This window comes from Aegilops tauschii, chromosome 3 (assembly GCF_002575655.3).
Source record: "Aegilops tauschii subsp. strangulata cultivar AL8/78 chromosome 3, Aet v6.0, whole genome shotgun sequence".
NCBI classification, from domain to species: domain Eukaryota; kingdom Viridiplantae; phylum Streptophyta; class Magnoliopsida; order Poales; family Poaceae; genus Aegilops; species Aegilops tauschii.
The window spans coordinates 435,593,526-435,665,614 of NC_053037.3; the positions used below are offsets into that span (position 1 = coordinate 435,593,526).

A 72,089-nucleotide genomic window follows, 5' to 3' on the forward strand; every position below is an offset into this window, starting at 1 on the left:
GAGGTATAATTAATTAACCGAAGCTACCCACCTGTGTCCCGCTGAGCCGAACTGAAGCTTCAGTGACTTAACTGCAGGTGCAGTTGCGTAACTGACATGTGGCCTATTGGGCCCACGTGTCAGTCAACCAACTGCACCAGCAGTTAAGTAGAAGCAGCGTTCTTCTCCAGCGCAGCTCTCCGACTCCACGTCGCCGCTAAGAAGCTAACCGGCCGTCAATGGTCAACCCGCCTAGCTTGGCTTCAACCGGAGGGTAGCAGAGGTGGCCTTACTTGGACCCGAGCGGCGGTGACCTACCGTGTTCTACTCTTCCTCGTTTTCTGTGTGGCGCGGCCTCGTTGGCAGCGGGGCGGGGCCTCGGCGGAGCCGGCGATGTCCTCTGTCTCGTTGCCGGCGGGCGGCGCCTTAGCGGAGCGGTGGAAATCCTCCCCCATGTTGCCGACAGGGTGGGGCCTCGGCTGAGCCGGCGATGTCCTCTGCCTCGTTGTTGGTGCCGCGGGGCCTCGGCGGAGCCAGCGGTGTCCTCTGCCTCGTTGTTGGTGCCGCGGGGCCTCGGCGGAGCAGGGCCTCATCGACGCCAGCGGAGCGGGGACTCGTCGGAGCCGGCATTGTCCTCTGCCTCGTCCTCCGTCTCGCCAAACAGCGCCTCGCCCGCTTCATCGCCCTCTTTGCTAGCCTCTTTGTAGGCGGCCGCAGCCTCCGCCACCCGCATGCGGTACCGCCAGCGCTCGAGGCGGCCCTTGCGGGCGGAGCGGTACGAGTCGAGCAGCGCCTCCTGCTCCGCCCGCTCCGCGGCGATCTGCTCCTCTGCCTGCAGGTGCTCCTGGAAGAGATGGTGGTTGTAGGCGGCGTCGGCCTGCGCCTCCCGGAACTGCTCCTCACGCATCTGCCTCACCCTGTCCATATATTGGGCACGGGCCTCGCCGATGGTCATGGTGCAATGCACCGGCGAGGATGGCACGGAGGAGGGGGTTGGCGCCGGATCGTCGACTACCATGTTCTCCATTGGGACGTCGTCGTCCTCCAACTGCCTGCCGGCCAGCCGGTCGGCAGCAATGGCTGCCATCTCCTTGTGGTCCATCGTCCGCCCGTCCCGAAGAGCGCTGGAGCGCGAGGAAGCCATGGTGGGCAGTAGTGGTGTGGACAGGAGAAAGGGAACAGATGCGGATGACTGCGGCTATGGCCGGCGCAGCAGTTTATATAGCAATGGTGGGCGGGCGGAGGGACGGCCGTGTGGCGTCGGAGTAGCCGCCTTGGCAACCGCGTATCATTAATGTGGGCAGTAGATGGACGGACGGACGACACTTGTGTCATTTGAAGGCGGAGCAATCGCCTGCACCGGGAAGCGGGGCGGGCGGCGCTGACTGTTTCGGGCGGAAAGCGCGCGCGGGCGAGGAGATGACTTTACTTGGAGAGGATGACAATGGGGACCCACCAGGTCCATAGCCTCACGTACGCAAGTGCCTCCTTATTATATATATATAACTATAATTTATTTTGCTTCCTCCTGGTTTCCTGACATCACGGTCCCACACCATTGTCAACCTATATAGTAGTCAATAAACGAGAGAATTGCACAAGGAGCGGCCGACAGCTGGGACCAAGCAGCTCGAGCAGTATTTGTGTTTTTGAGGTGTGAGCACTGCAGAGTTTTTCGATGTTTAGCCCAGATATTAATTTTTCTCCTCTGAACAACAAAGAAAACATCGCTGCAGGTATTAACTGGGCAGGCTGTGGCCCGTCTAGCCCAGGCCAGATATCCAGCCCAGATATTAATTTTTTTCAAGCTGAAAATGGCTAGCCCAGCTATACTTTTTTTAGGAATAACCAGGCAAGGTCAAGTTGTTATTCTCCGCCCCGCTGGGCTGCAAATCTTTCCTAGGAGGGATGCATTAGGCTTAACAAGAAAATGGGCTTTAAGAAATAATAAATGGGATGTAATTATAAAAATTGGGCAGTAACTATAAAAAAATGCACCAAACACGTGATTACTTTATAAAATATTATTTTTGGATATTGAAATTTTTAATTTCATTAATTGTTGCGAGCGCAATGTTTTGTTGGATTTTTACGTAATATAAATTTATATTGAAATTGTATTTAATCTGACTAGAAATTTCGGGATAAAAATATTTCGGATCCCATCAAAATGTGGGAAATTTTATTGAATTCTATTTTGAACGGTTAGTTGAAATGGGCTGTAGTAAATTCCATTAGAATTCAAAAATGGGCTACACATTCTTACAAATCTCAAATGGGTTATAAGTTCTCTGCCACACACTTCTGGCCTTACTAAGTTGACGCGTCCCCTAAAAAAACAGAGTTTGACGCGTATGCAAGGCTTTGTCAACTTATAGTCAACACACGGTTCTAGCAGCAGTGGCCGTTGGATGTCCATCCAACGGATGTCGTGCTTCTTCTTCAATCTCGGATATTCTAGCTTCACCCGCCCAAAAAATGATTCCTCCCCCTGACATCTGGGGCGCACCATTTCGGAAGCTGACCTGTGGGCCTGCTAAGTTGACGTACCAAGGGCTTTGTCAACTTAGTCAATATAAACGATTCTAGCTGCAGTGACCGTACGATGTCCATCCAACGGCCGTCGTGCTTCTTCAACCTCTGGTCTTCTTGCTCCAGCCGCCCAAAGCAGCGCTGGTCGTGCCGCCTGCTCCTGCCTCCCGTGGTCGGCTGTGCTGCCGCGGAGGCTTCACCGCCCCCTACTACTCCCACCGCTGGCCAGGCCATCCCTCCACTCACCCACACCCCCTGTTATTCTGCGGCGACGGCAGCCTCACACCGCAGCCGAACCAGTGAACCCTCGTACTCCTCTCCGCGCGGGCTTCCACTGCTGCGTCTTCCCCGGCTCCGCGTCGTCCCCTTCCTAGGCCTCGCCGTCGTCCAGACCAGCGCCCTGGTGCTCTCGGCGCGGCGTGGTCAACGTGGTCAACGACCGACTTCCATCGGAAGAGTACTGTACGTGGAGAGGCTGACAGCTGGGTCCAGGCGGACGCAAGGAAGTGCCTCCTTATTACGCGTAAAATAATTATTCCTCCACCTGACAACAGGGACCCACCGGACGGGCCACCTTATTTTGCGAAAAAAACGTTTCCCCCCTGACTGCTGGGACCCACCGGACGGGCCAGCGTATTTCGCGAAAAAATGTTCCCCCCGCTATTAGGTCGGACCCACCGGAAGTGCCTCCTTATTACGCACAAAAAAATGAATACTCCCCGGCTAGCTGGGACCCACCATGGTGGGGGCTGACTTGTGGGCCTACTAAGTTGACTGGGACGGGGGGCCTTTGTCAACTTTAGTCAATATGAACGATTCTAGCTCCAGTGACCGTACGATGTCCATCCAACGGCCGTAGTGCTTCTTCAATCTCTGGTCTTCTTGCTCCAGCCGCCCAAAGCAGCGCCGGTCGTGCCGCATGCTCCTGCCTCCCGTGGCCGGCTGTGCTGCTGCGGAGGCCTCACCACCCCCTACTATTCCCACCGCTGGCCAGGCCCTGCGGCGACGGCAGCCTCACACCGCAGCCGAACCAGTGAACCCTCATACTCCTCTCAGCGCGGGCTTCCACTGCCGCGTCTTCCCCGGCTCCCTGTCGTCCCCTTCCTAGGCCTCGCCGTCGTCCACCACCCTGGTGCTCTCGGCGCGGCGTGGTCAACGTGGTCAAGGAACGACTTCCATCGGACGTGGACTGTACGTGGAGAGGCTGATAGCTGGGTCCACGGCCGCAGCAAGGAAGTGCCTCCTTATTACGCGGAAAATAATGATTCCTCCACCTGACAGCTGGGACCCACCGGACAGGCCACTGTATTTCGTGAAAAAAAACGTTTCCCCCCTAACTGCTGGGACCCACCAGCTACATCTTCGCACGCAAAAAGTGCGTCCGGGCAAAAAAAATGATTCGCCCCCCTGACTGCTGGGACCCACCAGCTACATCTTCGCAGGCAAGGAAGTGCCTGACAGTCGGGACCCACCTGGTCGAAGCGTACGTAGCGTTGTCATTCTGGTCGCGAACGTGTACGTACATATATACTGGTGGATGTAGAGGCGCGCACGTGTCATAGTAGAGGCGCGCACGTAGCATGTACACGTACGTACAGCGGCCAGGGTGCAAGAAAGAAAATACGGCCACGTATGTGTACATACGGGCGGGGTCTCGAACGCCTACTCATGCATACGTACGGCCAGGGCTCGCGTACATGCCTGTGTCGGAACGGAGAAACAACATCGTCGTCGTGTTCATGGGGAGGCAACGAAATGCGTCGTGTTCATGGGGAGGCAACGGAACGCGTGGGAGCCAACCGGTTGGGTCAGAACGGAATGCGTGGTCGTGTTCATCGGGAGGGCTTGGACGGAACATGCGATGGAAACGAGGCCTGGCGTACCGCACAACGGAGGAAACGGACCTCCTACGTTCGGAACGGGGTCCTGTTGATCGGGAGGGGTCGGGCGTACCGCAAAACGGAGGAAACGGACCTCCTACGGTAGAAACGGGGGTCCTGTTGATCGGGAGGGGTGTGGCGTACCGCAAAACGGACGAAACAGACCTCCTACGGTCGAAACGGGGGTCTTGTTGATCAGGAGGGGTGTGGCGTACCGCAAAACAGACGAAACAGACCTCCTACGGTCGAAACGGGGGTCCTGTTGATCGGGAGGGGTGTGGCGTACCGCAAAACGGACGAAACGGACCTCCTACGGTCGAAACGGGGGTCCTGTTGATCGGGAGGGGTGTGGCGTACCACAAAATGGGACTCCACGGGATACTGTTCATCTCCACCGTCGACCTCCTCCAGCCTCCACGGGCTCCTGTTCATCCAGCCTCCACCGCGCGCTACTCCATCGGCTACTGTTCAACCACCCCTCCACGGGCACCCCTCCACCGTCTACTGTTCATCCAGCCCTCCACACCACGGGTCCTGTTCAACCACCCCTCCACGGGCACCCCTCCACCGTCTACTGTTCATCCAGCCCTCCACCACACCACGGGGTCCTGTTCATCCAGAGGCAACGCCACCGATCACTGTTCATCCAAACACCCCGCAACGCTCACTGTTCATCCCAGAGGCAGCATCGATCGGCTTCAGTTAGCAGCAGTTGCGAAGGAATCGCTCGATCGGGTTCAGTTAACAACCATCGATCGATCGCTCGGGTTCAGTGACGCGTAGCCTGCAGTGCAATCGCTCGGGGTCAGTTAGAGCCCAACGCCTCGCTCGGGTTCAGTTAGAGCCAACGCCTCGCACACACGCGCGTACGTGTACGAGAGAAACGCGCATCGCTCGGCCCCCGACCTCCCACCGTAACCGGGAACTCCCCGAAATTTTCCTCCCCCTCGCTTCTACCACGGTTTTTTCCGTCATGTACGGCCCAAAGAATGTCATGCAGCTGCGTCTCCGGCCCGCCCAGGACGAAAAGCCCATTTTCTGTCATGATTTTTTGTCATAGAAGTAGGAGCCCACCACATCTATGATGATACCGGGTTTTGTCACAATTATCGTCATAAAAGTGTCGTATGATAGAAAAATTTTTCGTTCGGCCCAAAATGTCACAGATGTGTCTTTTTTGTAGTGAACCCTGCAACCAATAACAAAGAGTCTCTTGTGTCCCCAACATACCCAATACAATGGTAAGTTGTATAGGTGCACTAGTTCGGCGAAGAGATGGTGATACAAGTGCAATATGGATGGTAGATATAGGTTTTTGTAATCTGAAAATATAAAAACAGCAAGGTAACTAATGATAAAAGTGAGCGTAAACGGTATTGCAATGCTAGGAAACAAGGCCTAGGGTTCATACTTTCACTAGTGCAAGTTCTCTCAACAATAATAACATAATTGGATCATATAACTATCCCTCAACATGCAACAAAGAGTCACTCCAAAGTAACTAATAGCGGAGAACAAACGAAGAGATTATGGTAGGGTACGAAACCACCTCAAAGTTATTCTTTCCAATCAATCCGTTGGGCTATTCCTATAAGTGTCACAAACAGCCCTAGAGTTCATACTAGAATAACACCTTAAGACACAAATCAACCAAAACCCTAATGTCACCTAGATACTCCAATGTCCCTCAAGTATCCGTGGGTATGATTATAAGATATGCATCACACGATCTCAGATTCATCTTATTCAATCCAACACAAAGTACTTCAAAGAGTGCCCCAAAGTTTCTACCGGAGAATCGAGACGAAAACGTGTGCCAACCCCTATGCATGGGTTCATGGGCGAAACCCGCAAGTTGATCACCAAAACATACATCAAGTGAATCACGTGATATCCCATTGTCACCACAGATACGCACGGCAAGACATACATCAAGTATTCTCAAATCATTAAAGACTCAATCCGATAAGATTACTTCAAAGGGAAAACTCAATCCATTACAAGAGAGTAGAGGGGGAGAAGAAACATAAGATCCAACTATAATAGCAAAGCTCGCGATACATCAAGATCGTGCCAAATCAAGAACACGAGAGAGAGAGAGAGATCAAACACATAGCTACTGGTACATACCCTCAGCCCCGAGGGTGAACTACTCCCTCCTCGTTATGGAGAGCACCGGGATGATGAAGATGGCCACCGGTGAGGGATCCCCCCTCCGGCAGGGTGCCGGAACAGGGTCCCGATTGGTCTTTGGTGGCTACAGAGGCTTGCGGCGGCGGAACTCCCGATCTATTATGCTCTCAGAAGGTTTTAGGGTATATGGGTATATATAGGCGAAAGAAGTCGGTAAGGGGAGCCACGAGGGGCCCACAAGGGTGGAGGGTGCGCCCAGGGGGGTGGGCGCGCCCCTGCCTCGTGCCTTCCTCGTTGATCCCCTGACGTGCACTCCAAGTCTCCCGGATTGTTTTCTTTCCAAAAATAATTTTCCCGAAGGTTTCATTCCGTTTGGACTTCGTTTGATATTCCTTTTCTTCGAAACACTGAAACAAGGGAAAAAACAGAAACTGGCACTGGGCTCTGGTTCAATAGGTTAGTCCCAAAAGTAATATAAAAGTGCATAATAAAGCCCATAAACATCCAAGACGGATAATATAATAGCATGAATACTTCATAAATTATAGATACGTTGGAGACGTATCAGGAGGCGAATATCCCGGTTTCATCTCTTGGTTCAAAAAAAGGTAATTTCCATTAGACCATTTCATTTCTTTGGCTAATTTGCGACTAATGCAACAATCCTTTCGTATTAAACATGTAGGCTAATTCAGAGATTATGGATGCCGAATTGAGACAGGTAGCTAAAGGTTTTGACTATAAGGTCCGATCATTTGACAAATACGACATCAACGAGTATCGCTTTCGTACCTGCCAAAGAGCTATCTATGGCCGACCGAAAGTCTACAAATTGTTGTGTCTCTGCTATCGGCGAAGGAGATATCGAGTATTATGGAAGAGTTGAAGCAATTTATGAACTTCAATTCTATGGTGAAAACCCACCAAACGTCGTAGTCTTTAGATGTTATTGGTTCCAGCCGAGGGAGACCAGAAGGACTCATGAACATATAGGGCTAGTCGAAATCAAACAAAGCACCCATTTGGATGTTCCCGATGTCTATATTACGGCTCAACAGGCAACCCAAGTTTTCTATCTACCGTGGGCCTGTCAAAGTGATCCAAATCTTAGTGGTTGGGATGTCGTTTATGAAGTGCCGCCACGTGTTAGACCACCTCCCCCCAATGAAGAGGATTATGAACCTCACATTAACCAAGACACATATGACGAAGGAGAATTCTTCCAAGAAACACGTCTTTCCAAAAAGCGTTTCAAGAACCGCTCTACTCCACCCCAGAACATTGAAGTAGACAACGATAGTGAATCCGACTTCACCCTTGAGCCGGAACAAGAAGAGCCGGAACAAGAAGAAGTTACTGCTGCAGATGACCTGTCAATGCTTGAACGATTACGTAAAGGAGGCCTTCCACATGTTGATGCATTTATTGATGATGATGATGAGCACGTCAGTGATAGTGATGATGATGATGCATTTAATGATCCCGGAGCATATATAGATGATTCAGAGTAATATTAGTAATGTGAGGTATTCAATTTTTCCTACACCTCTGTGATAACGGTATTTTTCTTCTTATTTAGCCCGTTTAGTCCATTTTTGACATAATTTAGCCTATTTAGTCCACAAATGACATAATAAGATGAAGAAAATCAAGGAAGAGGAAGGAAAGAAGGAATAGGAAGAAAAGAAGAAGAAGTTCTTCTTCTTCTTGTTCTTGTTCTTCTTTTCCTCCTCTTACTTGTTTTTATTCGTAAATGGCATAATAACCTTGCTAATCTCATAAATGTCATATACTTAGCTTGTTGTCCTCTAAAATGACACAATGGGCTTAGTTAGGTCAAAAATGGCATAATTAGCTAGGTGAGCTAAAAAATGACCAAGTTTAGCTAGGTTAGCTCCAATATTCTTCTTCTTTTCATCCTCTTCCTTTTCTTCTAGCTAGTCTTCTTCTTCTTCTTCTTCTTCTAACTTTCATCTTTCCCAATTTGCAGATTTGCTTTACATGAGGAAGCTTGGATTCATGGAGTGTACTATTCTTCTGGTGCTTCCTTGTTGTTTATGAAAACTTGTTTGGATATGTATGTCTATATGGATATGTTGTTGGAAACTTGTTTCTGGTTATGTATATATGGATATGTTGGACTTTGTTGAACTATGTTGTTGGATATATATGTTGGATTTGATGAAATATGTTGTTGGACATGCTGTTATATGCTGTTGGATATGTTGGATATGTATGCATGTATATCTGTGTTTGAAACCATGTCTAATTAAATGGATTTAAATAAAAATAGGGGATATACAGTCTCTTTGCCGTCTGCTAGCGGACGGCGAAGAGCTTTGCCGTCCGCTAGCAGATGGCAAAGAGGACACGTGGCAGTTACCTGTACAAACTGGGAACACTGGCTGCCTATTTGGTCATTTTGCCGTCTGCTAGCAGACGGCAAAGAGGGCCATCTATGCCGTCTGCTTGCAAACGGCATAGCTTGCCACGTGGCAGCTTCCTAGTGCTGGACTAGCTAAGCTCTTTGCTCTTTGCCGTCCGCTGGCGGACGACAAAGAGCGCTGTTAACCCCCTAACGGCTCTCACCCCACCCCACTGCCGTCCGTTCTCTTTGCCGTCCGCTGGCCTCGGACGGCGGACGACACAATCCTTTGCCGTCCGTTTCTGAGAAGCAGACGGCAAAGAAGGCCTTTGCTGGCACGTGTTCAGACGGATGCTTTGCCGTCCGCTGGCTGACGGCAAAGGAGTTTGCCATCCGGGATCTATGCCTTTGCCGTCTGCCATGGCGGACAACAAAGAAGCTGATTCCAGTAGTGTATTATATTAATTATCGGGGCAACCCTGCAAAACGGATAGGGCCTTCGGTACGACAACTGATTTTTGATGCAAGACTCGTGCCGGTCAAGATGTAATTTGGACACATCCCCCATTCCAAACGAAGCAAGCACCTCTTGATGGGTGACTTCCCAAGCACAAACTAATATCATTTTTATCCCAACACCAATACATGGTTGTAAGCATTAAGACCTCATCCCTGCACCTTCTTTTTATTATAAGTGTTTGAATCACTAGTTGCTTGTTGATCCGATCAAAAGCTGGATTTGACACTTTGGCAAAAGCTTGCTAGAGACCATCGCTTCAAGGGAGTCTTCCTCTCGTGGGTTCGACACCCAGGGTCACCTATGGGGAAATAGGTGCGGGATACCCTTTCTTGTTCCAATACCAGATCAATAAAAATGAGATGTCTGTTTCACCTCTAGCCTACCCCAACTTCTTTGGGACTAAAGGCTTTGGGTCAAGAACACTGTTGCATGCTCATTCAAGAACACTGCTGCGAGCTCAACAACGTGTGAGATCTCAAGAAGATAACCATCGTTCAGACATGCAGTTTTAGGTAGGAGATTGGGCATTTCTGAAGCTCCAACCATATCTTCAACAATCGGTTGTTTGCCATTCCAGTCACAAGTTGGAAGTCAAGTATTTTGGACCCTCCCGGATCACAACTTGTGTGGGTGAGGTGGCCTATGGCTTGGTGTTACCAGCATCAAGCAAAATCCATCCCGCGGTACACGTTTCTTTACTCAAATCTGCAGATCCACCGACCCTGATTCAGACACCTCGGGTTATTTTCTCCTCCTTAGTGACAAGACGTCCAAGCCAGCTTAAGTGCTCCAGTCCCGCTCGGTTCAAGTAGGAGGCAACACACACATGGCTTTGAAGATTGCATGGAGTGGATTACCTTTGTTAATGACTAACCGGGAATGATACAATGCTATGGCTGCAATGACGAGAGGGTGATGATGAACAGTCGAGGGCGAGCTGTTCTTTAAGAGGAGGGGTATACAACGACCTGGGCCTGACCCATGGGTTAGTTTTGGCTATCTCACTCGAGCCCATGTGGCTTGTAATAGTCAGCTACTTATGCGCGTGCAGTGTGTGTGTGGGGTATGAAATGATCATCGTGAACATTATTCATGTCCCTCTCCCTGCCTTCTTTTTCTTCCCCGCGCCAATCCTAGTTGAAGTAGGTGTTACTATCCCGTAGCATGCACCTATGCATTGGAAGAGGCATAAGACCATCTTTTCCGATTTTTGGGGCCACTTTATTCAATAATAATTATGTCCTTTCTAAGGATAGGGATAAGAAAATGAGGGGGCGGCACTATACCGAAAAAGACTTTCGCCCCCTTTATATATAAAGCAACGACTAACCACAACCCAGGTACAAACGCATGCCATCACAACACACGCATACACCCAAGGCAGGATACATAGGCGCTGAACGCAGCAACACCACCCCCAGTACCACAAGAGCAACATGAGTCCTCAACCGTGAACACGCCACCATGAAGAGATGAAGCCGCATACGACAAACCGTGTGCTCCAAGACGACACCTTCAGAAAGGTTACGACACCAGAGCGCCGCCACCGCTCGACCCGAGAATCAGAGTTTCCCCTGGAGCAACACGACGGGCAATGAGAGCTGCAATGGCGAAGGTCGTTCCCTTCTTAAAGGCAGGTCCGTCCAAATATAGATTAGGTTTTCATCCCAACCAACACTCACCGCCACCGACAATACCACCCACATGGCTGTGGCCACCGGCCAGCACCGAGCCACGGACTCTGCCCATGAGCACCGCGGAACCACCACCAGGGCCGCCACCCTGACATTCAAGACCTTGACACCATGACACTATTAGCTTAAACGCTCTTATATTAGTTTACAGAGGGAGTAGATTACAACTGAGGATTATCGCTGTGCTAAACGGTCGGACCAGAATGTTTTTATATGAAAAAATAAAATTAAAAAAGAACAAACCGCGTGGATGAATTACGAATCTACCACAACACAGAAAAAGGAAAGAAAAGGCGAGTGTGTTGGGCGCTTCATTTCCCTCCTTCCGCGGTTCCGCCCGTCTTGCTTCCCGCTCTACCCTCTCTTTTTCCAAGAAAAGCCCACGCCATTTACAAGAGCGGAAGAGAGAGCGAGGGAGGGACAGATAGCGGGGCGGCGGCGGCGGCGATGGGGATCCAGGGTTTGCTGCCGCAGCTCAAGTCGATAATGGCGCCCATCAGGGTGGAGGACCTGAGGGGGCAGACGGTCGCCGTCGACACCTACTCCTGGCTCCACAAGGGCGCCCTCTCCTGCGGCGACCGCCTCTGCAAGGGCATCCCCACCACCAGGTTCCTCTCCCCCCTCGCCCCGCCCCTTTCTTGGACCGGCGAAAAACTAGTTTTGACCACGATAGGGTCTCCTGATCCGTTCCCCACATTGCCGAATCCTAATCGACGGATCGAGGAAGTTTATTCCTTTGCAATGCATTTCGCCCCCAATCCCTCAACGGATTGGCAGCCTCTCGAATAGTGACCGTCCCGCCATGATTTCTTGATTGGGTTGGTGTCCCAACCGGCGAATCCCGTTCCAGATGAAGGATAAATGGGGGGCCTTGTTTGTGTTGTTTCTCACAGGATTGCTGAAACGAGACGCGCTTCATTTGTTCTGTTGTACCCTTAAACTGAATTTCCCCATCTGTCCCAGTGCCAAGAATTGTTGTATCTATAAGTTGGATATATATACGAGAAACATATCTGGGGAAGATTTGGTCCTGCTTTAGTTACAAAGTCCTCCATGTTAATTCGTAGAAATTTTGTTGGTGAGATCTACGTATGGAAAGTTCTATAAGTACTAACTTTGCATCATTGTCTTCTTATACCGTAGTTTCCTGATGCAGTTGACTTTCATTTGTCACCAAATCATAGTGCAGAGGACCATAGAGTTATGTACAACTGCAATTCACCATCACATCCTGAGTGCAGCACCATAAATTCACCTGTGTTTTGCACCTTGAATTTGAACCAGGCATATTGAGTACTGCATGCATAGGGTCAACTTGTTGCGGCACCATGGCGTGAAGCCAATTCTTGTATTTGATGGAGGCTTTCTGCCAATGAAGAGCGAACAAGAGATCAAACGTGCAAGGTATGCTCTTCTTTGAGGGTAATAGTCTAGTGTGTTTCAGCTGTCAGGGGACATTTGCATTACCTTTCAACAATGTTATGCATTTAGAAGTTTCTTTGCATATGAGCTAGTGTTGTGGTCATCTGGGGCTCTCTACCTATGTAGTGCAGTTGTAATATTATTACCTAATGTTGAATCGGTCAAGGGGCTCTGCAGTTTTTGTTGTCTCTATGCAGTCATCATTCTACAGTATTATTTACTGGATGCTAATCATGCAATCATTCAGGTCACGAAAGGAAAATCTTGAGCGTGCCAGGGAACATGAAGCAGCTGGGAATTCCCGTGCTGCTTTCGACTGCTACCAGAAAGCTGTTGATATTACACCTAAAATTGCTTTAGAACTGATCCAGGTACGGATGTAAATTCCATGTTATATTACCAACTTGTTACCACCTATTTAAAGTAGGTTCTAACAGAGTGAGAATGTTTGGTTTGATTTCTGTAAATTGTCTTTAAACATGCAATGCAGGTACTGAAGCAAGAAAAGGTTGATTATATTGTTGCACCTTACGAAGCAGATGCACAAATGACATTCTTATCTGTCAACAAACTTGTTGACGCTGTAATTACCGAGGATTCAGATTTGATACCATTTGGCTGTTCTAGAGTAAGCACACTATTACAATCCCCTCCTCAGCCCTCAACATATACCATAACCTTTCTATTTACTAGCACAATGCCCGTGCGTTGCTACGAAACTATAAAACATGAGGAGTTAGGCCACTGGCTTAGAAAACCGTTAATATTGTTCTGCATCCTTTGCGCACAGTTCATGATTAAAAAGAGCAAAAATACATGAAAGATCATGCGGCCGGCATTGGAGAATCTTAAGAGATCATAGTAGGTCATTTAGAAGACACAACATTTCGGATGTTTAAACATATGAGAATAGGCAGTAGTAAGTTGACTGCACAAGGTCGTGGATTGGGTAGGAGGACAAAATCTATCGTCGCTTTGGAATTACAATTTGTTCACTCTCTTTTTCTGTGATATAGAATTGGAGGAACTTGGTTGGTAAGAGAAACTGAAAACATAAGCATATATTTGAGTTGGAGCCGCATTTCAGGTTTTTGTTATTTGTGTCTTCTATCAGTGTTGGTCTCATATGAAAGTAGCAGTGTACTTGTTTATTTATGTCAGGTCCCACATGTGAGTAAAAGTACATTTGTTTATATATGTCTCTTAGAAGGTTGCTCATCCCACATATTGGTAGAGGTGCATTTGTTTATTAGTGAAGATTGTTGGTCCCACATGTGAACTCACCACTGGCTCCAACTTTTATAAGCAGGAAAGATTATCTTGGTATCATGTTTTGGCAGTTGAATAACCGCCGTTCTCTGAGCTTGTCCTCTGAGAACATTACTTGTATTCTCTCATTTTTATGTATCTTATTGTAATGTGCAGATTATTTTCAAGATGGACAAATTTGGGCAAGGTGTTGAATTCCAGATAACGCGATTGGAACAAAACAGGGAGCTGGACTTAAATGGATTCACGAAACAGATGTTACTAGAGATGTGTATTTTAAGTGGCTGTGACTATCTTCCATCCTTGCCGGGAATGGGTGTCAAACGTGCTCATGCACTCATCCAAAAACTTAAGAGTCATGAGAAGGTAAATCCTGTCTTCTCTCTGTCTATTCAATATACTACCTTCAATACACATAAAAAATAGTAAAAAACCCACAGAAAAAACAGTAAACATGTGTAGCACAGTTGTCCCTACAAGATAAGACAGACCTAATAAGGATAAATGTGCATAATGCGCAAGCAGAATAAATAGTTCAAGACATGGCTACTACAGGCAAAACAAAAGGTTGACTGATCCAACTTTTATGAAGCTATTATCTTATTATCTTATAGTTATTCAACATACAACCAAATGTTACAAATGAGATTTCTGTTTAAACTAGTCATGCAACCCAGTGATCAATAAATGACGAGTTCTTAGTGTGATGGAAGTTAATGGAATGCATGTTTTTTCAGGTAATCAAGCACCTGAGGTACAGTGCTGTTTCTGTTCCACCTCAATATGAAGAGAATTTCAAGAAGGCAATATGGGCATTTCAGTTTCAAAGGGTCTATGATCCTGCGACAGAAGATATTGTTCATTTGTCTGGCATTCCTCATGACCTCAGCGAAGACGACTTTCTGGGCCCATATCCTTTGTAAACTTATATTTTTATAGTTAGATATTATATAAATATGATAAGCTGATGTTTATACACTTCATACATCGATCTTTTTCATCATTCGTCCATTCCTTCTAATGACCATTGAATACAAGCGAATTTGAAAATAAGCTAAGGGTTTCATGACACCATATTACTCAGTAATTCCAAATCGTTTTACCTCCTGAAGGAACTCTACTTTCATGCACTAGAGCATTTCCTTAATTAGTTTATACATGGTTACCACAGGCTGTTGTTAAAGGTATTGCTCTAGGGGAAATTGATCCACTTACAAAGGAACCATTTGAGGTACTCTCTGTTTCCTTCTGTGCTGTTCTTGTCAGGTTTTTGTCTTCCACAAGATTTTTTGTGTCAATCTACAGTTCTGGGAAAGTTATGCTTGTTTTCTCTCATATGCTTTACTAATTTGCCGTTTTAGTTTGCTGGTGCTTTGCTCCTAATGTAATTCACCCCGCTCTTCTGAGGAGCCTTGTGCATGTAAAAGCATGTGCATGCACAAACAAAGCATGATGCAATTTCATGAATAACACCAAATATGAGGGCTTTTTAGAAATGTTTTCTGAATTTTAACAACGTTCTCTTTATTGATTAAGTAAAGGAAGTCTTGAGAATAACATTACACTAGCCCAGCATGGAAGATATGAAAAGGGGGGATAACAAAAATATTTAGTTATAAAATAGACAAGGTTCCTCACTAAAACAAAAGAATGGAAGTAAATATAAGTTGTCATGTATTTTTGGCGCCTCTTACTAAATGTACTACCATCATCTTACAGAAGTAGAAGTAAGTAACTTTTGTCACTTGTTTATCAAATATTATACCAGCATGTACTTAGTTATAGTGCAGGATGTGCAAACTACCAACATGTAGTTGTGTCTTCGTTCTTGATTATCTTATTGAGATTTCTGCCTTGCGCATACATATCTTGCAGGCCAGCATTCCTTCCAGTGCACCTGCTGCTGATAAAGGTTATCCGGTCAAGGAGTCTATTATTCCTTCAAATGGAAAGAAGAGGCTAGAATTGCCTGTGCAGAAAAACATATTGACAAATTACTTCTGTATCCTCTCAATGCATCTTAATTTTATTCAAGAAAACTTTGGATGATTTAACTTTACTAAAGTGAGCTCCTAGATGCGTGTATATAATTCACATTTATGAATTGCCTTGGACAAGAATCTTGTTAATTTTTGGTTTTTGAAACCTGAATACCTGATTAGATCATTTGAACAGTTTTCTTACTGCACCACCCCAAATATTTTGGCAGGTAAAGGCGATGTACGAAATGTAGTATGTTATTGTCCATATTGTCTTGTTGATTGGGCTAATTTGCATCCTTTATTCACACTATTTAACTACCCATTGCACTATCCTTAACCTTTAGAAGGCTTAGCATCGCTTGAGGCAAAACGGAAGTTCAGGGCACCTAAGGTTACACCCAAGCAAAAAATGTTGAATGAATCTTCTTTGCCGAGCCCTCAGACTGAACACTCTGGCACCCCTGATTCAATTGAAGACACTAGCTTGCCAATGAATAATATTCAATTCTCTCAGTATAGTTCTGAGCATTTTAGCTCTGAACCTCCTCGAGATGATTCAATTGATGCTTCTCAATGTAGTACTGGTCGTGCCTTCCCCTGGGATGATTCAGATAGTGTTTCACCACACTGTAGTTCTCGTGATATTGGCAATGGTCCTCTTTCTAGGGATCAACGCATTGAAGATGCAGAGGTATTTCTTATTACTGTACTGCGTAAACATTTGCAATGCTCTCTTAGTCCTACCTTCTTACTGCGAACATATTTCTCTTGTCCTTGTGTCTTGCTTGTCTTTTCAGGTTGAGGTCAGTTATTGCAACACAAGTCCAATGCCAATAAGTCCTTGCTTAGAGAGTAAGATCTCTAATTTCTGTAGTTGATGTGCAACTTAATCCAGAAGTCATGTGATAGTTTCTTTATTCATGGAGAGTCAACATTAACCATCTTGGGACTGATTTCAGTATTTCATATGCGCCTGTTTTATGTTTCTAGGGACTTCGCCTGGGATAGCAGATCCATCATTAGTTTCTCACAACACGGAGCCATTGAGACCAGTGCCACATTATGCTGAAAGTTATGTGGCTCCTACTGTAAGGAGTTCATACTTCAAGAAGGATAAGAGGGTTTTCACAAATCAAGCAGAAAACCAGTTTGATGATGATGATGATAACGCCGAGACTGGCACTTCCACTCTTTCTGGAGTTCAACCGGGGAACCCTGGAGGTGTTGTGAAGAGAAGAAAACTTTGGGATCCCCAAAATTTTGAAGACGTAAATGATTGTTTTAATTTCTACTTATCATTACATGGCAGCTAGCCTAGTAGTTCTACTGTGGTACTAGCTGGTATCTGATATGCTGTTTGTGCAGGAAACATTGCCGCCAACTAGTTCACATGACAGTCCAGCAGTTGATGAAGGTAATAGTTCTACCTTGTTTTTATTTTGCCTTTGTTTCTTCTTTTTGATAATTTGAACCTGTTCCTTGTTCCATTGCTATGTTGGATATGAAGATAATATGACTAAAAAGGATTGCAAGTAACATCAGCCTCTGTTTGTCCTTTGCTTGTTACATGCATGCAGTTTGGTGGATATTTCACTTGGCAGCTTGATTATCATTCCATGGAATGTTTTTTGTATGACATATTAAACTTTCCTCATTTGTTAATTGTTATTCTTGGTCACAAGGAATGTTAAGCATTTCAGTCATTTATTCAAGCTTGGTTTTTTAAACCAATTCAACCAAGGTTACCGCTTTAAAGTAAATTCAGTTTAGATGCTTCTCAATCTTCATTTTCCATGCAATTCTTCCTGTATTATATCGTTTATGTACCATTTAACACTTTTTTTATTACAATCTGTCTTGATCTTTAGAGAGCAATCTGTGTAATGTCTGAAATTATTGCAGGCTGTGGTACTGATTCCCTTGATGACATCGACACAAATTCTGAAGGAAGATTCGGATGCAATGTTTCCCATGTGAATAATTACAGTGGCATTGCGGAGAAATCGATGGATAAGTTTGCTGCACTGATATCGTCTTTCAGATACGCAGGCTCCCGTGCCAGTGGCCTTCGTGCTCCTTTAAAGGATGTGAAGAATACCCTTTCTGTGAGGTATGCAGCTTCATAACTTGTGCATATACACAATTTACTTATCAGTACATGGAAGTGACCTGGTTTCATCCATGAGTGAATATATAACGGCACAGTTATTTTGTCACAGATCTATTCTCAGACCCCCGGAACAGAACCTCCGGTGTACGGCTAAGAAGACCGCGAGAGGTCATCGTTCACAAAGCAGATCCAGAAGTGATGCCTCGAATAGCGCCGATGGTCCTCCTGATCTGAGCGCGTTTGCACACAGCCCTGTTTTTCTTCCTGATCTGGGGAAGGTCACCGATAAAGATGCACCGGCAAGATCTACTACTGGTGGTTGTCCTGATCAAAGCAAGAACACTCGTAAAGCAGTGGGCACTGCTGTCAGTCCTCCTGATCTGAGCACATTTGCATACACACCCACGACTACTGCTAGTCGTCCTGAACGGAGCAAATTCTCTACAGCTATAAGAACTGCAGACAGTCCTGATCTGAGCACATTTGCATACCGACCCACGACTACTGCTAGTCGCTCTGAGCAGAGCAAATTGTCTCCTACAGCTATAAGAACCGCTGACAGTCCTCCTGATCTGAGCACATTTGCATATAAATCCATGAAACCTTTGGATGGCAGCAGGTTTGCAGGGACAACATTAGCAGCTTCTGGACGAAATTCTCGAGGCCGATTCACATAGAACTGCCGATGAATCTGTTACCTTTTATGATATGGGCGTGTTTGCTATTGCACCAAAAAGCTTCTGCCAGCCTTCATGCTTTGACCTGAGCAAACTTAGATCTAGCAGCAAATGCTGTCAAATGGTGTCCTTGGCCACCCATGGACCTGCAGCCCCGATGAACCCCTGATCTGAGAGCACCCGTTTTGGCGCCAACAGAATGGAAGCATGAAAGAAGATGGCAGTCGGTACCTGTAGAGGTTCGGTACTTGACTTCATTTTTATCTTATGCAAATGCAAGCTGAAGCATGTATGGTCTGGAGGGGGAGGTAGCTGGCAGCAGGGGCTAATAGCTTCAGTTTCAGAGACCATCGTCTGTGGTGTGCAAACCTAGCACATGCCCATTTCTGTTCTTTCCTGGATACTGTTGTCATTTGAGCATTAGTAAAGGTGCTACCTTCTGTCAATTCCCAATCAAGATGAACTAAGGAATTGTACAATATGTTGTATTGTGGTTTGTGGATTCTGAGTAATTTGTTGTTGGGTATAGTAATGATCTTGAATGTACTATTTGTGTATTGAAAGGACTGGGTTTTTTGCTCTCCGGACCTGGCGGAACCTTTATTGATACCGTTTGTTAAACACCTCAAGATGCTTCTTTGTATTTGATCAGAAGTAGGGAAAAAAATGAATACATGTCTGGGTACACCATCCTTTTTAATTGCAATTGCATTGTATTGTCTGGGTACTACTTTGATTTACTTGTGCGTATATAACTCTCCTATGCTTTATTTTACTCGTGTGTGCAGTTGAAATTATTTTACATGTGCGTACAGTTGAAGAAAATTAATACATGTCTATGAAAATGAATAGATGTCTGGGTATGCCATCCTTATTAATTGCATTGCTTCAGTTTCAGAGACCACCGCATGGTGTGCAAACCTAGCACATGCTAATTTTCCATAATCATTATAATAGTTTCTTTAGAATTCGTGTCGGGGGATCCTCTGTTTTCCAGCTAAACTTGTCACTGAATGTTTTTTTTAAAATATGTATCATCATTAGGAGAGGAGTCTTCAACTAAAACTTCCTCCTTGGAGCCAATGACACTTCTTCTCCCTAGGCACATTGATCATCCTTAATCATCCTGGCATTCTTTGGTGAGGGGAGAACCTCTAGGGTAGCCCGATCTTCACGAATGAGAGGAGGGAACAAGGAAGAACACGAAGAACAAGGATGATAACTAGGGGAGCCTATCTAACGTAGCAAGAACCAACAACGAAGAACAAGTGTGCAAACTTCCAGAACTGAACTCGAATCAACAACCCTCTTACAACCGTAAATCCACACCACACAATTTTAATGATTTGTCACAAACACAAGGGAAAACAAGAACAAAGGTGGAGGTTCTTCCCGGTTCCGCGGATACAGAGGTACTCCGCGGAGTCTTCACCTTGCAAGGTGGCCTTGTTCTCCATGAGCCATCACCTCAAGGGTGGCTTCGGACATCTTCCCCACAAAGTAGATGTCTTGCACTCCATGGGCAGTTTTCTTCAAATGGGAGGTCTTGATCCTACAAGGGGAGGTACATTGGAGACAAGCTCTCTAGCCAAATCTAGGTCACTTGTCTAACCCTCGAGAGGAGGGGGCGAAGTATTTATAGCCCCACACATGAAAGGGTAAGTTGGGTGCTAAAGGGAGAGATACATGGGCCTTTGGCCCAGTTATGCGCGTAGGCAGCTATCTGAACAATCTAGGCCTGAAGCTTGTATATATTTTGGCTTCAGCACGGGTGGAGGCTGCCAGCGTGGTATAGTCCACGTCAGCGTCGGAGCCATGCCCAGGTGAACTCGGTCTGGTCCCGGACAGTCCGTCCGAAGATTCACATTAAAAGTATATTGATTATTCCCAATAGACAACGAGTTTTCCAACAAATTGAAAGATACGGGGTTCCATGGTTGCATTTTGATTATTTTAAACTCTGCTCCCGAAAATAGAAATGATACTGAGATAGGGCTTGTCCTTAGTTTTTCTTGAAGGAATGGCGGATTTTGAGAACTTCAACATCTGATTTTGAAAAACAATTGATTGTTTCTAACTCTGCAGTATCTACTACCATTTCAACGATCAACTTCCTCCATAAAATATCTATACTACCTAATATCATCATGATATCAACCAATTTCATTTTAAAACTCGATGAGAAAGAATTTGCAAATTAATAAAACTAGGTGGACATATTTTCCATCTTTAGGGGAAAATGTTATCATCTCCTACTAGATAAAATCTTCACCCTTTGGTGCTAACTTCGATCGCTTGATTTGCTTCCCATAGGTGCGTACGTAGGTACATTTTTTTTCTCGATAAAGGACATTTCATTGAATAGATATATTGAGGTGATACAATCGCATCGAAAGAAAGCCCGGCCTCTGCATAGCTAGATGCACACAGCCAAAAAAGTCCAGAGTACCCTAAAAGCAAAAAATAATTTGATACAATGCCATTCAAAAAAACATGTCCAGCCTAAGGAGTGGCATATCCTATCCGTAGGTCACACCGCCATCCATGGGGTAGAAAACCTCCCTGGCCGTATGCTCTAGCCGTGTAGACGCCATCATAAAAAGGTCTCTGTCCTCCGGCCTCTGCAGGATAGACCAAGTACGGAGCCATCGTGTACACACATGAATAACCTGCATAGGAGATGAGACACATTTGTTATTAAAAATCACATCATTCCTGGTAAGCCACAGTGCCAGCATAAGGCCGCCGCTCCCACAAGAATATGTGCAGAAAATTGTTTATCAATACCCCGCAACCAGTTGCCGAACATGTTCCGTGCACTACGTGGTGGGTATAGATTCGAAGCTACTTGAACTATGGCCCAAACTGCCCGAGCGAACTTGCACTCAAAAAATAAGTGTTTAATAGACTCGTCATGTTGGCAAAAGACACATGTCTTGGAACCATGCCAGTTTCGTCGTGCCAGATTGTCTCTAGTTAGGATGACTCCTCTGTTAAGAAACCAAAGGAAAATCTTCACTCTTAGAGGGATTTTGAGCTTCCACAATTTCCTGTTATCAACTGGAACATCACAATGAACCATTGCATCTTACATGGATTTTACTGAAAATTTGCCATTCTGATGCAAGTTCCATCAAAAAATGTCCGGCTCACCTGACAGTTGAATGTCCTCCAGGCGAGTGAGTAATTCATTCCATGCTGCCAGGCGAGGGCCAAAAAGGTCCCTACGGAAAGAAATATCAGGGTTTTCTTGTCCTAAAACTTGTTTGATTGTGACGAATTTATGTCTAACAATCCTATACAAGCTCGGATATTGCACCATTAGTGGGTTATTCCCTAGCCAGATATCTTCCCAGAATCGAACCTGAGAACCGTCCCTAACTGAGAAGGTCCCAAATTGGAAAAAGAATTCCTTGGCCTTCATCACACCACTCCAGAAATGCGAATCCCCAGGTTTTCAATGAACTTGAGAAATGGCATTGGATCCCACATACTTGTTGCGAATGATTTCCTGCCATACTCCATTCTCAGTGAGTAGTTTGTAAACCCACTTGCTGAGAAGAGCAATGTTTTTAATCTCAAGGTCTTGGATTCCCAGCCCCCCTTGACTTTTAGGTCTGCATAATACGCTCCACCTAGCCAGTCGATATTTCTTGGATTCATTATCGCATTGCCAAAAAAAATCTGGATCTAAAGTAGTCTAGTCGCTGGAGAACCCCTTTCGGTAGGTGGAAGAATGACAACATATATAAAACCATGTTGCTTAGAACTGAATTGATCAAGATCAATCGTCCCCCGTAAGACAAGAGCTTGGCCTTCCAACTGGCTAAGCGTTTCTCAAGTCTCTCTTCCACATGTTTCCACTCAGCGATAGTTAAGCGCCGATAGTGTATGGGAATACCCAGATATCGAATCGGAAACTGCCCGAGCTGGCATCCAAAAATCTCAGCATACTCAGGTGTTGATTCTGCAGCATCGCCAAAGCAAAAAAGTTCGCTCTTATGAAAATTAATTTTGAGACCAGAAAGTTCCTCAAAAGCACATAAGAGCAACTTGAGATTTCTTGCCTTATCTAGATCATGATCCATGAATAGAATAGTGTCATCCGCATATTGTAGAATAGATAGACCATCTTCTACCAAGTGTGGAATAACACCACTAATTCGACCGTCCAGCTTAGCCCGCTCAACAAGGGTAGCTAGCATGTCGGCCACAATGTTAAACAAAATAGGAGAAGCGGGGTCCCCTTGGCGAAGCCCCTTCCTTGTCTGAAAATAGTTGCCAACGTCATCATTAACTTTTATAGCCACACTGCCTCCAGAGACAAAGCTCTCTACCCAATGACACAATTTTTGTGAAAACCCCTTCATGCGCAAAGTTTGCAACAGAAAGGGCCACTTAACCTTATCCTAGGCCTTTTCAAAATCTATTTTAAGAATGACACCATTCAACTTTTTTCGGTGAAGCTCATGTACAGTTTCGTGCAAGACGACCACTCCATCTAATATGTTGCGGCCTTGCATAAATGCTGTTTGAGTGGGTTTCACGACATGGTCAGCCACCCCGTTCAACCGATTAGTTGCGACCTTCGTAAAGATTTTAAAACTTACATTCAGAAGGCAAAGACGATATTGTTGAATACGACTAGCCTCCTTCATCTTAGGCAATAGGATAATTTCCCCAAAGTTTAAACGAGAAATGTCAAGGTCTTCAGCATGCAGTTGGTTAAACAACTGAACCAAGTCTGCCTTAATGACGTCCCAAAAACATTGATAGAACTCTGCGGGAAAGCCATCCGGACCCGGAGCCTTATTGTGTTCCATTTGAAACACCGCGGTTCGAATTTCCTCCTCAGAGAACGGGGAGGTTAGGAATTCATTTTCCGCTTCCGTAACTTGAGGAATGTCATGAGTAATGGATTCATCCAGCTGAAAATTTGATTCAGCTGAAGGTCCAAAAAGCTGTTTGTAATACTTAGTAATAAAAGTTCTAAGTGGTACGTCCCCCTCAATTCGGCCTTCCTCCTGGTCAAGGGCGAATATGCGTTTCTTTCTATGTCTGCCATTGGCAAGCATTTGAAAGTATTTCGTATTATCATCACCTTGCACAAGCGAATCCGCCTTGCAACGTTGGTGCCATTTAATCTCTTCCTCACGTAGTAGGCGGGCTATCTGCTCGTTTAGATTGCTTTTTTTCTCGATCTCAACTGCAGACAGAGGCCTCACCTCCGCTATTTTATCAAGGGAATCAATTAAGGTAGATAGTCGCAATTTTTCTTTTTTGTAGATGCCAGCAGTATGCTTGGCCCATCCACGAAGGAATCGACGCAATGCGCGAATTCGATTATTCCATCGTTGAATGGGTGTGTTACCGCGAGGCTGGCGTGCCCACACTTTCTTAACCAGGTCATGAAATCCCTCTCTAGTGAGCCATCCCAATTCAAATTTAAATTGGTGACGGTCAGAGCTTGGGATTGGTTGTCCAAAATCGGTGAGCAATGGAGCATGATCCTCAATCCCCATGCCACATGCCAAGGAGGCCAATAGAATGTCGTGATGATGCGGAATGCCACAATGCCCATCGACACCACATAGCCCAGGCGGCCATATTGATCGCATGATGATTCCAGACACATCAAAATTCCATCTCCAACTCTGTCTGCAACCTGTTAATCTTCCATCTGTAGACTATAGTAGACCTTAACCGAATTAGGTCGTGACCTCTTCTTATTTTTCCTATTTTTTTGTAAGTTGCAACAATTATTTTTTATGAATTTGCTTTGTTATTTTGCCATGTATGAACTCATAGGTTATAGCCAGTAGATTTTACCCCACAAAAATATACATGTTTTAGCGAAACCCTCGACATTAACTAGGGTTTTAACTTCTAATTAGGGTACACTTCATTCACTTAGTCATTTTCCATGTATTTGTTGTAATTCATTATGGACAAGTATCTTCTCAGAAGAAAATCCCCATCACAAGATGCTCCAGAATACATGAACTGGGAAGAAGAAAGTCCGTATATGATCAAGGTGATAGGAAATTGATAGAACATTACCATCCTAATTTGAAAGATGTGACAATAAGAAAGTACTCGGTTAATAAACCTTATCATCCAAGAGAAATTGATTTTCCATATTCGGAGTTTGGGACTACAAGGAGAAGGCTCAATCTTGGTTGGTTTGATGAAGTTGGGAGTTGGCTTGAAAACAACGAAGAGAAGAAAAAACCATATTGTTTTTATTGTTTCTTGTCTATGGACCGTGGCCACAAGAAAGAAACTAGGTATGAGGCTTTCGCTCTTAGAACATGAAATCAAGGTGTGCAGGTAATGTCGGTAGTGTCCATGATCAAGCAATTAAAAATTATGTCGCTTTAAGGAAAAGAGATCAACACATTGATGTTTCTATTTAGATTCAAAGTGGACCTTCCAACATTTCCTATTTTATTCAACTCAATGCCTTGATTGACCGCCGTTGAAGGATCTTTTTTAGGTCCATAATGAGCCAAAGAAATCACATAGTAAAGGGAATACTCCCTCCATTTTTATTTACTCCGCATATTAGCTTTGGTCAAAGTCAAGACTTGCAAACTTTGAAAAAGTTTATAGACAAAAATGTTAACATATACAATAACAAATCAATACCATTAGATTCATTGTTGAATGTACTTCCACATCATATAGATTATTTATTTAAATATTTATAATCTTTTCTATATATTTGGTCAAACTCTACAAAGTTTGACTTCAGTCAACTCTAATATGCGGAGTAAATAAAAACGGAGGGAGTATCTTGGAAGTTTGTGACTTAGGTAAGCATGGCCCAGTTGTAGGAAAGGCTATGGGAAAAGGTGCCACAAAGAATTCGCTTATGGTGGCTCCCGAAGTCTAGAATATCTCTCTCAAGGTTTTGCATATGTGATAGTGCAATTTATTCTCAAATAAGATGACAATAATGTGTGTTGTGTGCTTCTTGAGGAGTCCATAGTTGTTTCTTGCAAATAACATATAGTTGTGGCCTTGCAGTATCTTGATAGTTGTGGAATTCTAAAGACAGTTTTGTTGGTCTTATTTATGTGAAATAAACAACTTCTTTGCACCTAAATAGTTCAATTGGTTCTACAGCCGCAAACTAATTTGATTTACAAGGAAGTTAAAGGACAATGATACGATGATGCTAGCAACATGCGGGGTGAGTTCAATTGCCTCAAATCATTGATTATGAGAGAAAGTAGCACAACTTATTATGTCTGTTTCTTTGCTCACGAGATTCAGTTAGTTGGTGTGCTGTGTAAGAACCCATAAAGGAGTTAGTAATTTCTTTAGTATTATTTCTACCTAAATGTGGTGGGAGGATCTTCTAATCGAATGGAATTATTAGAGATGTTAATCTTGAAGAAATGTGAAGGTTTTAGGTGGGAAATATGCCCTAGAGGCAATAATAAAGTTGTTATTTATATTTCCTTATATCATGATAAATGTTTATTATTCATGCTAGAACTGTATTAACCGGAAACTTAGTACATGCGTGAATACATAGACAAAGAGAGTGTCACTAGTATGCCTCTACTTGACTAGCTCGTTGAATCAAAGATGGTTAAGTTTCCTAGCCATAGACATGAGTTGTCATTTGATTAACGAGATCACATCATTAGAGAATGATGTGATTGACTTGACCCATTCCGTTAGCTTAGCACTTGATCGTTTAGTATGTTGCTATTGCTTTCTTCATGACTTATACATGTTCCTATGACTATGAGATTATGCAACTCCCGAATACCGGAGGAACACTTTGTGTGCTACCAAACGTCACAACGTAACTGGGTGATTATAAAGGTGCTCTACAGGTGTCTCCGATGGTGTTTGTTGAGTTGGCATAGATCGAGATTAGGATTTGTCACTCGGATTGTCGGAGAGGTATCTCTAGGGCCTCTCGGTAATGCACATCACTACAAGCCTTGCAAGCAATGTGACTAATGAGTTAGTTGCGGGATGATGCATTACGGAACGAGTAAAGAGACTTGCCGGTAACGAGATTGAACTAGGTATTGAGATACCGACGATCGAATCTCGGGCAAGTAACATACCGATGACAGAGGGAACAACGTATATCGTTATGCGGTTTGACCGATAAAGATCTTCGTAGAATATGTGGGAGCCAATATGAACATCCAGGTTCCGATGTTATTGACCGGAGACATGTCTCGGTCATGTCTACATAGTTCTCGAACCCGTAGGGTCCGCACGCTTAACATTCGGTGGCGATCGGTATTATGAGTTTATGTGTTTTGATGTACCGAAGATAGTTCGGAGTCCCGGATGTGATCACGGACATGACGAGGAGTCTCGAAATGGTCGAGACATAAAGATTGATATATTGGATGACTATATTCGGACACCGGATGAGTTCCGGGGGGGGGGGGGGGGGGGTTATCGGAACCCCGGGGGGAACTAATGGGCCAACATGGGCCTTGTGTGTGAGAGAGAGGAGGGAGCCATGGGCTGGCCGCGCGCCCCCCTTGAGGAGTCCGAATTGGACAAGGAGGGGGGGGGGGGGGGCGACGCCCCCTCTTTCCCTCGCTCTCTCCCTCTCCTTCCTTCCCCTTTCCTCCTCCTAGTTGGACTAGGAAAGGGGGAGTCCCACTCCTACTAGGAGGAGGACTCCTCCCCCTCCTTGGCGCGCCCCAAGGGCCGGCCTGCCTCCCCCTTGCTCCTTTATATACGGGGGCAAGGGGCACCCTAGAACACACAACAGACATTGATCTTAGCCGTGTGCGGTGCCCCCCTCCACCATAATCCACCTCGGTCATATCGTTGCAGTGCTTAGGCGAAGCCCTACGCCGGTAGCTTCATCATCACCATCATCATGCCGTCGTGCTGACGAAGCTCTCCCTCGATACTCTGCTGGATCATGAGTTCGTGGGACGTCACCGAGCCGAACGTGTGTAGATCGCGGAGGTGCCGTACTTTCGGTACTAGGATCGGTCGATCGTGAAGACGTACGACTACATCAACTGCGTTGTCATAACTTTTCCGCTTACGGTCTATGAGGCTACGTAGACAACACTCTCCCCTCTCGTTGCTATGCATCACCATGATCTTGCGTGTGCGTAGGATTTTTTTTGAAATTACTACGTTCCCCAACAGTGGCATCCGAGCCAGGTTTATGCGTAGATGTTATATGCACGAGTAGAACACAAGTGAGTTGTGGGCGATAATAGTCATACTGCTTACCAACATGTCATATTTTGATTCGGCGGTATTGTTGGATGAAGCGGCCCGGACCGACATTACGTGTACGCTTACGCGAGACTGATTCTACCGACGTGCTTCGCACACAGGTGGCTGGCGGGTGTCAGTTTCTCCAACTTTAGTTGAATTGAGTGTGGCTACGCCCGGTCCTTGTTGAAGGTTAAAACAACACATACTTGACGAAAAATCATTGTGGTTTTGATGCGTAGGTAAGAATAGTTCTTGCTCAGCCCGTAGCAGCCACGTAAAACTTGCAACAACAAAGTAGAGGACGTCTAACTTGTTTTTGCAGGGCATGTTGTGATGTGATATGGTCAAGACATGATGCTAAATTTTATTGTATGAGATGATCATGTTTTGTAACTGAGTTATCGGCAACTGGCAGGAGCCATATGGTTGTCGCTTTATTGTAAGAAATGCAATCGCCATGTAATTGCTTTAGTTTATCAGTAAGCGGTAGCGATAGTCGTAGAAGCAATAGTTGGCGAGACGACAACAATGCTATGATGGAGATCAAGGTGTCGCGCCGGTGACGATGGTGATCATGATGGTGCTTTGGAGATGGAGATCAAAGTCACAAGATGATGATGGCCATAATCACTTATATTGATTGTATGTGATGTTTATCCTTTATGCATCTTATTTTGCTTAGTTCGACGGTAGCATTATACGATGATCTCTCACTAATTTCAAGGTATAAGTGTTCTCCCTGAGTATGCACGTTGCGAAAGTTCGTCGTGCCGAGACACCACGTGATGATCGGGTGTGATAAGCTCTACGTTCACATATAACGGGTGCAAGCCAGTTTTGCACACGCAGAATACTCGGGTTAAACTTGACGAGCCTAGCATATGCAGATATGGCCTCGGAACACTGAGACCGAAAGGTCGAGCGTGAATCATATAGTAGATATGATCAACATGTAGGGGAACGTAGCAGAAATTCAAAATTTTCTACGCATCACCAAGATCAATCTATGGAGTAATCTAGCAACGAGGGGAAGGGGAGTGCATCTACATACCATTGTAGATCGCGATGCGGAAGCGTTGAAAGAACGCGGATGAAGGAGTCGTACTCGTAGCGATTCAGATCGCGGTTGATTCCGATCTAAGCGCCGAACCACGGCGCCTCCGCGTTCAACACACGTGCAGCCCGGTGACGTCTCCCACGCCTTGATCCAGCAAGGAGAGAGGGAGAGGTTGGGGAAGACTCCATCCAGCAGCAGCACGACGGCGTGGTGGTGATGGAGGAGCGTGGCAATCCTGCAGGGCTTCGCCAAGCACCGCGGGAGAGGAGGAGGAGGGAGAGGGGTAGGGCTGGGCCAAGAGAGAGGAGGTCTCATGTGTATGGCAACCCCAAAACCTCACTATTTATAGGGGAGGGGGAGGGGCTGCGCCCCCATCTAGGGTTTCCCCCCAAGGGTGCGGCAAGCCCTAGATCCATCTAGGGGGGCGGCCAAGGGGGGAGAGAGGGGGGGCGCACCACTAGGTGGGCCTTAGGCCCATCTGAGCCCAGGGTTTCCCCCTTCCCCCCTTCCTGCGCCCTGGGCCCCTTGTGGGAGGCGCACCAGCCCACCTAGGGGCTGGTCCCTTCCCACACTTAGCCCATGCAGCCCTCTGGGGCCGGTGGCCCCACTTGGTGGACCCCCGGGACCCTCCCGGTGGTCCCGGTACGTTACCGATAGCACCCGAAACTTTTCCGGTGACCAAAACAGGACTTCCCATATATAAATCTTTACCTCCGGACCATTCCGGAACTCCTCGTGACGTCCGGGATCTCATCCGGGACTCCGAACAACATTCGGTAACCACGTATACCTATTCCCTATAACCCTAGTGTCATCGAACCTTAAGTGTGTAGACCCTACGGGTTCGGGAACCATGCAGACATGACCGAGACGTTCTCCGGCCAATAACCAACAGCGGGATCTGGATACCCATGTTGGCTCCCACATGTTCCACGATGATCTCATCGGATGAACCACGATGTCGGGGATTCAATCAATCCCGTATACAATTCCCTTTGTCTACCGGTATGTTACTTGCCCGAGATTCGATCGTCGGTATCCCGATACCTTGTTCAATCTCGTTACCGGCAAGTCTCTTTACTCGTTCCGTAACACATCATCCCGTGATCAACTCCTTGGTCACATTGTGCACATTATGATGATGTCCTACCGAGTGGGCCCAGAGATACCTCTCCGTTTACACGGAGTGACAAATCCCAGTCTCGATTCGTGCTAACCCAACAAACACTTTCGGAGATACCTGTAGTGCACCTTTATAGCCACCTAGTTACGTTGTGACGTTTGGTACACCCAAAGCATTCCTACGGTATCCGGGAGTTGCACAATCTCATGGTCTAAGGAAATGATACTTGACATTAGAAAAGCTCTTAGAAAACGGACTGCACGATCTTGTGCTAGGCTTAGGATTTGGTCTTGTCCATCACATCATTCTCCTAATGATGTGATCCCGTTATCAACGACATCCAATGTCCATGGTCAGGAAACCGTAACCATCTATTGATCAACGAGCTAGTCAACTAGAGGCTTACTAGGGACATGGTGTTGTCTATGTATCCACACATGTATCTGAGTTTCCTATCAATACAATTCTAGCATGGATAATAAACGATTATCATGAACAAGGAAATATAATAATAACCAGTTTATTATTGCCTCTAGGGCATATTTCCAACACAACATAGTGATATTCACCATTGAAAACTACTCCATCTCACGTGATGATCGGACATGGTTTAGTTGATTTGGATCACGTGATCACTTAGATGATTAGAGTGATGTCTATCTAAGTGGGAGTTCTTGAGTAATTTGATTAATTGAACTTTAATTTATCATGAACTTAGTACCTGATAGTATTTTGCATGTCTATGTTGTTGTAGATAGATGGCCCGTGCCGTTGTCCCGTTGAATTTTAATGCGTTCCTAGAGAAAGCTAAGTTTAAAGATGATGGTAGCAACTACACGGACTGGGTCCGTAACTTGAGGATTATCCTCATTGCTGCACAGAAGAATTACGTCCTGAAAGCACCGCTAGGTGCCAAACCTGTTGCAGGAGCAACGCCAGATGTTATGAACGTCTGGCAGAGCAAAGCTGATGACTACTCGATAGTTCAATGTGTCATGCTTTACGACTTAGAACCGGGACTTCAACGACGTTTTGAACGTGATGGAGCATATGAGACGTTCCAGGAGTTGAAGTTAATATTTCAAGCAAATGCCCGGATTGAGAGATATGAAGTCTCCAATAAGTTCTACAGCTGCAAGATGGAGGAGAATAGTTCTGTCAGTGAGCATATACTCAAAATGTCTAGGTATAACAATCACTTGATTCAACTGGGAGTTAATCTTCCTGATGATAGTGTCATTGACAGAATTCTTCAATCACTGCCACCAAGGTACAAGAGCTTCGTGGTGAACTATAATATGCAAGGGATGGATAAGACAATTCCCGAGCTCTTCGCAATGCTAAAGGCTGCAGAGCTAGAAATCAAGAAGGAGCATCAAGTGTTGATGGTCAACAAGATCACCAATTTCAAGAAAAAGGGTAAAGGGAAAAGGGGAACTTTAAGAAGAACGGCAAGCAAGTTGCTGCTCAAGTGAAGAAACCCAAGTCTGGACCTAAGCCTGAGACTGAGTGCTTCTACTGCAAAGGGACTGGTCACTGGAAGCGGAACTGCCCCAAGTATTTGGCGGATAAGAAGGATGGCAAGGTGAACAAAGGTATATGTGATATACATGTTATTGATGTGTACCTTACTAATGCTCGCAGTAGTGCCTGGGTATTTGATACCGGTTCTGTTGCTAATATTTGCAACTCGAAACAGGGACTACGGATTAAGCGAAGATTGGCTAAGGACGAGGTGACGATGCGCGTGGGAAATGGTTCCAAAGTCAATGTGATCGCGGTCGGCACGCTACCTCTACATCTACCTTCGGGATTAGTTTTAGACCTGAATAATTGTTATTTGGTGCCAGCATTGAGCATGAACATTATATCCGGATCTTGTTTGATGCGAGATGGTTATTCATTGAAATCAGAGAATAATGGTTGTTCTATTTATATGAGTAATATCTTTTATGGTCATGCACCCTTGAAGAGTGGTCTATTTATGTTGAATCTCGATAGTAGTGACACACATATTCATAATATTGAAGCCAAAAGATACAGAGTTGATAATGATAGTGCAACTTATTTGTGGCACTGCCGTTTAGGTCATATTGGTGTAAAGCGCATGAAGAAACTCAATTCTAATGGACTTTTGAAATCACTTGATTATGAATCACTTGGTACTTGCGAACCATGCCTCATGGGCAAGATGACTAAAACGCCGTTCTCCGGAACAATGGAGCGAGCAACAGATTTGTTGGAAATCATACATACTGATGTATGTGGTCCGATGAATGTTGAGGCTCGCGGAGGGTATCGTTATTTTCTCACCTTCACAGATGATTTGAGCAGATATGGGTATATCTACTTGATGGAACATAAGTCTGAAACATTTGAAAAGTTCAAAGAATTTGAGAGTGAAGTGGAAAATCATCGTAAACAAGAAAATAAAGTTTCTATGATCTGATCATGGAGGAGAATATTTGAGTTACGAGTTTGGTCTTTATTTGAAACAATGCGGAATAGTTTCGCAACTCACGCCACCCGGAACACCACAGCATAATGGTGTGTCCGAACGTCGTAATCGTACTTTACTAGATATGGTGCGATCTATGATGTCTCTTACTGATTTACCGCTATCGTTTTGGGGTTATGCCTTAGAGACAACAACATTCACGTTAAATAGGGCACCATCTAAATCCGTTGAGACGACACCTTATGAACTGTGGTTTGGCAAGAAACCAAAGTTGTCGTTTCTTAAAGTTTGGGGCCGCGATGCTTATGTGAAAAAGCTTCAACCTGATAAACTCGAACCCAAATCGGAGAAATATGTCTTTATAGGATACCCAAAGGATACTGTTGGGTGCACCTTCTATGACAGATCTGAAGGAAAGACATTCGTTGCTAAGAATGGATCCTTTCTAGAGAAGGAGTTTCTCTCGAAAGAAGTGAGTGGGAGGAAAGTAGAACTTGATGAGGTAACTGTACCTGCTCCCTTATTGGAAAGTAGTTCATCACAGAAATCTGTTCCTATGACTCCTACAACAATTAGTGAGGAAGCTAATGATGATGATCATGTAACTATAGATCAAGTCACTACCGAACCTCGTCGGTCAACTAGAGTAAGATCCACACCAGAGTGGTACGGTAATCCTGTTCTGGAGGTCATGTTACTTGACCATGACGAACCTACGAACTAGGAGGAAGCGATGATGAACCCAGATTCCGTAAAATGGCTTGAGGCCATGAAATCTGAGATGGGATCCATGTATGAGAACGAAGTGTGGAATCTGGTTGACTTGCCCGATGATCGGCAAGCCATCGAGAATAAATGGATCTTCAAGAAGAAGACAGACGCTGACGATAATGTTACTGTCTACAAAGCTCGACTTGTTGCGAAAGGTTTTCGACAAGTTCAAGGAGTTGACTACGATGAGACCTTCTCACCCGTAGCGATGCTTAAGTCTGTCCGAATCATGTTAGAAATTGCTGCATTTTATGATTATGAAATTTGGCAAATGGATGTAAAGACTGCATTCCTGAATGGATTTCTGGAAGAAGAGTTGTATATGATGCAACCTGAAGGTTTTATCATCCAAAGGATGCTAACAAAGTGTGCAAGCTTGAGCGATCCATTTATGGACTGGTGCAAGCATCTCGGAGTTGGAATAAATGTTTTGATAGTGTGATCAAAGCATATGGTTTTATACAGACTTTTGGAAAAGCCTGTATTTACAAGAAAGTGAGTGGGAGCTCTGTAGCATTTCTAATATTACATGTGGATGACATATTGTTGATTGGAAATGATATAGAATTTCTGGATAGCATAAAAGGATACTTGAACAAGAGTTTTTCAATGAAAGACCTCGGTGTAGCTGCTTATATATTGGGCATCAAGATTTATAGAGATAGATCAAGACGCTTAATTGGACTTTCACAAAGCACATACCTTGATAAAGTTTTGAAGAAGTTCAAAATGGATCAAGCAAAGAAAGGGTTCTTGCCTGTGTTACAAGGTGTGAAATTGAGTCAGACTCAATGCCCGACCACTGCAGAAGATAGAGAGAAAATGAAAGGTGTTCCCTATGCTTCAGCCATAGGCTCTATCATGTATGCAATGCTGTGTACCAGACCTGATGTGTGCCTTGCTATTAGTTTAGTAGGGAGGTACCAAAGTAATCCAGGAGTGGATCACTGGACAGCGGTCAAGAACATCCTGAAATACCTGAAAAGGACTAAGGATATGTTTCTCGTTTATGGAGGTGACAAAGAGCTCGTCGTAAATGGTTACGTTGATGCAAGCTTTGACACTGATCCGGATGACTCTAAGTCACAAACCGGATACGTATTTATATTGAACGGTGGAGCTGTCAGTTGGTGCAGTTCTAAGCAAAGCGTCATGGCGGGATCTACGTGTGAAGCGGATCACATAGTTGCTTCGAAAGCAGCAAATGAAGGAGTCTGGATGAAGGAGGTCATATCCGATCTAGGTGTCATACCTAGTGCATCGGGTCCAATGAAAATCTTTTGTGACAATACTGGTGCAATTGCCTTGGCAAAGGAATCCAGATTTCACAAGAGAACCAAACACATCAAGAGACACTTCAATTCCATCCGCGATCAAGTCAAGGAGGGAGACATAGAGAGTTGCAAGATACATACGGATCTGAATGTTGCAGACCCGTTGACTAAGCCTCTCTCACGAGCAAAACATGATCAGCACCAAGACTCCATGGGTGTTAGAATCATTACTGTGTAATCCAGATTATTGACTCTAGTGCAAGTGGGAGACTGAAGGAAATATGCCCTAGAGGCAATAATAAAGTTGTTATTTATATTTCCTTATATCATGATAAATGTTTATTATTCATGCTAGAATTGTATTAACCAGAAACTTAGTACATGTGTAAATACATAGACAAACAGAGTGTCACTAGTATGCCTCTACTTGACTAGCTCGTTGAATCAAAGATGGTTAAGTTTCCTAGCTATATACATGAGTTTCCATTTGATTAATGGGATCACATCATTATAGAATGATGTGATTGACTTGACCCATTCCGTTAGCTTAGCACTTGATTGTTTAGTATGTTGCTATTGCTTTCTTCATGACTTATACATGTTCCTATGACTATGAGATTATGCAACTCCCGAATACCGGAGGAACACTTTGTGTGCTATCAAACGTCACAACGTAACTGGGTGATTATAAAGGTGCTCTACAGGTGTCTCCGATGGTGTTTGTTGAGTTGGCATAGATCGAGATTAGGATTTGTCACTCCGATTGTCGGAGAGGTATCTCTGGGCCCTCTCGGTAATGCACATCACTACAAGCCTTGCAAGCAATGTGACTAATGAGTTAGTTGTGGGATGATGCATTACGGAACGAGTAAAGAGACTTGCCGGTAACGAGATTGAACTAGGTATTGAGATACCGACGATCGAATCTCGAGCAAGTAACATACCGATGACAAAGGGAACAACGTATATCGTTATGCGGTTTGACCGATAAAGATCTTCATAGAATATGTGGGAGCCAATATGAACATCCAGGTTTCGCTATTGGTTAATGGCTACATAGTTCTCGAACCCGTAGGGTCCGCACGCTTAACGTTCGGTATTATGAGTTTATGTGTTTTGATGTACCGAAGATAGTTCGGAGTCCCGGATGTGATCACGGACATGACAAGGAGTGTCAAAATGGTCGAGACATAAAGATTGATATATTGGATGACTATATTCGGACACCGGATGAGTTCCGGGGGTTACCGGATAATTATCGGAGTGCCGGGGGGTTATCCGAACCCCCGGGGGAACTGATGGGCCAACATGGGCCTTGTGAGAGATAGAGGAGGGAGTCATGGGCTGGCCGCCCCCCCTTGAGGAGTCCGAATTGGACAAGGTGGGGGGGGGGGGGCGGCGCCCCCTCTTTCCCTCCCTCTCCCCCTCTCCGTCCTTCCCCCTTCCTCCTCCTAGTTGGACTAGGAAAGGGGGAGTCCTGCTCCTACTAGGAGGAGGACTCCCCCCTCCTTGGTGCGCCCCAAGGGCCGGCCTTCCTCCCCCCTGCTCCTTTATATACGGGGGCAAGGGGGCACCCTAGAACACACAACAGACATTGATCTTAGCCGTGTGCGGTGCCCCCTCCACCATAATACACCTCGGTCATATCGTTGCAGTGCTTAGGCGAAGCCTTGCGCCGGTAGCTTCATCATCACCGTCATCACGCCGTCGTGCTGACGAAGCTCTCCCTCGACACTCTGCTGGATCGTGAGTTCGTGGGACGTCACCGAGCTTAACGTGTGCAGATCGCGGAGGTGCCGTACTTTCGGTACTAGAATCGGTCGATCGTGAAGACGTACGACTACATCAACCGCATTGTCATAACGCTTCCGCTTACAGTCTACGAGGGTACGTAGACAACAACACTCTCCCCTCTCGTTGTATGCATCACCATGATCTTGCGTGTGCGCAGGATTTTTTTTGAAATTACTACGTTCCCCAACATTAGGGTGTGGGAAACTTACAATAGGAGCATGACTAAATCAAGAGCAATGCCTTCAAAGATCTGGAGACACTCATTGGCGTTCTCATGATAGAACACTTAAGAGTTTCTTTGACATGTTCCAGCTAGCATTGAAGTTCTAGAATTTGTGGTGTGCAATGGAAGGACCAAGACATAGTAAATTCCATGAATTTTTGAAGCCAACAAGTTTTTTTGAATGAACTTAGTGAAGAGGGACCTGAATCTATGTTTGGTGAATTTCATGTACTTTGCAGGAACATGATATTGTAGAGTTGGACATGGAAGAAACATATTTTAATCTAGAAAAAGAGAAGACATGTAACCTGAGTTACCAACAAATATCAATGTCAAGTTGATTGCTTGATGTTTTTGATTAACTAGTTCAAGAACTTGACACTTGGTTCAATGATGCATCCTCTAATTTTCTTGTTTGTTCAGCGGCTTTGAGTCCAAGAGACTCATTCATGTTTTCAATTTGGAGAATTCAATGAGTATAGCAAAACTATTACATCAAGATTTTGATTCCAGGGAACTAAGGGGTCTTGATAAATATATATGCCTCTGAAGGAAATATGCCCTAGAGGGAATAATAAAGTTGTTATTTATATTTCCTTATATGATGATAAATGTTTATTATTCATGCTAGAATTGTATTAACCGGAAACTTAGTACATGTGTGGATACATAGACAAACAGAGTGTCCCTAGTATGCATCTACTTGACTAGCTCGTTTATCAAAGATGGTTAAGTTTCCTAGCCATGGACATATGTTGTCATTTGATGAACGGGATCACATCATTAGAGAATGATGTGATGGACAAGACCCATCCGTTAGCTTAGCACTATGATTGTTTAGTTTATTGCTATTGCTTTCTTCATGACTTATACATGTTCCTATGACTATGAGATTATGCAACTCCCGAATACCGGAGGAACACTTAGTGTGCTATCAAACGTCACAACGTAACTGGATGATTATAAAGATGCTCTACAGGTGTCTTCGATGGTGTTCGTTTAGTTGGCATAGATCGAGATTAGGATTTGTCACTCCGTGTATCGGAGAGGTATCTCTGGGCCCTCTCGGTAATGATCATCACTTTAAGCCTTGCAAGCAATATGACTAATGAGTTAGTTTCGGGATGATGCATTACGGAATGAGTAAAGAAACTTGCCGGTAACGAGATTGAACTAGGTATGAGGATACCGACGATCGAATCTCGGGCAAGTAACATACCGATGACAAAGGGAACAACGTATGTTGTTATGCGGTTTGACCGATAAAGATCTTTCTAGAATATGTAGGAGCCAATATGAGCATCTAGGTTCCGCTATTGGTTATTGACCGGAGATGTGTCTCGGTCATGTCTACATAGTTCTCGAACCCGTAGGGTCCGCACGCTTAATTTTTGATGACGATTTGTATTATGAGTTTATGTGATTTGATGACCGAAGGTTGTTCGGAGTCCCGGATGAGATCACGGAAGTGACGAGGAGTCTCGAAATGGTCGAGACATAAAGATTCATATATTAGAAGGCTACATTCGGACACCGGAATGGTTCGGGTCGTTTCGGATAAGTTTTGGAGTACCGGGGGTTACCGAAACCCCCCGGGAAGTTATTGGGCCTCATGGGCCTAGTAGTGGAAGAGAGGAGGCAGGCCAAGGAGTGGCGCGCGCCCCCCTAGCCCAAACCGAATTGGACTAGGGTTTGGGGGAGGCCCCCCTTTCCTTCTCTCCTCCTCCTCCTCCCCCCTTCTCCTTGTTGGAATAGGAAGGGTGGGGGGCAATCCTACTTGGAGTAGGACTCCCCCCCTTTGGGCGCGCCACCCTTGGTCAGCCTCCTCCTCCCTCGCTCTATATACGTGGGGAGGGGGGCACCCTAGAACACACAAGTTGATCTTTTAGCCGTGTGCGGTGCCCCCCTCCATAGTTACACACCTCGGTCATATTATCGTAGTGCTTAGGCGAAGCCCTGCGCCGATAACTTCATCATCACCGTCGCCACGCCGTCGTGCTGATGGAACTCTCCCTCGGCCTCAACTGGATCAAGAGTACGAGGGACGTCATCGAGCTGAACGTGTGCTGAACACGGAGGTGCCGTACGTTCGGTGCTAGGATCGGTCGGATCGTGAAGACGTACGACTACATCAACCGCGTTGATAAACGCTTCCGCTTTTGGTCTACGAGGGTACGTGGACACACTCTCCCCGCTCGTTGCTATGTTTCTCCTAGATAGATCTTGCGTGATCGTAGGATTTTTTTTTGAAATACTACGTTCCCCAACAGCCTCTATATTGATGATGTTCATGCAGATCATAGCTCTTCCAACATAGTAAGAACCACCAAGCTTTCTACAAAAAGGAGCAGACAAGGAGGCCTGTTATGTATCATTTGTTTTATCACTTGTTCAAACTAGTAATTATGTTGCTTATTGCCACGCTATAGCTGAGAGGCGCTTTTTTAGTCACATAATTGGTGAAAACATAATCGCCCTATCGCATAAATGGTCAAAACTTGAGTGATGATGTTATTTGTTATGTGGAGGAAGAAGAAATAAAAAAGCCAACAATGATCGTTGTTGAGCATTTGATGGCTCTAGGGAAGCAAATGTACTAAAAGGTAATGCGCTAATACTCACTACTCGCCCAATGCATAAATGGTCACAACTTGAGTGATGATGTTATTTGCTATGTAGAGGAAGAGGAAATGAAAATAAATCCACCAATGATCAAGTGGTTGATCACTTGATGGCTTTGAGGAAGCAAATGTACTAAAAAGTACTACTTTGTCCGGGTTTATTGGTCCCCTTTGTATTTTGTGTTCAACTTTGAACGTAGATTGGACTAACAATTATAAGTTGTATGTCACAAACTTATATTGTTGCATTCATATTTGAAAGAGGTTTTCAATGATACTATTTTAAAGGTATATAACTTATTTTTTGATGGTTAAATCAATGGTCAAAGTTTGACCCAAACTACAAGAAAGACTAATAAACCAGGACGGAGGTAGTAATGCGCAAATACTCACTACTCGCCCAATTGCATAAATGGTCACAACTTGAGTGATGATGTTATTTGTCATGTGGAGGAAGAGGAAATGAAAATAAATCCACCAATGATCAAGTGGTTGATCACTTGATGGCTTTGAGGAAGCAAATATACTAAAAGGTAATGTGCAAATATTCGCTACTCAAGTACTTATGTTTGGTCATTTTACTTCGTCTTGAAAATTCTAAGTCTACTTTTTATCTTGTAGGTTACCGAACCATGTATTTTGGGATATGGAAATACATGCCATCTTTTCCAAGTACTTTTGTCTTTTGTTTCATCATTATAGTAATCTTTTGATTTCTACTTTCTCGTATTTATATATTGTCTTCTGTTATGTCCGATAATCTCGCTAGAAGCTACGAAGCACACTTTTATTTATTGTGTTCTTGCTTGAAAATTTTATGCCATTTTAACGGGGTGCATCTGGGTGACTTCAGCTTCAACTCCGCCTCTACACAAGTTCACATTAGTCGGAATCTTACGCGCAAAGAAAAGTCAAGTGTGTTTCCTGACTTTGTCGACCGAAACACAAGATACATATGTACACCATAAGTTTCAATGGTTGGAAGAAAATATATTTTTTCAAACAAATGAATGTCCACATCAAGCATGACATGCAGTGATTGGTTGAGCTCATTCGTTACTTGTTTAACAGGCCCGAGGAGGGTATAGGTGCATCGGAAGACGTGGCTCGGCATGCAACACTAGCGGCTTTGCCATAAAAAGGTTGTGCTTGGACTCACTAAGATGGATGACAGACACGCCGGCCGGTTTGGTCCATGTGAAGCCCTGTAGGAGCCTCCCGAAGAGCATAACACTCATGGCCGTCCCTAGCGATGCCGCCATGCAGCCACGACGGCCGGTGCTGAAGGAGATGAACCGCAATCTGCTCTCCGTTAGTGTCACATCAATGTCGTCTCCCATGTGGCGCTCTGGCCTGAACCGGAGTGGCTCGTCCCAAATGGTCGGGTTCCGGCCCAGGCCAGTCCGACTGAGGATGACATGGCTACCCTTGGGCACACGGTAGCCGATGACAGTGGTGTCAGTGGTCGCTACATGCGGCAAGTTAAAGGAAGCGACTGGATGCAGTCGAAATGCCTCGCGTATGCACGCCTTGGCGTAGTTAAGTTGTGGGATGTCCGACTCTTGCACCAGCCGCTCTCGGCCCACCACCCGATCTATCTCCTCCATTGCCTTGTCCAGCAACTCCGGGCTGTTCACCATCTCCGCCAGCGCCCACTCCACGGCGTTGGACGGGTTGTCTACCGCCGCTAACGTTATGTCCTGCATACACATGCACGGAGACACACATTACTTTCACGAACAGAGTGTACGTTGATGGTATTAGCAATTATATCTTTGATACATGTCCACACACACATGGAGAAAAATTTGCAGTTGGTTTCTTAGCCGTCTGGAAGATAGCAAAACCAGAAAAATTATGTGCACGAGCCGAGCATACGTTAATGGAGTTATTATCTTTGACGACTATGTACGTGCATTCACGGTACCATGTTGAAGGTTTCCCTACCTTGCACACTGCTTTGACCTCCTCGATGGTAAGCAACGGGTTGCCATCCCCGTCATTGACGGTGATGAGAACGTCTAGGAAATCCTGGTCCTGGGGCTCCTCCCGCCTCTCGCCGCCCTTCCGCTGCCTCCACCGCTCGTCGATGACCATGTCGTGCAGTCTACTTATGGTCGCGTTGGCCTGCCTGACCTTCTTCTCGTGGCCGTCGAGGTCAAGGCCAAGCAGCCACGGGAGGTAGTCGCTGACGCAGAAGGAGAAGAGGAGCCCCAGGGAGGTGAAGGTGGCGTCTATGTGCTCCACCTCGAGCTGCCCCGGACCGCCGTCGGGCTGGGGCTCGCCGAAGTACCGCTTGCCGAAGACAAGCCGGCGGATGACGTTGCCGCAGTAATGCCGTGAGGCGTGCCTGACGTCCACGTTAGCTCCCGACGTTGACGACGAGCCCGTGGCACCGGAAGTGAGGGCGTAGACGTAGCGTGTGAAGTTGTCGGCCTCGTCGGCGCGCTTGTCGTGGAACCACCTGTGGCGGGAAGGGCAGACGATCTCGGAGGTGAGCACCCGGCGCATCTTCTTCCACTGGTCGCCGAACGGCGAGAGCACGGCGTCCTTGTACCCGTAGCTGATGGCCCTGGAGGCGAAGCTGAGCGGGCGGGACACGAAGTTGGCGTCCTGCCTCGTGAGCACCTCCCTCGCGATCTCGGGGCAGGTGACCGGGACGACGTGGATGCCGCCGAGGCGGAAGCAGGCGATGTCGGTGCCCATCTCCTTCATCACCAGATGGATCCACCGGAACGCCGGCTTGTGGAGCATCATCTCCGGCAGGTTGCCTACAACCGGCCACGGCGACGGCCCTGGCGGAAGCGGCGCCGACGAGCATGTGCGACCACACATCTTGCTCTTGGGGCTTAACCTATGTGCGAGGTATAGGAACGCTATTACGACAAGTAGGAGGGACACAGAGGAGCAAGCACCCAGCATTGTGGAGCTGCTGCTAGTTCTAATGCAGCTTCCAGCTAGTTGGCTATAGTTACCTTGCTAACTAGCTCGATCGACCTGAATCACACGTGCACTGCCTGCCCCCATTTATGGAGTTTCAATCCACCTACGAGCCTGAAAGAGGCGGGCCTATGTGCATGGTTGATATTTTGAAGATATTTTAAAACTCCTTAAATTAATAACAATATAAGTGAGGAAATTGCTAAATTTCACTCAGGTGATATTTGTGTGTCCCTACTCGTTCTTTCCACCATCTGATTCTCTCGATTTGGGTGTATCCGGTTTACAAACTTTATAGAGGTGATGGTGTACCAATCATTGCTAAATTGCTATACTCGTTCTTTCCAATCATAGTTAGCAAATAAGGGTTTGTGCAAGCCGACATAACTTTTTCTTAGAAAGGAGGCACTCGCTCAGCTTTAGCAAACTGAAGCCCTTAAATTCTTACATAGAGGTTCGAGACGAAAGAAAGATGCATGAAAAAAAAAACCCACCTTAATATGCAACCATCCATTGGATAATATCTTTCATTCTTATATGCTACTTATATGAATAAGCATTTTACAACTTTATAATAATCAGATACAGTACAATCAACTATTTGTATTTTCACTTTCTGTTCCCACATTATTAACAAAACATTCATATTTCATAAAATCAAATCTCGTTCAAATATACTGCAACCCATCCCTGCATCAACGCATGGGGTATCATCCAGAGTTATCATTTTTTAACTTGGTTCCGTCATTAATTTCTTCACTTGTCCTTGATCTCACATGTTGCGGATTCGGGAGTGGCTCATCCGCGCCAGCATGCTAGCAAAATAGACCATTTCCCCCCCTTTTTCCCCTGGATAGCAGTGCACATTCTGGATAGACTTGGGGGAGTGGACCAGCAGAGAAGTAGCAAGAGGGAGACTCTTCTTTGCAATTTTGTTTGGTAGACGGTCGTACAGTCGTACATGGTGATAGGGTTTGCAGTTGTAATCATATACATTGTATTTTTTGGGGGTCCGAAGTATCTTCCAAAATACGAAGAGAGGTACGTGGACTGAGATGGGAGATATTTTTTTCGCATTCTCTGTCATCAACGAAGCATGATTCATGTGCCCTTTTTGTTCTACGTCCAGGATACAACGAGGTGTGTTTGTGTTTGTGTGCTTTCCTAGGCAGGGTAAAGGAGGTTGTGATGGACCGAGGGACGCGCACCCACCATATGTGTCCAGTCTTGATTCTTTTTGGGTGGTGCTAGGATATACACCCATCTCCCGATTTGGAATGTTGCACTCATTTGGAATTCTGATGAGACTATTCTCCTTGTTTGTGAGCACAAATATCTGTCGTGGAACAGGAGCTATGCAAAAAGGATAGGTGTGTGTTTTTTCACCATGTGTTGCTTGCTTCTCACCATTTTCTTGGGTGTATGTCTAATCCTTTTTGTGTTCTCTAAGGCTACTAGAATACAAAGAGAATGAAAGCAGTGGGGTGCCCCACTGTTTCTTTATTGAAATATAGCACTCTTTTTTATGAATGTAATTAAATTGGGTGAAGTATAATGTAAAAAACAGCAAACCACAAGCATACTTCGTTTTGCTACGTGTAAATGTTAGTTTTGTTTAATATTGTCCCTGATCCATATTACTTTTCAAACAAGGCAAAAACTTTGCCTTTTCATTAAAGGGGAAAGAGTATGTACAAGGCCTTAGCCAAAAGGACCAAAACGGACTACTCTCCAGGTATGATTGCTCCTAAGTGTTTCGCCCTGGTGATACACCACAACCTAGCCTCTCTTTTGATATTATCAACTACAATTGTCGGCATAGAAGCAATTTTTTTGGAAAACTCTACAATTCCTCTTGTTCCAAATCTCCCAAGACACAAGCATTAGAAGAGAAGCCAATGCCATGTTTGGTCGCGCATTTGAGTTGACTGCTTCGGTCCACCAAGTGTGGACATCATCGAAATGTTGCCAGTTTCTAAGTCGAGGTCCTCTCTTCCAAGCCAATCTTTGATCATGCACCAAATCTTCTTTGTGTACCAGGATTGGACAAGTATGTGAGCGACCGTCTTTGGTTGACATTTGCAAAGCTGATAGAGGCCATTATTAGGCCAATCTCTCTTCTCCAATCTGTCAATACAAACTCGGTTTGGTATAATGAGCCAAGAAAAGAATTTGCACGTTGGAGGCTTGATCATGGACGAGGTCAAGCCAAGAAACTGGGCATCGTAGGCCAAGGCGGTGGAGTAGCAAGCATTGGAGGTGAGGCGAGCTTCCATGTGATAATGTCGCGCTCCTCATTAAACTGGACTTCCCTCGTATGAATCCAGAGATCCAAGAACTCCCCAATGTTTATTGTGGATAATCCATCAGGTAAGTCAATTTGATCCACCCAAGCATCATGGTCTCCATTTCTTATTTTTGGAGAGCTCAAAGAAGGTCAGAGCAATGTGTCGAGGTCTTTGACCATCAATCAAGGGGAGTCCCAAAAGGAAGCCTTCTTCCTATTTCCAACATGGACCTTCGTGATGGCATGAAAGAGCTCCATATCGTCGTGGGTACAAGGTTTCCCAATCCCACCCAAGTTTTGCCGGTGCAACCCATTCCAACCAAGGCCACTTGAGCCTTAGTGCACAAGCAAATTTGTCAAGATGTAGGATACCAAGGCCACCAAACTTGGTCGGCCGACACACCAACTCCCAGTTCACCTTGCACTTGCATCCCGAGACTCTGTGGATGCCACCCAAAGGAAGGTCCTACGAAGCCTGTCAAAGATAATCTTGGTGCCCAGAGCCAACTCAAGGGAGGTGAGATGATATATTGCTTGTGAGGTGAGCACAGATTACACAAGGGCGCGCCTCCTGGCCATCGTGTAGTCGCGACCTAGCTAGGGTTTAGCTTGGCGGTGGCCTTATCCTCAAGGTATTGACAATGAACCTGCTTCAGTTCTTTAATGGAGAGCGGCAAGCCAAGGTTGTTCATTGGAAAGGTAGTCATTATGGGCGGGGGGGGGGGGGGGGGGGGTCACTGAGGATGCCCAGAAGGTCAATGCCATGGCATCGAATGGGTGCTACTTGACTCTTATGGATATTGGTAACAAGGCCGGTCACGTTGCCGAACCCGTTCAAGATTGGAAAGGGTGGAGATGCCCTCTTTGATAGGTGCCACAAAAATTGATGCATCATCCAGATAAAGTGAGGTTCGGTACTACACACCTCGGTCATGTAATTGTTTCAATCTACCATGAGAGGTGGCAAGGTCAAGGATGCGCTGAATCGATGGCAAGGATGAATAGCAACCGAGTTAGTGGATCTCCCTGTCGGAAACCCCTCCCATGCCTGATGGCTCCTCTAGGGACTTCATTGAGCACAACTCTAAAGGAGGCAGTAGAAAGGAGCGTGGCAATCCAATTTCTGAATTTGGGCGGGGAATCCTCTCCGTTGTAGAAGGTCGAGCAAGTAGTTGTCGCTGCTTTCATACAACTTTAGTAGTTATACTAAAGCAATGACAAGTAATATTGATTGGAGGAGTAGTTTGTTCCTTGCTACGACTTTTTCCTTTTTATACGGCTGATTCAGTACATGACAAAGTGAAAAAACATAAGATCCTAAAAATGTACCAGGTTCCACTATCAAATGATAATGGAACAGAAACAAGAAAAAAATCATCTTGGTACAAGATAAAACAATGACAAGCAACCTACAGAGTTCCTGCTGCAGCATGCCCCACTAACAACAAACGTAAATACTGCCTCGGTACCAAAATAAACTAGGCCAAAGCGCAATATTATATGGGGGAAGATCACGCCCCGGCTTAACAGTCAAACCCCGTTTTCATATCCACAGATGATCAAAGTACTTCATAGGGTGTTTTCCTCCATCAGTAAATGAGGTAGGATTGGCATAGGCCTATCATCTTGTTTCCTTCCTTGCTTCAACATTGACCGGAACATTGTCACCATCAGGATCGGGTCTAACACCTCCAGCGACAACATCCGCTTACCTCGTTCACCACTGCCATCATTATGTGTAGTCAGCGCCTCTTCCTGGAAGGCATCTGCTCCTTGCTCCAGAATCGCACGATCTCCAGCATCTTGTAAACCTGTCCAATATCGCATAAACCATCATGCCTAGCAAATAAACTCAGTTTCTAAAAAAGGAGATCTGACAAAGTTATTATCAAAGCAAGCCCTATTACACAATTTCCATATTGCCCAACATATATTTGCTAGGCCAACAACTAGCGAGTTTCTACCCCTTAGTATAAACTCAGGTAACCACTAGAAGAATTGGGAGAAACAACCAGGCCTATCTTGCACCCCGGACATTTGCTCAAGATGCTCTAGATATACTTTGCTACCGAGAACCTAATAAAGAGGTGGGTCGTGGTCTCCCTGAACATCAGCTACAAGTAGGATTACCAATCCAATTTCTCCTGGTCATATTATCTCTTGATGCAATTGCATTATGCTAAATGAGCCAACGCCAGACCTTATTTTTAAAGGGATTTTATTCCATACATGTTTAGAGGACATGCCAGGGCCAACATCAGATAGGTAAGCATACACAAATTTGACAGTGAAATTTCCAATTTTAGTTTATTACCATTTTGGGGAGTCGTCCATTGGAGACGTGTTGACATGTTCAGTTTCCTTCTCTAATTGCAATCTCATGTCTCCATTTAGCCTTCTCCTAAAAGTTTGAATGCCAACCAGTATTAGCCATTGATGCACAATACAAGAGTTCTCATTGTGAATTTCATACAACTCAGGAGCTGTTCTCTGATGGGTTTATCCCTACACTAGTTGTCATGCCAAAAATTAGTTTGTTTGACATTACCAACTATCATAGTTCTATGTACCTTTCAGGTAAATCTACTTGTTTTCAGCAGACCAACCCAAGGGAATCATTCACGGTGCCATTAATCTAGTGTATATCATTCTAGATTTTGTATTTATTTTTAACTATATCCTTCCACATCCCTTCTGTATTCTCCGAGTTCCACCGCCATTTGCATGTTATGAATATCGAAGCCACCTTTCTACTTTGCTCTGCAAATAATAGGACACATGAACCATATGATATTTCTATTATTTCACTTCCTTGCCAAAAAAAAAGATCTTATATGGACTCCTCCAATCTACGAACATTTTTCTTAGGGAATCTATACATGAAAAGTGAAAAAATATGAATGCTAGTCAAACAGACTTTGATTCTTGTTACTATACCACCCAGGGATAGAGTTCTAGCTTCCCAACCTTCCAGTCTATTTTTTATTTTCTCTACAACAGGGACCAATCAACTACATGTAATCTACCACCATATGCAGGAACACCCAAATATCTTATAGGAGATCTAACCCAATTCCGCCTCTCACCCATTCCCCTGGGCAGCCCTCTCTCTACACATCCTTCTTCGTTCCTTCCTTTGCTGCAGGAGGCATGCCGAAGTGCATCACTCGTGCTTTCCACGAAAGCAATCATGCTACTAACCGTTGCGTAATATGCCCTAAATGTATCAACATTTTTTCATGTTATCGCACATAACTTTTCAAATGTTGTAATATTAATATTCTATCATATTAACCTACCCCGTCCGTCCCAAAATAAGTGTCTCGACTTTGTACTAACACTTAGTACAAAGTTGAGACACTTATTTTGGGACGGAGGGAGTACTAATGATGAAGAAGAAAGTAATTTGCATGTTTATTGCTTGTAGGCACATGAACCTTTCCACACACTAGAAAAATTGAGAAAAAAATTAAGTTTTTTTTGTCAGAGGAGGGCACCGGCCAAAAGAAAGTGCCAGGGGACGTGACCTGGCGCGCCCTGGCCACATGCCTTAACTAGGGCATGGGTGTAACGCCCCGGATCCGATGCGCCAGGTGTCTTCCAGTTATTCGTCGTTGTTGCCATGTCATTTGCTTGCATGTTGCATTTTGCCATGTCATCATCTGCATTGCATCATCATGTTTTTCAAAACTTGCATCCGGTCCTTTTCCCCGTTGCCCGTTTCGCGATCCGACACTCTCGCACGCGCCCGTCGCCCCTCTCAGTCCTTGTTTCGTGAGTGGGAGAAAAACGTTCTCGGAATGAGCCGAGATTTGCCGAGTGGCCTTGGTATAGCACCGACAGACCGCCCGTCAAATTTCGTTCCATTTGGAGGTCGTTTGATGCCCCAACGGTTGACTGCGTAGCCCGAAACCACTTCTTTTGTGCAGCCCAACACCCCTCCAAATCAGCCCACTAACCCAGCAAAACCCCCTCCATGCTCTCCGTCGTTCGATCACGATCGTGTGGGCGAAAACCGCACCTCATTTGGACATACCTACCTCCTTCTACCTATATAAACACCTCCATTCCATTTTTTCGCGGACGAAACCCGAGCTTCTTCCTCCTCCCGCCGACGGACACGTCCACCCTCACGCCCGGACATATCCGCGACCGCCTCTGCCCAATCCGGAGCCTCCACCTGTCCGCCGCCGTTGTCCTCGCGGCCGCGGCCCGCCCAGGCCCGCGCGGCCGCCCGTCCGCCTTGCTCCTCCACCCTCCTCGCCGTTCGCCTCCGCCGCCGCACCTCTCCACCGGCGCCGACCCCGCCTCCGCCGGTCCCCGCCGTCCGCTCCTCGCCGCCTCGGGCGCCGCCGTCCGCCGCCATGGCGCCCGCGCCTCGCCGCCCGAGCCCCGGACCTCGCCGGTGCTCGCATCCCCGCCGCCGTGCCAACTCCGGCCGCGCCGCCCGCGCCTCTCCTCCGCCGTCCGCCGCCATGGCGCCCGTGCCTCCTCCGCCTTCGCCGGCGCAGCTGCTCGTCGGAGCACGCGCCACCACCGCCCTCGTCGCGGATCCGGTCGGGCCGGACCGGATCCGATCGTCCCCGCGCCTCCCCGTCGTCTCCTCCTTGTCGGAATCCTCGCCGGAGCTCGCCGAAGCTCTTCTCCGGCCAGATCCGCCGCGGGTGGATGACATCCACCCGCCCCTCCAACCAAACACGGCCCCTCCGTCCCGGACCCCTCCATCCCGCATGGTTCCGTCCCGTTTTCTGCGAGGTTGAAATTCCACCAAGTCCTCAGTTTTTCCACATCATGCATGCACCTTGTGTACCTTGTATCTTTGCGTGTACTGCTCCGTTTTGCATGTATAATATATCTAAATGTTGATCATGAGATGCTTTTCATTTTGTTCCATGGTGCCATGCTTGTTTGAGGTCATCTTGATGCCCTAATCATCGTTGCAAGAGTGCTATATGATGTTAACTGCTGTCTGTTATCAGAACTTGGTGATTTGTCTTTTTCATTGCATTTTGTGTGTGCATCCTATGAGCTTGAGCTCTACATGTGTTTTGAACTACATCATGCCATCTTTACAGGGGTGCTTATCTTGTATTTTTGTGATCTATGTGGTGACTAGCACAAGCATGCGAAGTAGCCTCCATGATGTTGCTGATTTCCGTGACATGATTTCTGCGAAGTCCGAGTCTGTTATATTTTGTTTCCATGTAAACCTACTGGCTCCATGAGTTCTATGCATAATATGGAGATGTTCACTAAGTATGTTTTGTTATACATGTTATGATCTATCCATCCATTCCCTTGTTTGTATTTATAGCCTGCTGTAGATTGTTGCTATCATGCTCCAAACTTGCTAAATAATGTTGCTGTCAGCCTGTTAACATGAAGTTCGTTATTGTCATGTGTTTTGCTAGTGATCCATGTATCCTATGACTATGCTATTACGATTCTTAGCTTCATATTTATGCCATCTTACTGCTGGTTACCTTGTCATGCCATCTATTACTCTGTGATGAGTGGTTCAATCTCACCAACATGCCTACTTATCGTTGTTTCTGCCATGTCCTGTTATTTTCACCAAGTGAATCTGTCATATTACTTGCTATGTTTACCTGGGTGCCATCATATCTTCTGTGCCTTTTTAGCTCATGTTCAGTAAGCGACTTTTGTTCTATGCAATTAGTAGATTCATGCCATACCTTTTTTTGCTATGATAAGTTCCTGTAGCATGTCGTTCGATAGCTCTAAACTTTGCAACCTGATGTTATTTCTGTCATGTCCAGTAATTTCTGCCAAGTCTGTGAAACTGTTATTATTTGCAATCTTGCCATGTCCTTTTGAGCATGTTCTAGTGATTTCTGGGAATAGCTCAGTGTTCATGTTTTGTCATGCTTTACCTGTACATCATGTCCATGCCTTTTGTTTTCATGTTGAGGTGCTGTAGCATGTTGTTTTGATGCTTCCAAGATGCCTAATTGCTGTTTTGGACAGATTGTTGTTATATCTTGGTTGGAGTGTATGTGTTGAACCGTTGCTCCGTTTTGAGCATGCTCTATATGAAACTTTCTTAGTTTTGCATGTAGTTTCATGTTACCTTGTTGCATCCATGTTTTGAGGTGTTTGCTTGATAATTGAATGCATTTTGCATCAATGCCATGTTTAACTTGTTTTGCTCATATCTTCTAGGCCGTAACTCCGAATCTAATAAACTTTATATATAACTTGACTAGAATTTCGTGTAGATCATCTTGGTGCATCTTAACTTGCTGTTTAACAACTTGAACATAAGGTTTATTCAGATCTGGACCAATTTCGAAATTTGTATATGAGGACTTACCGGAATTGTTATATGTTGTTTTCGGCCTCATTTAAACTTGCTTTGATGTGTTGATCTTGTATGCATCATCTCTTGCCATGAGTAGCTTCATGTAGCCTTGTCATGCATCATACTTGGTTGAGCATCATGCCTTGTTCATGTGTGGTGTGTTTACTATGTGGTGTGCTTCTTCTCGATAATTCCCGTGTCGTTGCGATCGTGAGGATTCGTTCGTCTTCGTGGCTTCATCTTCTTCATGGATGTGACGCCCGAATATTTAAGCGACAGTAAATCCCTGTTAGTCATGCCGTGTCACCTTAGTTACTGTTGCTAATCTCTGTTAGTTCAAAACCAATTCAAATTCAAAATCAAGTCAAACATTTAAAGTTTTCAAAAGTCAAAACTAAAATGTTGTAAAGGTGTTAAATAAATCATGGGTAATAATGGTGGAGAAACCTAAATTTAATAAAATGTTTAAGTGTTCAAAATAATTAAAATAGAGATTTAAATATTAAAATAAATGCCTTTTGAATTTTATAAAATATTAAACTATTTTAATTTGGGTTGAGAATTAATGTGGCAATAGTATATTTAAAAGTATTAATTTAAGTGCCAGTGATAATTTTTATGAAACTAAAATAAAAGAAAACTAAAAGTAAAAAAGTAAAAGAAAAATAAATAAAAAGAAAAGAAACAAAACAGGAAAATAACTAACAAAAAAAATAAGAACCCTCGGGCTCCGGCCCAACAGGCCTGCAGCCCAACCGGGCCACCAGGCCGGCCACTCCCCTTATCCCCCTCTCACCCGAAACCCTAACCCCCCCCCACGCACACCACTCCCCCACTCGCACCACCACTCCCCCCCTCGCTCCCTCGATCCAGATCGGATCGGCCTCGACGCCGCCGCCTCGCCCTCGTCCGTCACCGCCTGGAGCACGACCTCGCCGACGCCTCCTCCGCGCCGGACTGCCTCCACGTCGCCGTCGTCCCCATCAACCACCCCGACCACCGCTGCCCCGAACCCTACTAACCCGCCGTGAGCCGCGCCCCTCCTCTCTCTCCCTCGCCCCGTGCTCGTCCCCTCCCCCGCTCGCCGCTCGGGGCCGCGCCCCATGCCCTGACCCCCCGCGCGCGCCCGAGCCTCGCCTCGCTCTGCCGCTCCACTCGCCGCGGCCACTCGCACGCACGGGCGCCCCTCCTCCCTGCGCTCACCTCGCCCCCTGCACCGCCCCACGCTTCGCCGCACCCGCCCCTCCATCCTATGCTCGCCCGTGACCGCCGTCGCCTCTGCCACTTTGCCCCCGCGGCCACTTCCTCCGCCCCGCACGACGCCCGCCGCTCGCCCCGCCTCCGCCCGCCGTGGCCCTCGTGCCCCGCTGCGGCAACCCCCGCCATGGCCACGGCCCCGCCCTGCCCGGGGCAGGCTACGGGCGCCCGTCGCCCACGCCCATGCCCGTGCGCCCGCGCCCGCGCCGCACACGCGCGCCGCGCCAGCGCTCGCTTGTGGCCCCTTGGCCACTGCCAGGTGGGGCCCCGCGCCCCTGAGCCACTGCCCCTGGGCCCGAACCCCCTAGGGCCAATGGCAGATGGGCCCCACGCCTAGAACGTTTTTGTATAAAATAGTTAAATAAAATAATAATAATAAATAAATAATAAAGATAATTAATTAACTTATTAATCCTGTTAATATTAACTAATTAAGATTAATTAACCTAATAACTAATTAACTACTGTTAATTAGCTAACAGCCCCTGACAGATGGGACCCACCTGTCAGGTTGACCAGGTCAACGGTCAACATTGACTGCTGACGTCATGCTGATGCATTAATTAAATTTCAAATTAAATTAATTTATTAAATTCTAAATGATTTAAATCTTTAAAATTTAATATAAAATAAACCGTAGCTCGGATGGAAAAACTTTGTACATGAAAGTTGCTCAGAACGAGGAGCCGAATCCGAATACGTAGTCCGTTTGTCAGCCACACGTTCCTAGCATAGCGAACATGGAACTTTCCCCCTCCGGTCCGTCTGTCCGAAAACGCGAAACATCGGGAATACTTTCCCGGATGTTCCCCCCCTTCGCCGGTACCACCTACTGCCGCGTTAGGGCACACCTAGCACCGCTCATTTTCATGTCACGCATCGTCATGCTTATGTTTGCATTGTATTTACTGTTTCTTCCCCCTCTTCTCTCCGGTAGACTACGAGACCGACGCCGCTGCTGGTGCCCCGACCGACTACGGTGTTGATGACCCCTCCTTGTCTAAGCAACCAGGCAAGCCCCCCCTTGATCACCAGACATCGCCTATTCTTCTCTATACTGCTTGCATTAGAGTAGTGTAGCATGTTACTGCTTTCGGTTAATCCTATTCTGTTGCATAGCCTATCATTGTTGCTACAGTTGTTACCCTTACCTGCTACCCTACTGCTTAGTATAGGATGCTAGTGTTCCATCAGTGGCCCTACACTCTTGTCCGTCTGCAATGCTATACTATCGGGCCGTGATCACTAGGGAGGTGATCACGGGTATATACTATATACTTTATATACATGACACATGTGGTGACTAAAGTCGGGTCGGCTCGTTGAGTACCCGCAAGTGATTCTGATGAGGGGGCTGAAAGGACAGGCGGTTCCATCCCGGTAGAGGTGGGCCTGGGTTTCTGACGACCCCCGACTGTTACTTTGTGGCGGAGCGACAGGGCAGGTTGAGACCACCTAGGAGAGAGGTGGGCCTGGCCCTGGTCGGCGTTCGCGAATACTTAACACGCTTAACGAGATCTTGGTATTTGATCTGAGTCTGGCCATTTGGTCTATACGCACTAACCAACTACGCGGGAACAGTTATGGGCACTCGACGTCGTGGTATCAGCCGAAGCTCTTCTTGACGTCAGCGACGGAGCGGCGCGCGCCGGATTGGACTGGAATGCCACTAGGCTAGGTCTGCTTCCGGCCGCCCTCGCAACGTGCAGTTGTGCAATGGGCGATGGGCCCAGACCCCTGCGCGCATAGGATTTAGACTGGCGTGTTGACCTCTCTGTTGAGCCTAGGTGGGGCTGCGACGTGTTGATCTTCCGCGGCCGGGCATGACTCAGAAAAGTGTGTCCGTCCAAATGGGATCGAGCGTGTTGGGTTATGTGGTGCACCCCTGCAGGGAAGTTTATCTATTCGAATAGCCGTGTCCCTCGGTAAAAGGACGACCCGGAGTTGTACCTTGACCTTATGATAACTAGAACCGGATACTTAATAAAATACACCCTTCCAAGTGCCAGATATAACCCGGTGATCGCTCTCTAACAGGGCGTCGAGGAGGGGATCGCCGGGTAGGATTATGCTATACGATGCTACTTGGAGGACTTCAATCTACTCTCTTCTACATGCTGCAAGATGGAGGCTGCCAGAAGCGTAGTCTTCGACAGGATTAGCTATCCCCCTCTTATTCTGGCATTCTGCAGTTCAGTCCACTGATATGGCCCTTTACACATATACCCATGCATATGTAGTGTAGCTCCTTGCTTGCGAGTACTTTGGATGAGTACTCACGGTTGCTTTTCTCCCTCTTTTCCCCTTTCTATACCTGATTGTCGCAACCATATGCTGGAGTCCAGGAGCTAGAGATCCCGAGGATGATTCTACATGGAGTTCGGCTTCGAGGAGTAGTTAGGAGGTCCCAGGCAGGAGGCCTTGCCTTTTCGATCGTTGCTACTGTTGTGCTAGCCTTCTTAAGGCAAACTTGTTTAACCTATGTCTGTACTCAGATATTGTTGCTTCCGCTGACTCGTCTATGATCGAGCACTTGTATTCGAGCCCTCTGGCTTGTATTATGATGCTTGTATGACTTATTTATGTTGTAGAGTTGTGTTGTGATATCTTCCCGTGAGTCCCTGATCTTGATCGAACACATTTGCGTGCATGATTAGTGTACGGTCAAATCGGGGGCGTTATAAGTTGGTATCAGAGCCGGCTGCCTGTAGGAATCCCCCTTTCCAACTCCTTGGCCGAAGTCGAGTCTAGTCATTGAAAAACTTTTACTAACATGGCTGTGTGGCTTACGGGCCCACGTCGCCATTGGGTGGTATTAGGATCTTTTACTCCTTGTCTATACTCTGGGACTCTGATCTCTCTTCTATTCGGGTTAAGTGAATTTTACTAAATCTAACATTAGGATCTCGTTATCACTTTCACCCGGAGAGCCCCTTATTACTGATGATCGTCTGCTGCACGTGAAGACCCTGAAGATACTCTCCGCTGATAACCCGAGAACTTGTGTTCATCGCTTTTGCAATTCCCTTTCATCGATAAACTCCTATGGATAACCACGTATACTCGCCATTCATACAATGTTTCCCAGTTGATCTTGTTATTACAAGATACCTCGAAATTCTCTTGTTGCTCCGAGAATCCTTTGAGCTTACTGCCTTGCTGTTCTTTGCCACATGAATACCACTATGGATAATTTCTAGCACTCACCGGATATTTGCTCATCCCCAGTTGATTCAAGTATTTCACAAAAGTGTTCAAAATACCATTCGATCTACCGAAAATCCTGAGCAGCCTATTGCTCTTGAAATTCTTGCTTGCTTGCATTATGGTTAATCCCATAAGTCTCGTAATCTTATTGTCATTCCTTGTCATTATCATTTTGAGTCTGTTGATTCAAAATATTACGAATGCTCACAATCCTCAATCAGATCCTAGGATTCTTCCTTCTGGCTCAAACGTCATTTTAAACATGAGCTGGTATCGACCAATCAAATTGCCATCGATTGTACCCCTAAGGCTACTCATCTTATCCATCCTTAATCAGAGCGATTGCTTCTGATCCCTTGATTTGGAAATCATAATTCCTTTGCATTTGAGCTTTGAGTTAGCCAGTTGTTTCTATAATCTGATCCCCTTGCATTCTTTCTTCCTCTAGTTGAGTATCGATGCTCACATCTGATCCCTTGTGGACAACCAAATCCTTTGTTAGATTATTATCCGACAGTGCCCTCATATTTAATCACCTTGTGAGTTCTTCCCTGATACATAATGCCTTTGGTAAATTGTATCCTCTACTTTGTCAACCATGCTCTGCTTTTGAGCTGGTGATAATTACTCTTGAAGCTTGTGGTATATGTTCCTAAGATACCCCTATGGGTTGAACCTATGCCTTCCCTAATCCGTGTGAACCCAAGAGTTTTCACGAGTCATACTCTTCTGACTTTTTGCCAGATAAAATTTCAACACTACAACTTCATTGAATGCGAGAAGTGAATGAAAGGTTATGCATTGGAGAAGTGGGAGTCGACCTTGAACTTTGTGTTCATGCCCATGGAAACGATGTAGATCTTATCATGGAAGCTTCTTGTAACAATAATTATTCCCTTGGTATAATTTGATCCTGCATCTGTGATTTTGGCCTTTGCAATCATGGTTCCAACCAAGATTGTCTTCTTTGATCCCCTTTCTCGGACAAGTTGAAGTGCTTGCCTTCTGCATATCAATACACATGTCCAAACTCTAATATGGTCTACCATCGAGTATTACCCCTGGTATCTCGAGAATATCAAATAACTGAGTTGCTTCCAGTGAGTATTCATCTAGTATTACTTCTCCCCGATTTCAGATTTTCCCCCGGGTTCTGAGTTATCAGTCACTCGAGAACACCGATAAGAGAATCGATCCCGCACTCCAATTCAATAACTCTAAGTAAATTTCGTTGCTTACGAGTTTAATAATCCTTCAAGTCATTCCTAGCCTGTATGGCTATATCATTGTCGTGGTGATTTTAACTGTGCTACCTGGTCCTTATTCTTGGAGCACCACTTCGATGATGAGCTAAGCTTACGTCGATTTTCCTTGCCATATCATTTAGCCTTGAACAACAAGCTTGATTTCGAGTTTGTGTCGTACCCCTGGTTCCAATAACCTTTCGCTTCATCATTCCTTTCACTTGATGTCATCGCCGATCGATTACCTCTTCATAAATTCTCGCTACAAATGGTCGTGAACATCATCAACATTCTGAGCTCTTCCAAGATATCTATCGAATTTTGGATGAGAAATACCATCCTTGCCCCTCGATGATTTGTGTAATCATCGACAACATTCTTACCTTCCCCCAACAGAAACTTGTTCATGTTTTGTGTTGTACCTTGATATCCTTGCTATCTAGCTTAGGTTATGTTCTACCTTGTAGTATTACTATCTTCTATATCAAAAATGTTGTGAGGATTGCTCCACCTCTTAAGTATTCTTCGTATAGTGATGCTTCTCGCCATCACCATTCCCTTCTTGGTACCCGTGTTGAGTGAACTCTGTTGTGCGAATTTATTATCTCTGGCAACCGTATTGCTTCAGAGTTAATGGACAATTATTCCAATTTAGTGTGTTGGTTGCTCAATCGCCATTCCGACGTTGGGCGTGCAACCCAACCCTTATTTCGAATGCACCTTTCAAACCATGTATAATTGTCTTTGTTTTCCTCCAACATACATCATTAAGTCATTTGATCTGGCTAATGTTATCTCCTTGTTCACATAGTTGTGGAAACCCATCCTTTTTGGAAATGTCAATGGATTGTCGCTGAGTCAATCAGTCACCTCCTCACCTCTCCTTGATTTAATGATGAACTCTTGTTTCGGAACTCGCTTCCATGGTTTAATTCCCGAGAATCATACAATGTCACCTCGACAATTTGTGTTGCACCTTTCTTCTCAGGCATCCTGAGTCTAAGGTATTTTGACACCAATCAGATCTGAATCTCGGTCAGATATGATGGTTGGAACATATTTTCAAGAGTTATAACATTGGTCCCTATATGCCCCGGTAAGGTGATGTCATGCCTAGCACGCCTGACCAGAGGACCTAGTGTTATAGTTTCCTTCTTAACAGGGTTAATCATTTTTCCATGAGGAAATTGAATGCCTTGTTTAATAAGTTTATCCCGATGGATCCTTTGTGTATCCAAAGTCCGATTTTTGCTTGAAGACCATGACAATGCTATCCCGAAGCATGTCTGTGGTAATCCAATTTTCAACAAGAACATTTGAAGCCCAATGCTAAATGTTTCTCGCTCAATTATCCAAACACCGTTGTATGGGTAATGTCATGAAATTTCTCTCACCTTACCTAAAGAGTTTTCTACATTATATCCTATCCTGGATATCATGCTCTGCTTGTCCTTGGGAAGGATATACCCTTGAAATATGTGTTTAAACACATTTTCCTTTCCATTGTTCTGTTTAATCTGATAATCATATTTTCCTTTCCATTGTTTGGTTTAACCTTTCTGGTGATCTATATGATCTAAGCAGTAGTATTCTCCTGCTTATGTAAACACCTCGGTGTACAATTCTGTCAGTAAGACCCTGTTACTATTGTTGATGATATTCCGGTAACCACCGATGGACGAGAACTTTGCCTATTAGTCCGCCTCGTTTCGACGAGTAGGAAAATGGTTCTCTTCGTCCCTCGCCCTTGGTACCGATGTTGTTGCCAACATAAAAGACATGCTATCCTCTGACATGCCTTGCTTACATGATCACGCAAGACGTCTCCGCCCTTCCTACTTTTAACCCACATGGTGGGCCCATAACCCACAGTTCCACAGGATCGAAACCTGACTCTCTTGTACACCCCCTGTTCCCAAGGTTATTCCTCACGCTTGGCTTCGTATGTAATTCACGTGCCACCTTTCGTGAGATCATCAATTTTGGTATCAGACACAATACTTATTCCCGTTGCTCTGAACCCTTCAGGCATCGAACGATTGCCTGCCCGCTCGAAACTTCCCCACGATACCTCCTTACTTTGCTCTCGATATTGTCTTAAAATTTCCATTCGAGAGTTACTTTCCGCCACCTTCCCCGATGTTATCAACCAGATAGTCAACCGTTCAGAGGTCTGTTATTCCTAAGTTACCCCTTGTCCTTCGTAAGTACGATGGAGTTCCCGAAGAAAGGATGCCAGCTTCATCATGATTACCTTAAGCAGGAAAAATGAAGACATCAACGTAACGGATCAACTTCTTCGAGAAGAGCAACCAAGACCGAGAAGATTCGTTAGAATTTCGTAACCAGATCTTTCCCCCTTGCTCCACCTCTTAAATATCGGGACGAGATTTCTTGTAGTGGAGGAGAATTGTGACGCCCGGATATTTAAGCGACAGTAAATCCCTGTTAGTCATGCCGTGTCACCCTAGTTACTGTTGCTAATCTCGCGTTAGTTCAAAACCAATTCAAATTCAAAATCAAGTCAAACATTTAAAGTTTTCAAAAGTCAAAAGTAAAATGTTGTAAAGGTGTTAAATAAATCATGGGTGATAATGGTGGAGAAACCTAAATTTAATAAAATGTTTAAGTGTTCAAAATAATTAAAATAGAGGTTTAAATATTAAAATAAATGCCTTTTGAATTTTATAAAATATCAAACTATTTTAATTTGGGTTGAGAATTAATGTGGCAATAGTATATTTAAAAGTATTAATTTAAGTGCCAGTGATAATTTTTATAAAACTAAAATAAAAGAAAACTAAAAGTAAAACAGTAAAAGAAAAATAAATAAAAAGAAAAGAAACAAAACAGAAAAATAACTAAAAAAAAAGAACCCTCGGGCTCCGGCCCAGCAGGCCTGCAGCCCAACCGGGCCACCAGGCCGGCCACTCCCCTTATCCCCCTCTCACCCGAAACCCTAACCCCCCCACGCACACCACTCCCCCACTCGCGCCCCCACTCTCCCCTCCCTCCCCCGATCCAGATCGGATCGGGCTCGACGCCGCCGCCTCGCCCTCGTCCGTCGCCGCCCGGAGCACGACCTCGCCGGCGCCTCCTCCGCGCCGGACTGCCTCCACGTCACCGTCGTCCCCATCAAGCACCCCGACCACCGCTGCCCCGAACCCTACTAACCCGCCGTGAGCCGCGCCCCTCCTCTCTCTCCCTCGCCCCGTGCTCGTCCCCTCCCCTGCTCGCCGCTCGGGGCCGCGCCCCATGCCCTGACCCCCCGCGCGCGCCCGAGCCTCGCCCCGCGCTCTGCCGCTCCACTCGCCGCGGCCACCCGCACGCACGGGCGCCCCTCCTCCCCGCGCTCACCTCGCCCCTGCACCGCCCCACGCTCTGCTGCGCCGCACCCGCCCCTCCATCCTGTGTTCGCCCGCAACCGCCGTCGCCTCTGCCACTTTGCCCCCGCGGCCACTTCCTCCGCCCCGCACGGCGCTCGCCGCTCGTCCCGCCTCCGCCCGCCGTGGCCCTCGTGCCCCGCTGCGGCAACCCCCGCCATGGCCACGGCCCCGCCCTGCCCCGGGCAGGCTACGGGCGCCCGTCGCCCACGCCCACGCCGTGCGCCCGCGCCCGCCTGTGGCCCCTGGGCCACTTCCAGGTGGGGCCCCGCGCCCCTGAGCCACTGCCCCTGGGCCCGAACCCCCTAGGGCCAATGGCGGATGGGCCCCACGCCCAGAACGTTTTTGTATAAAATAGTTAAATAAAATAATAATTAAAAAATTAAAAATAATAATAAATAAATAAATAATAAAGATAATTAATTAACTTAATTAATCATGTTAATATTAACTAATTAAGATTAATTAACCTAATAACTAATTAACCTAATTAACTACTGTTAATTAGCTAACAACCCCTGACAGGTGGGACCCACCTGTCAGGTTGACCAGGTCAACGGTCAACGTTGACTGCTGACGTCATGCTGATGCATTAATTAAATTTTGAATTAAATTAATTTATTAAATTCTAAAAATGATTTAAATCTTTAAAATTTAATATAAAATAAACCGTAGCTCGGATGGAAAAACTTTGTACATGAAAGTTGCTCAGAACGACGAGACGAATCCGAATACGTAGTCCGTTTGTCAGCCACACGTTCCTAGCATAGCGAACATGGAACTTTCCCCCTCCGGTCCGTCTGTCCGAAAACGCGAAACATCGGGAATACTTTCCCGGATGTTCCCCCCCTTCGCCGGTACCACCTACTGCCGCGTTAGGGCACACCTAGCACCGCTCATTGTCATGTCACGCATCGTCATGCTTATGTTTGCATTGTATTTACTGTTTCTTCCCCCTCTTCTCTCCGGTAGACTACGAGACCAACGCCGCTGCTGGTGCCCCGACCGACTACGGTGTTGACGACCCCTCCTTGTCTAAGCAACCAGGAAAGCCCCCCCCTTGATCACCAGACATCGCCTATTCTTCTCTATACTGCTTGCATTAGAGTAGTGTAGCATGTTACTGCTTTCGGTTAATCCTATTCTGTTGCATAGCCTATCATTGTTGCTACAGTTGTTACCCTTACCTGCTACCCTACTGCTTAGTATAGGATGCTAGTGTTCCATCAGTGGCCCTACACTCTTGTCCGTCTGCAATGCTATACTATCGGGCCGTGATCACTAGGGAGGTGATCACGGGTATATACTATATACTTTATATACATGACACATGTGGTGACTAAAGTCGGGTCGGCTCGTTGAGTACCCGCAAGTGATTCTGATGAGGGGGCTGAAAGGACAGGTGGTTCCATCCCGGTAGAGGTGGGCCTGGGTTCCTGACGGCCCCCGACTGTTACTTTGTGGCGGAGCGACAGGGCAGGTTGAGACCACCTAGGAGAGAGGTGGGCCTGGCCCTGGTCGGCGTTCGCGAATACTTAACACGCTTAACGAGATCTTGGTATTTGATCTGAGTCTGGCCATTTGGTCTATACGCACTAACCAACTACGCGGGAACAGTTATGGGCACTCGACGTCGTGGTATCAGCCGAAGCTCTTCTTGACGTCAGCGACGGAGCGGCGCGCGCCGGATTGGACTGGAACGCCACTAGGCTAGGTCTGCTTCCGGCCGCCCTCGCAACGTGCAGGTGTGCAATGGGCGATGGGCCCAGACCCCTGCACGCATAGGATTTAGACTGACGTGTTGACCTCTCTGTTGAGCCTAGGTGGGGCTGCGACGTTTTGATCTTCCGCGGCCGGGCATGACTCAGAAAAGTGTGTCCGGCCAAATGGGATCAAGCGTGTTGGGTTATGTGGTACACCCCTGCAGGGAAGTTTATCTATTCGAATAGCCGTGTCCCTCGGTAAAAGGACGACCCGGAGTTGTACCTTGACCTTATGACAACTAGAACCGGATACTTAATAAAATACACCCTTCCAAGTGCCATATATAACTCGGTGATCGCTCTCTAACAGGGCGTCGAGGAGGGGATCGCCGGGTAGGATTATGCTATACGATGCTACTTGGAGGACTTCAATCTACTCTCTTCTACATGCTGCAAGATGGAGGCTGCCAGAAGCGTAGTCTTCGACAGGATTAGCTATCCCCCTCTTATTCTGGCATTCTGCAATTCAGTCCACTGATATGGCCCTTTACACATATACCCATGCATATGTAGTGTAGCTCCTTGCTTGCGAGTACTTTGGATGAGTACTCACGGTTGCTTTTCTCCCTCTTTTCCCCTTTCTATACCTGATTGTCGCAACCAGATGCTGGAGTCCAGGAGCTAGAGATCCCGAGGATGATTCTACATGGAGTTCGGCTTCGAGGAGTAGTTAGGAGGTCCCAGGCAGGAGGCCTTGCCTTTTCGATCGTTGCTACTGTTGTGCTAGCCTGCTTAAGGCAAACTTGTTTAACCTATGTCTGTACTCAGATATTGTTGCTTCCGCTGACTCGTCTATGATCGAGCACTTGTATTCGAGCCCCCGAGGCCCCTGGCTTGTATTATGATGCTTGTATGACTTATTTATGTTGTAGAGTTGTGTTGTGATATCTTCCCGTGAGTCCCTGATCTTGATCGAACACATTTGCGTGCATGATTAGTGTACGTTCAAATCGGGGGCGTTATAATGGACTCGTTCTTCTTCCTTGCGGGATTTCAGGCAAGATGACCGTCACCTTGTATCTCATTACTATCATTGCTATGCTAGTTGCTTCGTTCTATCGCTATGCTGCGCTACCTATCACTTGCTCTTCAAGCCTCCCAAATTACCATGAACCTCTAACCTTTGTCACCCTTCCTAGCAAACCGTTGTTTGGCTATGTCACCGCTTTGCTCAGCCCCTCTTATAGCGTTGCTAGTTGCAGGTGAAGATGAAGATTGCTCCATGTTGGATTATGATTATGTTGGGATATCACAATATCTCTTATTTAATTAATGCATCTATATACTTGGTAAACGGTGGAAGGCTCGGCCTTATGCCTAGCGTTTTATTCCACTCTTGCCGCCCTAGTTTCCGTCATACCGGCGTTATGTTCCTTGATTTTGCGTCCCTTACGCGGTTGGGTGATTTATGTGACCCCCTTGACAGTTCGCTTTGAATAAAACTCGTCCAGCAAGGCCCAACCTTGGTTTTACATTTGCCTCACCTAGCCATTTTCCCTTGGAGTCGCGCATCCCGAGGGTCATCTTTATTTTAACCCCCCCGGGCCAGTGCTTCTCCAAGTGCTGGTCCAAACCGAGCGATGTCCGGCGCCCCCGGGGCAACCAGGGTCTATGCCAACCCGACGTCTTGCACATCCGGTGTGTCTTGAGAACGAGATACGTGCGACTCCTATCGGGATTGTCGACACATCGGGCGGCTTTGCTGGTTTTGTTTTAACATTGTCGAAATGTCTTGTAACCGGGATTCCGAGACTGATCGGGTCTTCCCGGGAGAAGGAATATCCTTCGTTGACCGTGAGAGCTTATAATGGGCTAAGTTGGGACACCCCTGCAGGGTATAAACTTTCGAGAGCCGTGCCCGCGGTTATGTGGCAGATGGGAATTTGTTAATGTCCGGTTGTAGAGAACTTGACACTTGACTTAAATAAAACGCATCAACCGCGTGTGTAGCCGTGATGGTCTCTTCTCGGCGGAGTCCGGGAAGTGAACACGGTTTCTGAGTTATGTTTGACGTAAGTAGGAGTTCAGGATCACTTCTTGATCATTGCTAGTTTCACGACCGTTCCGTTGCTTTCTCTTCTCGCTCTTATTTGCGTATGTTAGCCACCATACATGCTTAGTCGCTGCTGCAACCTCACCATTTTACCCCTTCCTTACCCATTAAGCTTTGCTAGTCTTGATACCCATGGTAATGGGATTGCTGAGTCCTCGTGGCTCACAGATTACTACAACACCAGTTGCAGGTACAGGTTTTGCGATGATCATGACGCGAGAGCGATGTTACTTGTTTTGGAGTCTTCTTCTTCGATCAGGGGATAGGTTCCAGGTCGGCAGCCTGGGCTAGCAGGGTGGATGTCGTTTGAGCTTCTGTTTGTGTTTCATCCGTAGTCGGATGTGGATCTTATGTATGATGTATTGATGTATTCTTGCGGCATTTGTATGCCTTGTATGTATTCCCTTCTAATATGTAATGTCGATGTAATGATATCCACCTTGCAAAAGCGTTTCAATATGCGGTTCTATCCTTGGTGGGACCTTCGAGTCTCTTTAGGATAGTATCGCATATTGGGCGTGACAAGTTGGTATCAGAGCCTCGACCGACCCTAGGAGCCCCCTTGATTGATCGTATAGTTTGGCCTTTGTCGAGTCTAGAAGAAAACTGTTTTCGGAGTCTAGTTATATTGGAGAGTAGGAATTCTTTTTACTCCTTTGCCCCTTCGTCGCTCTGGTGAGAAATCTTGACGTAGGTGTTTTGAACTATTCCTCTTCCCCTTCAATTTTTTTAGGATCTCGCGGTTAGTTTTCGTTCGTTGTCCATCCTCTTTTCAATCCGGCGCACCTCTCTTCGAGTGGTTTCGATCCTCGTCATCTTTTGCTAGATTAATCCTCATCTCTTTTCAACCGATGTCGTTTTCCCTGTCCGAAGTTGTCCTTATTTTGTCCCACCCGCCTGCCCTTTTTCTTCTCGGAACCGGAGTCCGTAATCGAGTATCCATCATACTCGTGCGAAGCCTTTGCATTCTTTCCTCAATGATTTCAACCGGTGTTTTCTCTTCAAAGCTATTCGTCGATTTCCCCTTCCAAGTTGCCGTTGTTTTTCCCGCCCTCCCACCCCTTTAATTTCTGGAGCTTGAGTCTCTTTTGAGCATCAATTTCATTCGTTCGGAGTATCTTCAGTTTTTTTCCTCAATCATTTCAACCGGTGAATTCTTGTCAAGTTCATCATTGATTCGTCTTGTTTTCTTCTCCGGTGGACTCAATTCAAGTTTTTCGGGTTGATCATATTCTTTTCCTTGGATCAAGTGTTTTTCCTTGCTCGTTCGTCTCTCGCCAGGTTATCCTTCCGGAGTGCTCAAGACATCTCAGGAGATCCGGCTGTGTTTGAATTAATTCGAGGTTGTCACCTCATTCAAATATTTCAATTGTTCCGGTGCATCATCTATCTCTTCAACAATCTTTTTCAACGGTGTCTCTTTTTAGTGGGCCCTAACCCACATGTCTTTTCCCAGGATCTTACCTGACTCTTCTAATTTCCCGGAGCTATTCTCAAATCCTTTTCAAAGTTTTATGTAAGTATGAATTTCTTCAGTAAGACGCTTTCCAAGATCGATTTCAAAATATTTTCATTGTTGGCTCAACCTCTTCGTTTTTCATTCTCCCGGAGTATATCAACAATTTTGGCGTTATTTCTCGTCGTCACTCTCAACATTTGAAGACTGAAGTAGAGTTTTCCCTAAATCTTGTCCATTCCCCTGGAAATTCGCGGTGCTAGCTCGATGGTTATCCTATCAAATTTTTATAAGTCGTGCAATTATTTTCACCCATCCGGAGTATTTCAGGATTTGTTTTCCGTCTCAATTATCCGGAGGCCTCCATTTCAGAATATTTCTTTGTTCTAAGTTTTTCAAATCCATTCTCCGATTATTCTATATTCATGCCTTTTCGTTCGTCTCCATATTCTTCCGGTGTTTTGCTCTTTAATCAGTTTGCGATCTCTTCGTTCTCTTGTCTCTAGATTCCCTCAAGTATCTTCGTGCTTTTCTAATTCTTTCCGGTGATTCATTCTTTTTTTTCTTTCGTCATTCATTTCAATTCCTACGGTGGCTCGTTCAAGATTCTTTCTGCTGTTATCATATCAATTAATTCGTTCTTTCCAAATCCTACCGGTGGTTCATGAAGACTTTCTCAAGTTTTGCGCTGTATCCCCCCTTAATCTTTCCAACGAGAATAAGTAGTATGCAAATCCATTGTTTCTCATCAATTTAATTGGTGGAGGATAAGCATAACATAATCCTTATTTTCTTTCTTCAAGTGGTTTTATCTCTTCTTTTCGGAGATTGTTCATATTATCACATTCTCGGTTCAAAGTGTTTTCTGTTGGAAATATGCCCTAGAGGCAATAATAAATGGTTATTATTATATTTCTTTGTTCATGATAATAGTCTATTATTCATGCTATAATTGTATTGTCCGGAAATCGTAATACATGTGTGAATACATAGACCACAACGTGTCCCTAGTAAGCCTCTAGTTGACTAGCTCGTTGATCAACAAATAGTCATGGTTTCCTGACTATGGACATTGGATGTCCTTGATAACGGGATCACATCATTAGGAGAATGATGTGATGGACAAGACCCAATCCTAAGCATAGCATAAAAGATCGTGTAGTTTCGTTTGCTAGAGCTTTTCCAATGTCAAGTATCTTTTCCTTAGACCATGAGATCGTGCAACTCCCGGATACCGTAAGAGTGCTTTGGGTGTGCCAAATGTCACAACGTAACTGGGTGACTATAAAGGTGCACTACGGGTATCTCCGAAAGTGTCTGTTGGGTTGGCACGGATCAAGACTGGGATTTGTCACTCCGTGTGACGGAGAGGTATCTCTGGGCCCACTCGGTAATGCATCATCATAATGAGCTCAATGTGACTAAGGCGTTAGTCACGGGATCATGCATTGCGGTACGAGTAAAGAGACTTGCCGGTAACGAGATTGAACAAGGTATTGGGATACCGACGATCGAATCTCGGGCAAGTAACATACCGATTGACAAAGGGAATTGCATACGGATTGATTGAATCCTCGACACCGTGGTTCATCCGATGAGATCATCGTGGAACATGTGGGAGCCAACATGGGTATCCAGATCCCGCTGTTGGTTATTGACCGGAGAGGCGTCTCGGTCATGTCTGCATGTCTCCCGAACCCGTAGGGTCTACACACTTAAGGTTCGGTGATGCTAGGGTTGTAGAGATATATGTATGCGGAAACCCGAAAGTTGTTCGGAGTCCCGGATGAGATCCCGGACGTCACGAGAGGTTCCGGAATGGTCCGGAGGTGAAGAATTATGTATAGGAAGTCAAGTTTCGGCCACCGGGAAAGTTTCGGGGGTTACCGGTATTGTACCGGGACCAACGGAAGGGTCCCGGGGGTCCACCGGGTGGGGCCACCTATCCCGGAGGGCCCCGTGGGCTGAAAGTGGAAGGGAACCAGCCCTTAGTGGGCTGGGGCGCCCCCCTTGGGCCTCCCCCCATGCGCCTAGGGTTGGGAACCCTAGGGGGGGGAGCTTCCCCCTTGCCTTGGGGGGCAAGGCACCCCTTCCCCCCCTTTTGGCTGCCGCCCCCCCTTCGAGATCCCATCTCCCTGGGCCGGCGCCCCCCCAGGGGGCCTATATAAAGGGGGGAGGGAGGGCAGCAACACACAGCCTTGGGCGCCTCCCTCCTCCCCTGCAACACCTCTCTCTCTCTCTCTCTCTCGCAAAAGCTTGGCAAAGCCCTGCCGAGACCCGCTACATCCACCACCACGCCGTCGTGCTGATGGATCTCCATCAACCTCTCCTTCCCCCTTGCTGGATCAAGAAGGAGGAGATGTCGCTGCACCGTACGTGTGTTGAACGCGGAGGTGCCGTCCGTTCGGCACTCGGTCATCGGTGATTTGGATCACGGCGAGTACGACTCCGTCATCCACATTCATTGGAACGCTTCCGCTCGCGATCGACAAGGGTATGTAGATGCACTCCTTTCCCCTCGTTGCTAGTAGACTCCATAGATGCATCTTGGTGAGCGTAGAAATTTTTTAAATTATGCTACGATTCCCAACATTTTCATCTTTTCTTTCCCAGAGTTTTAAGCTTCTCGCCGATTTCGTCGCGAACCTCCATCCTAATCATCACAAGGATTTAACCTTATCCCTTTCATCCTTTAATTTTATCTCGTCATTCTTTTGTTACCGGAGTTCATCATGGTGGTTCATAAGGATTTAATTCATTCTTCAAGTGTTCATCAAGATTCTTGTTGAAGGAGTTCTAGTATCTTTCCTTCTTGCTTTTCGAAGTGCAATTAATTCTCCGTATTCTTTTGAAAGTGGAGTTTTGCATTTTTTCGTCCTTCTCAGCTTTTTCAACCATTTTCCGTTTGTGGTCGGTGATCACATCATAATTTTTGAGATGTTACCCATAAGTCCACAACAAGCTTATTCTTTTGTTGTTGAATTTCCAACAACTCCGTTCAATGTTTCCTTCTAAGGACGCTCTCTATTTCATTCATGGTAGAAGTTGTCATCTTCTTCCCCATTCTTCTCTTTCCACTCTTTCAAGTCTTTCAGAGGTTTTGTGTTGTTCCTCAAGTCGAGTATCGTTCCATTTCTCAAGTTCATATTCTATTCTTTCCTTGTTCAGCCGGAGTGCGGCATAAATTCCTTCGTTATTATTCCCTTTCTATCTTGTCCCAACCGGAGTGGTTTCAAATTCGGTCTTATTCCTTAAGCTTTTGCTTCTTGTCTCATTCAACATTCCTCTTTCCTACTCGAGTGTTCTTGACTTTGTTCATCCTCACTGTTTTGTTCTTATTTCACCTCATCTCTTTTTCCTTTCGTCTCGGTCCTAAGATCTCGGGACGAGATCTCTTGTTAGTGGAGGAGTGTTATAACGCCCCGGATCCGATGCGCCAGGTGTCTTCCAGTTATTCGTCGTTGTTGCCATGTCATTTGCTTGCGTGTTGCATTTTTCCATGTCGTCATCTGCATTGCATCATCATGTTTTTCAAAACTTGCATCCAGTCCTTTTCCCCGTTGCCCGTTTCGCGATCCGACACTCTCGCACGCGCCCGTCGCCCCTCTCAGTCCTTGTTTCGTGAGCGGGAGAAAAACGTTCTCGGAATGGGCCAAGATTTGCCGAGTGGCCTTGGTATAGCACCGACAGACCGCCCGTCAAATTTCGTTCTATTTGGAGGTCGTTTGATGCCCCAACGGTTGACCGTGTAGCCCGAAACCCCTTCTTTTGTGCAGCCCAACACCCCTCCAAATCAGCCCGCTAACCCAGCAAAACCCCCTCCATGCTCTCCGCCGTTCGATCACGATCGTGTGGGCGAAAACCGCACCTCATTTGGACATCCCTACCTCCCTCTACCTATATAAACACCTCCCCTTCCATTTTTTCGCGGACGAAACCCTAGCTTCTTCCTCCTCCTGCCGACAGACACGTCCACCCTCACGCCCGGACATGTCTACCACCGCCTCTGCCCAATCCGGAGCCTCCACCTGTCCGCCGCCGTCGTCCTCGCGGCTGCGGCCCGCCCAGGCCCGCGCGGCCGCCCGTCCGCCTTGCTCCTCCGCCCTCCTCGCCGTTCGCCTCCGCCGCCGCACCTCTCCACCGGGGACGACCCCGCCTCCGCCGGTCCCCGCCGTCCGCTCCTCGCCGCCTCAGGCGCCGCCGTCCGCCGCCATGGCGCCAGCGCCTCGCCGCCCGAGCCCCGGACCTCGCCGGTGCTCGCATCCCCGCCGCCGTGCCAACTCCGGCCGCGCGCCGCCCACGCCTCTCCTCCGCCGTCCGCCGCCATGGCGCCCATGCCTCCTCCGCCTCCGCCGGCGCTGCTGCTCGCCGGAGCATGCGCCACCACCGCCCTCGCCGGGGATCCGGTCGGGCCGGACCGGATCCGGTCGTCCCCGCGCCTACCCGTCGTCTCCTCCTCGCCGGAATCCTCGCTGGAGCTCGCCGGAGCTCTTCTCCGGCCAGATCCGCCGTGGGTGGATGAGATCCACCCGCCCCTCCAACCAAACACGGCCCCTCCATCCCGGACCCCTCCATCCCGCATGGCTCCGTCCCGTTTTCTGCGAGGTTGAAATTCCACCAAGTCCCCAGTTTTTCCACATCATGCATGCAGCTTGTGTACCTTGTATCTTTGCGTGTACTGCTCCGTTTTGCATGTATAATATATTTAAATGTTGATCATGAGATGCTCTTCATTTTGTTCCATGGTGCCATGCTTGTTTGAGGTCATCTTGATGCCCTAATCATCGTTGCAAGAGTGCTATGTGATGTTAACTGCCGTCTGTTATCAGAACTTGGTGATTTGTCTTTTTCATTGCATTTTGTGTGTGCATCCTATGAGCTTGAGCTCTACATGTGTTTTGAACTACATCATGCCATCTTTACAGGGGTGCTTATCTTGTATTTTTGTGATCTGTGTGGTGACTAGCACAAGCATGCAAAGTAGCCTCCGTGATGTTGCTGATTTCTGTGACATGATTTCTGTGAAGTCTGAGTCTGTTATATTTTGTTGCCATGTAAACCTGCTGGCTCCATGAGTTCTATGCATAATATGGAGATATTTACTAAGTATGTTTTGTTATACATGTTATGCTCTATCCATCCATGCCCTTGTTTGCATTTATAGCCTGCTTTAGATTGTTGCTATCCTGCTCCAAACTTGCTAAATAATGTTGCTGTCAGCCTGTTAACATGAAGTTCGTTATTGTCATGTGTTTTGCTAGTGATCCATGTATCCTATGACTATGCTATTGCGATTCTTAGCTTCATATTTATGCCATCTTACTGCTGGTTACCTTGTCATGCCATCTATTACTCTGTGATGAGTGGTTCAAGCTCACCAACATGCCTACTTATCGTTGTTTCTGCCATGTCCTGTTATTTTCACCAAGTCTGAATCTGTCATATTACTTGCTATGTTTACCTGGGTGCCATCATATCTTCTGTGCCTTTTTAGCTCATGTTCAGTAAGCGACTTTTGTTCTATGCAATTAGTAGATTCTTGCCATGCCTTTTTTTGCTATGATAAGTTCCTGTAGCATGTTGTTGGATAGCTCTAAACTTTGCAACCTGATGTTATTTCTGTCATGTCCAGTAATCTCTGCCAAGTCTGTGAAACTGTTATTATTTGCAATCTTGCCATGTCCTTTTGAGCATGTTCTAGTGATTTCTGGGAATAGCTCAGTGTTCATGTTTTGTCATGCTTTACCTGTACATCATGTCCATGCCTTTTGTGTTCATGTTGAGGTGTTGTAGCATGTTGTTTTGATGCTTCCAAGATGCCTAGTTGCTGTTTTGGACAGATTGTTGTTATATCTTGGTTGGAGTGTATGTGTTGAACCGTTGCTCCGTTTTGAGCATGCTCTATATGAAACTTTCTTAGTTTTGCATGTAGTTTCATGTTACCTTGTTGCATCCATGTTTTGAGGTGTTTGCTTGATGATTGAATGCATTTTGCATCAATGTCATGTTTAACTTGTTTTGCTCATATCTTCTAGGCCGTAGCTCCGAATCTAATAAACTTTATATATAACTTGACTAGAATTTCATGTAGATCATCTTGGTTCATCTTAACTTGCTGTTTAACAACTTGAACATAAGGTTTATTCAGATCTGGACCAATTTCGAAATTTGTATATGAGGACTTATCGGAATTGTTATATGTTGTTTCCGGTCTCATTTAAACTTGCTTGGATGTGTTGATCTTGTATGCATCATCTCTTGCCATGAGTAGCTTCATGTAGCCTTGTCATGCATCATACTTGGTTGAGCATCATGCCTTGTTCATGTGTGGTGTGTTTACTATGTGGTGTGCTTCTTGTCGATAGTTCCCGTGTCGTTGCGATCGTGAGGATTCGTTCGTCTTCATGGCTTCATCTTCTTCATGGACTCGTTCTTCTTCTTTGCGGGATTTCAGGCAAGATGACCATCACCTTGTATCTCATTACTATCATTGCTATGCTAGTTGCTTCGTTCTATCGCTATGCTGCGCTACCTATCACTTGCTCTTCAAGCCTCCCAAATTGCCATGAACCTCTAACCTTTGTCACCCTTCCTAGCAAACCGTTGTTTGGCTATGTCACCGCTTTGCTCAGCCCCTCTTATAGCGTTTCTAGTTGCAGGTGAAGATGAAGATTGCTCCATGTTGGATTATGATTATGTTGGAATATCACAATATCTCTTATTTAATTAATGCATCTATATACTTGGTAAAGGGTGGAAGGCTCGGCCTTATGCCTGGCGTTTTATTCCACTCTTGCCGCCCTAGTTTCCGTCATACCGGTGTTATGTTCCTTGATTTTGCGTCCCTTACGCGGTTGGGTGATTTATGGGACCCCCTTGACAGTTCGCTTTGAATAAAACTCGTCCAGCAAGGCCCAACCTTGGTTTTACATTTGCCTCACCTAGCCTTTTTTCCCTTGGGAGTCGCGCATCCCGAGGGTCATCTTTATTTTAACCCCCCCGGGCCAGTGCTTCTCCAAGTGCTGGTCCAAACCGAGCGATGTCCGGCGCCCCCGGGGCAACCAGGGT

The 72,089-nt window shown here is 46.0% G+C and overlaps 2 protein-coding genes across 3 annotated transcripts; one reads left to right on the top strand and one right to left on the bottom strand.

The window, feature by feature from the left end:
- Positions 1-11,406: 11,406 nt before the first annotated feature.
- On the top strand, positions 11,407-19,146 carry LOC109763790 (exonuclease 1). 2 transcript variants are annotated; one of them, XM_073510770.1, is made up of 15 exons: positions 11,414-11,711; positions 12,388-12,507; positions 12,773-12,896; positions 13,016-13,153; positions 13,951-14,160; positions 14,532-14,703; positions 14,952-15,025; positions 15,670-15,796; positions 16,124-16,467; positions 16,574-16,628; positions 16,767-16,952; positions 16,992-17,044; positions 17,142-17,190; positions 17,679-17,886; positions 17,996-19,146. In XM_073510770.1, the coding sequence occupies exons 1-15, from the start codon at positions 11,551-11,553 to the stop codon at positions 18,561-18,563; spliced, it is 2,589 nt and encodes an 862-aa protein (XP_073366871.1). In that variant the 5' UTR covers positions 11,414-11,550; the 3' UTR covers positions 18,564-19,146. The 2 variants fall into 2 exon arrangements, with proteins under 2 accessions (XP_073366872.1, XP_073366871.1); XM_073510771.1 differs by having other exon boundaries at positions 11,407-11,711; positions 16,767-17,044.
- Positions 19,147-40,099: 20,953 nt separating this feature from the next.
- LOC109735773 (tyrosine N-monooxygenase-like) lies at positions 40,100-42,511 on the bottom strand. The gene is made up of 2 exons (XM_020294973.4): positions 41,057-42,511; positions 40,100-40,809 (listed from the first exon to the last, which is right to left on the bottom strand). Exons 1-2 carry the CDS (start codon positions 42,029-42,031, stop codon positions 40,174-40,176), a joined length of 1,611 nt encoding a protein of 536 aa, XP_020150562.3. The 5' UTR covers positions 42,032-42,511; the 3' UTR covers positions 40,100-40,173.
- Positions 42,512-72,089: the final 29,578 nt, after the last annotated feature.

What these genes read in the sequence shown, in the direction of transcription:
- LOC109763790 (XM_073510771.1), top strand. Translation starts at nt 11,551, where the DNA reads ATGGGGATCCAGGGTTTGCTGCCGCAGCTCAAGTCGATAATGGCGCCC. An exon ending in TTGCTTTAGAACTGATCCAG is followed by an intron (nt 12,897 to 13,015) that starts GTACGGATGTAA and finishes CATGCAATGCAG; the next exon opens with GTACTGAAGCAAGAAAAGGT. An exon ending in AATAAGTCCTTGCTTAGAGA is followed by an intron (nt 16,629 to 16,766) that starts GTAAGATCTCTA and finishes TTATGTTTCTAG; the next exon opens with GGACTTCGCCTGGGATAGCA.
- LOC109735773 (XM_020294973.4), bottom strand. Translation starts at nt 42,031, where the DNA reads ATGCTGGGTGCTTGCTCCTCTGTGTCCCTCCTACTTGTCGTAATAGCG. An exon ending in AGGTCAAAGCAGTGTGCAAG is followed by an intron (nt 40,810 to 41,056) that starts GTAGGGAAACCT and finishes ATGTGTATGCAG; the next exon opens with GACATAACGTTAGCGGCGGT.